We start from the raw sequence: 72089 nt of genomic DNA, 5'->3' as shown, positions 1-72089 counted from the left end.
TGCCTCCAACCTAATAGCAACACCTCGATTCCCCCACCCTTCCCCTTCCCCTTGGCGAGGACGAAATAAGTGTCCCCGATTGCAGAAGACATCGGGGGACGTGCAACTGACGGGTAGCTTGAAGGGAGTAAAAGAAGGGCAAACGTCCGCATTCAAGCAGGGGCGACAAGAAGGGGAAAGCCCGGGCTGACAGCTTCTGCTGCTGCAAAGAAGCCATCGCTCCCTTTGGTCGGCCGGGCGGGCGAAGGGGATTCAAAGGGAAGGCGCCCGAGAGCCAGAGCTCTGCCACAAAAGGAAAAGCCAAGTCAGAGGTTAGGAGCCAGAAAACAACGAGCGAACTTTTTTTTAGGGGGGGGGCTGCCGCCTCTTCGGTGCTGCCTCTGCCTGTGTGAGTGCCAGTCCTACGGCTGCTTCGCTCCCAAGCGCCTCTCGCTGGCAAACTCAGCCCCAACAAAATGGAAACAATCGCCAAACGCAGCCCTACTCCCTTTGCAGGCAGAGAAAGAGACGGGAGGGGGGTGGAAAATAAAATAAAACAGCAGCATCACAATACCTTCTCCAGATCCCGCAAACGCTTCAAACTAGGTGGGATCCGGCAGGCTAAGCGGGAGAGAGGAAAAGTTTGGACAGACCCCCCCAAAATCTCCCCGGGTGCGAAGGCTTTCCTAGGCACCTTTCTCCCACTCCGGATTGTTTTTTATGCAATAGGAAAAAAAATATGGTCGGTGACCAGAGAAAAGAGACAAGATGGTGAAGCTGAGCAACAACTGTGGGGAAGAGGGGAAGGCAGGCAAGGAGAGTTTCCCGGGGCTGGCAACGGGGCTTCCCTTTGCAGCCGTTTCCCGGCTCCCATCTAGGGCGGCGATGGGGCGAGGTGGTCGGCGAGGGAGCGGGGAGAAGGATAGTGAAGGTTTGGGGGAAGGCGAGGGCAAAAGAAGGGGGCAACGGCCAAGCAAAGTGGGGCCGGGGGGGTCTAAAGGGAAGGAGCAGCCCGAGCTTCTCCGCCGTACTCGGGAAGGCGGAGAGATAAAGGGACTCTCCTGTTCCCCAACAGCGATTCTCGCTCCCAGAAGTTTGCCAGGGAAGCCAGGGGACGGTTCGGAGGGGTCCTCGGCCGAGCGGGGATCCGGGGGGGTCCTGTAAGGGAGGCTGAAGACTTACCCCCGTCCGCTTACGCTGAGCGCGGCTGCCGACCAGGCAAGGAAGGAGGAGGAGGAGGAGGAGGTGCTGAAGCTGCTGCGGGCGACGGCGGATGAGAGCACAATTGAAAGATGGCTGACTCGCGAAGGCCGACTCCGCTGCTTAGCTACGCCCCCCGACCGCCCAGGCAACGCCTCCTCCCCGAGAGACCGCCAATGGCGCACAATGGAGGGAAGGAGAGGCCACGCCCACCCGCTCTCCTCCCCACCCACTCTCGGTTTCCCGCGGCCGCCTCCGTGTGTACAAACACAAAAGACACGCTGCGCGCGCCCCAGGCACAGAGTGAGTAAGTGAGAGAGGAAGAGAGGGATTCCCCTGGCCGTCCTCTCCCTCCGCCTAGCGAGAGACGGTACAGATGTCGGGAGATCACGCGGCCCGATTCGATGGCCAACAGCCAAGCCGCGAGCAGCCCCAACTGTCAGGCCAACGGTCACTTATTACTACCGTTAGTACCTGACCGGGGAGGAGTCCACTCCGACTCCATCCTCTCGCGTTCCCCGCTGCTGAATCGCTTTCAGCACTCTACCTGTGGTCCCGTTTTAAGAGGCCCCTCGTATCCCAGTACAACAAGTTAGTTCGGGGGCGGTCACGAATATAAACCCAAGTGAATGAGCCGTTAAAGATCAAAAGACTTAATGATAAAACGATCGTTCATCAATGGAGGGGGCAATAAAAAAATTGCGATGGACATGTTTGATAAATGTGTCAGGCTATTTTTGTTTTTGAAAAGTCTTTGAAATATAGAACTGAATTAAAAGAGCAACATTTTAGCGCATCACCCTACAGTCACGATATATTTATATGCAGTTTCTCTAGTAATTCTTTACTTTTAGGGATCCATTTCCATTCCACTTGTTTTTGCTATATACATATTTTCAGTATTAGTGAGCTATTAGCTTGTTCTTTGTATGCTCAGTTGCCAGTTATAGGTCACATATGCTTGGCTTTCCTAAACTTCCTATGATGGCCACATTGATAGTTGGGCTCAGTTCTGTAACGAATGAGGAAAGCAAGGCAATTGCTCTGCTTGTTTTCTAAAGGCAGCCATGTTGAGATTTGTGAAATCTGAATCAAACCCAGCTCCAGGTTCTGGTGGTGTGAGTGGTTTTGCCTCTTTATTACTCTTGCAACAGCTGGGAAATAGTACTCAGAGGATAAAGTTTTGTTAATTCCCATAATATTAACAGTTTGAAACACTTCACTAATTCCATTTTTTGGTTTAGGTCTAATGGTTTCATTTTCTGATTTCCATAATGGTATGTACATTCCATGAGATATTTATGAAAAACCATGTGTTTCAGATGTGGTACACTGGCATAAGTATGTCACTGAATCATAAAACAATCTCTGCTCTTTGACTCCAAGTTATCAGCCGCTGCAAGAAGTGGAATTAGGAAAATGTTTCTGACCATTAATATAACTGAAATCTCTTCTTTTGCAAAGCCATGTCCAAAAATAACCTAGCTGATCAACTGGTAATCTGGAGAAGCAAGATGGTCCCCTTTATCTCATCTTATGTACCCTTCCTATGTACTACAGATGTGTCAGCCAGGCTATTTTTGGACATGTGTGTACTATTCCAGAAGAGTCCTGTATTCAAAATTAGGACAATTGATAAGTCCCAGTCACAGAATACTGTTGGGCTCCAACTGGTCATTCAGGCTGAAGGGAAAGAAGTCTTGTCTATTCTGCCTTGGGTCTTTTGTGCATTTGAACTGCAAAGGTTCTGCAAAGAATCAATGAGGAGTATTACTCAGAAGTGATACATCACATGGGATGAATTGAGATTTCAATTACAAGAGGATAACAGAAATTGGTATGACACACATACTCCAGATTGAGAAGTAATGCAAGGATAGGTCGGTACTGGCAATGAGTGACTGTGACCAGCATGACCCAGAAGAAACTCAAAGAATATGCAAGGTGGCCCAGGATTAGGGAAAATGGCCACATACAATCCCATAAAATAATATATGCGTGGAGGTGATGTGCTGGTGCCTGGAGGCTGTGAGGGTCTGGATGGGAGTCAACAGGCTCAGACTTAACCCAGATAAGATCGAGTGGCTGTGGGTATTGCCTCCTAAAGACTATGTTAATTGTCCATCCTTGGTTCTGGGGGGGTGAAATTGTCCCCCTCAGAACAGGTTCGCAATTTGGGTGTCCTCCTAGACTCACAGCTAAGATTAGAGCAACATCTGACAGCTGTGGCTAGGGGGACCTTTGCACAGGTTCGCCTGGTGCACCAATTGCGACCCTATTTGGATCAGGAGGCTCTTCTCACGGTCACTCATGCCCTTGTCACCTCACGGTTAGATTATTGCAACGCGCTCTACATGGGGCTACCCTTGAAAAGTGTTCAGAGACTACAGTTGGTCCAGAACGCAGCCGCGCGAGCTGTCGTGGGTGCACCTAGGTACACCCACATTACACCAATTCTCCGCGAGCTGCACTGGCTCCGGTCACAATTCAAGGTGTTGGTTATTACCTTTAAAGCCCTACATGGCTCAGGGCCAGGGTATCTTTGAGACCACCTTCTACCGCATAACTCCCAATGACTGGTAAGATTCCACAGAGTTGGTCTCCTCCGGGTCCCGTCAGCTAAACAATGCCGGCTGGTGGGCCCGCGGGGGAGGGCCTTCTCTAGCTGCCCCAGCTCTCTGGAACCAGTTGCCTCCTGAGGTCCGGACCATCCCCACCCTATTGGCCTTCCGAAAAGTGGTGAAGACCTGGCTTTTCCAGCAGGCCTGGGGCCGTTGATCTCACTCTTGCGATCCGGCGAGTTCCGGCCATGAATGGTGTGAATGAGTTTTAATGTTTTTAATGTTTTTACTTTTTAAATGTTTTTTATAATGATTTTAAATGCATTGTGAGCCGCCCTGAGTCTTCGGAGAGGGGCAGCATACAAAATAAATAAATAAATAAATAAATAAATAAATAAATAAATTAAAAAAATATATAAATAAATAAATTAAAAAAAATATATAAACAAAAAAGTATGGCCACACAAAATCTCTCTCTCTCTCTCTCTCTCTCTCTCTCTCTCTCTCTCTTTTTTTTTTTTTGCAGAATGAGCGCAAAACTTAAGATTCTTTTATTCGGGACAGAACCAGCAAAGAACGGTTGATGCAACCTGACTTTTTTTCCCGGACTCCCTGAAAGGCAGGACTAGAGCTTTCATCAGAGCATATTTTTTTAAACATCTACCTTTTTTTTGCAAAAATGTGTTAAACTATTTAAAAACAGGTATATCTATCCCCATGTATCTAACAAACACATGACTGGTCCTCTCCAATGCATTGGTCAAACATACAGATATTTCTTCCGAAGCCAAGGGTTTGCTCTCTTCTATAGCTGAAGATGAAATGGTCACAGAAGGAAGATCCCAGTGATCTGAGGAGAGGCAGTATGCCCACAAAGCCTCAAATGGCTAATAGTTGGTGGCAGATCCCATCATCCTCAGCATGATCACAAAATGTAGGTTGTGTCCATGGCAAAAATGGTACTGAGAGAAGAGGGATTTTAGAATTTCTTTGTTTATTGATTTGTTTGATAAATTTATATGTTGTCCAACTCCTAGCGACCCTGGACAGTTGTTTTTCATAAAAAGCATTCTCAAATAAATCGTTAGAAAACTATTGGGATAAATACAGCACAGTCCTTAAAGTGCTGTTGTAGTATAAATTGGATTCCTACTAAGCCTTCCATAGATATTGACTTGTAACATTTTTATGAATAAGATTGTGTAGAAAAAAATGTGCTCCTGCATTCATCCTTGTTTATATGTATTTGTCTAATTAATAGCAAAGTTCCATATTCTATTAATAGGGAGTTATTATCAACTCAGAAATATGGACTATATGCACTATTTATACTGATTGAACAAACCTGGTAGTAAAAATAGTCCTGACTTTGGGGTAACAAATTAATGTGCCAATTAAAAAAAATAATAAAAAATAAACATTGACTTAAGAATACAATATCAAGTTACAAGTTATTATTATATCTCAGTTTGAAACTAAACTGAATACAAGTAACCCTTCTTGCAACTCCACAAATGAGTTAATGTATGGTAGATGGTTCTACTTGCCCAAAACAATGCTGACTATACAGCACAACACCCTTTATTGAATGCGTTTTATTGAGAGAAAATTCAAATTTTCAAATAAGTTTTAAAATGTATGCTGGTGGCTCAGCAGGCTAAAGCACTTTTATTAACATCCACTTACATCTGCTGCCTGCAATTACTGCAAGTTCAAATCTCACCAGGCTCAAGGTTGACTCAGCCTTCCATCCTTTCTAAGGTAGGTAAAATGAGGACCCAGATTGTGGGGGCAATAAGATGACTTTGTATAAATATACAAAAGTATGAAGGCTATTGCTTAACGCATTGTAAGCCGCCCTGAGTCTCCAGAGAAGGGCGGCATATAAATCAAATTAAAACAAAAACAAAAAAACATCTAGGTCATTTAAATTTTAGAAATCACACTTAGGAAAGGATTGAAACTGCTACTGGGGCAGATGTCCAAGACTCCAAAACAGCAGAAGGAATAATAAAGTTTCCAAATATGTGAAATAACACATATTAATATGTTATAGGTCTATAATAAAATTCAGGGTCTAAAATTGAACAACTTGGTCCAAAATGAAAGAACAGGTGAAAGTATTAAAAATAACTATTTTTAATATTCTCATCTGGTAGAGCTTCAGAATATTCATAATATTATCACACTCCCATTTCTTCTATGGCTCAGATCGTTATGACTAAATAACATGGCAGTTTCGATTACTGGAGATGGGCTAAAAACTATATTGAAAAGGTTTTTAAAAACAGAATTTTATCCAAGAAAACATGCAACTCATTTTTTTCATCTTGAACCTAAATAACTTGGTCAAGAAAATTAGATCTTTAAAAAGCTAGTTATTAACCTAAGATGGGTTAAGAGACACTTAGAAACTTCCTTACTATCAGTAATTTATTATCTTTATAGTCCAGATTTTCCATCTAACTTAACCAGCTAGGATACATAAAGAGCATGAAGGCATATGCAACAAATTGCCTCTCAAAGTACCCTCTTTCACTTGCACTAACTCCAAAACATCTAACACAACCTGGCAACATGGAAGCCAAGTGACAAACTGGTACTGATTCTGACCTGAATTCTGGTGCAACACCTTCACAAGCAATTTTATCTATAAAACAGCCAAAAATCAATGTCAGGAGGTCTCCAAGGGACTTACCTTGTCATTCTCCTGGCCAGATTGGATAAGCCTCTGTGTATATATGAAAAGATCTGCTAGAGGACACTGAATTAACCATAGTGGCAAGGAAGAAATAAAATTCCTTTGCCACTGTCACCATCAGTAATAGTGTTCCCTTTCCTCCTGAAAGAATTTATACACCACATTTTCAGCCCCATGTTGTATAATAAAAATAAAATACTGTAAAGCAACAGAAGGAATTTAAAAACACAAATTCAAACAGCATGCAAATGTTAATTGCCTGAGAAAATAAACCATATCTCTTCCAGGTATTACAAGAATAAAATGTAGCTTTTCTGAAGAGAAAATTCCAAAGGTCCTGCTTTAAAGAGGATTCCATTTTTAGTCATTGCCTATGTAAATAAACACAGGGGACTGATCCTTTGTAAATTAATTTCCCCCCTTTATTATCTTAGATTACATTGGAAGTGACATATGGGGGGAGATTCTTCGTAAATTACCTTTTTTCCCCCTCCAGTATTAGGTTGGATTTAACCAAATTTCCATTTTTCCCCAATTTAGCTACAATTTCATGCTTTTATTGACCCCAGCTCCTCAGCAAACTGAGCAGATGGACTGATGCCATAACAGCTTCTCTTCCATAACAAGGAAAAGGCTTTGGGGTGGGGGGTGAAGCTTCATCAGGACTGTACTATATGAAAAGAGCTAAACTTTTATCTTCCAGAAATCACAGTCCCAATCTGGATTAGTTATTTTATCCTAATGACTAATGTTTATCTTTCATTTTCATATAACACCTAGATATATTAAAAGTTATAATACAACATATAGCCTAACTCTTCAATTATTTCAGGCCAGGTTCTACCTAAAAAGTCTCCTAGAGTATTGATTACAAATAGCCTACATTTTGAACATTGTTTTCTAAAGTTGGATGGTAATATAAATGAAAGCAGAAATTGTTGAAATTGTAAATTAAGTTTAGCACCTCTATGGTTCTTAAACTCTGACGATTTGGGGAAACAATTTCTGTTATCAGAATTGGCCATCTGATCAACATTCACATCTTTAGAATGGAAAATAATTCAAGTAATTGACATAATACTTTCTAAAAAATAGCTGCTCTTGCTTGTTGGACTCTAGATGCACTCTAGTATTCTTAAAGAAGTACTGTACTTAGAGACTGAGGAGCAGAGACTGATGGAACAAGATTTATGACTGAATATTTACAATAACACTTTTCAGCAATTATTGCTTGCTGCTAAAATTTCCATCCCTATTGGTTGGGCTCATTGTATCCCTATTAGTTGGGTTCATAAACATTGTATTAAGGTATGATTTAGTTTGTCATGATTTGCTGAATAAGCCACAACTACAGGTTACAGGTTACACAACACAAGCCAAAAACCAAGCAATCACATGATTGCTCATCATAAGAAATACATCCATCCTAGTATGCTTGACTGCCACGATATTCCCAAATGAAACTCAATTATTGTTACTGGGTCATTCTTTTTCAGACTGGAGATAATAAATAATGGCTGTATTTTATTTAATGTAATTAAAAAAACACATTTCAAATCAATTTTGACTTTTGGCGACTGCCTGGATTAGTTCCTGCAGTTTTCTTGGCACTCTTTTTTTTTTTGAAATGGCTTGCCTTTGCTTCTTATTAGAGTTGAAAGAGACGGAGTGGCCCAAAGTCACCTAGCTGGCTTCGTGTCCAAAGTAGGACTAGAAGTCATGGTCTCCAGGTTTCTAGCCTAGTGCCTCAAGTACTATACCAAACTGGCTGTCTAATGCAATTACTGATGTGAAAATGAAAGCCTCTCAAAGTCAATTGTTTTTGAAGTGGTATATTAGCCTATGGAAAAATAGTAATAAAATAAACCAAAAACAGCATCTAGGAATACTTTTCCAAGCCCAACCTGGCAAAGCAATGGAAAAGAATCAAATGACCAGTGATATAGGATGCTGCTAAGGAACTACAGGATCCTAAAGAGAGAAATGCTTCTTGCATATCACAATCACTTAGAACTAATTCCCATTATTTGCTTGTGGACTAAGACAAAGAAAAAAAAAACATGTTTTTACTATATTTTTTTTAGTTAATACCAAATCCCATCCTCACATAAGAGGACTAGTGACAGATTCAAGCTTTTAAGTGTAAGGCCAGTTTCTTCCTAATGAACCAACTAAAAGGGAGTGACCACAATACGTAAAGCACAATCTTCAGATTCCTAGACTCAGCAGTTAACCTTGATTCCAAGTCAGAATAAGTAAAAGGAAGTTAATTTGCAAGTCTGAAATGGTGTCAGGGCAGATTTAGCACTCCTGCTTTTCCTCATCATAAGGTTCAAACAGAATGAGGGATACTGACTTGGGCTTTTTTGCCAGATCATTTGCCAGATTCCTTGTATAACTTCAAACATACAAGGGGGTTACCTAGTTGATTAGTCAAGACCTACTATGTTGCATATGGGACAAAATTGTTGTCCCTCCTTTCTGATATATATCTACAAGGCTGCCACCACCCAGCATACAAACTCTGAGTTGCAGAAGGGCACTGCATGGGGTTACCAGTTCCGGGATAGAAAATTATTCAAAAACTGCATAGCATGGTTACCACCTGGCACAGTTATATATAAAGAGACATCCCAAAAGGAAGAGATACAGGGTTTGAATATTTGCATATCTGTATATTAGTACCGCCCTGTATTTCTACTCAGTGGTTCTCTGCATGCATTTAGCTATAGCCGTGATGGCGAACCTATGGCACGCGTGCCACAGGTGGCATACAGAGACCTCTCTCTGGGCATGTGAGCCATCGCCCAGCTCAGCTCCATCCTGCATGCCCGCACGCCTCCCGCTGGGCAGCTGATTTTTGGGTCTCTGCCGCGTATGCGCATGCGCAGGGGGAGGGGTGCATGTGGGAGATGCGTGCGCATGTCTGGAGGGGTGGGGGAGTTGTGCGTGCATGCCCGGGGGTGGGGGGGGTTCATGTGGACATGCCCGGGGGCAGGGGTGAACACGGGGGAGTGCAGTGCACCTCCCTGTGGCACGTTTTGGGCCTAGTAGGCCTCCCTGCAACCTCCTGGGACCAAAAACAGGCCACTGGGGAGCCCCTGAGGCCTGGTTTTAGTCCCAGGAGGCTGCAAGGAGGCCTGCTAGGCCCAAAATGAGGCACAGGTAGGTCGCATGCACATGCGTGGGGGGCAGAGGTAGCACGGGGGGGCACTTCCAGCACGGAACAACAAAAAGGTTAGCCCTCACTGAGCTATAGCATCTGACTTAGAATCTGTTCAGCTCAGTTTAAACATTTTCATACATATTGATTTACAAGCAATGGCTATTTTTTCCATGAATTTCATCATCATCATCATCATCATCATCATCATCATCATCATTATTATTATTATTATTATTTTACTTGAAAGATACTGAAGTAGGAAGAGAGTCAGATAAAGGTGAAGTCCCAAACTTATAGAATTGGGCAATAATTCTCTATTCATGTTTTGGAGTTTCAACTGGCAGATGTTTTCTCATTGGGTGGAGACACACTGAAGGGAAACAATAGCAAAGCCAGGGAAGAAAACCAATCAATTGCTCTTTTAATGAATATACTTGTAAATCTGGACATTTGGGCTGGATGGTGCTTTAATTCAGTAGCAGGGAAGTGTCCTTTTTTCCCACCAGATGCTGGAGATAGCAATCATTCAAAATCGGTGCTTGAAGACTGGGATGGCTATTAGTAAGTTAAGAAACTGAAGCTTCCAATTGATGAAACATAAGTGATGTCTAGCTACGAGGTAAGCCAATCTGGACATGGGTGATTAACTTGTTTGGAAGCACTTCTTAAAGATCTTTTTAGGGTCGGCCCTGCTCTTAGAAGGATAAGTTGGAGCTGTGTCCCAGAATGAATTTGTATAGGCTGACCTACAACCCAGGAACTCTGCACCTGTCTATGAAGATGGTTCAGGACCACAACTGGTTTAGAATATTGCTGTCAGACTGTTGCCAATATTATCCTTATTGGGAGTATATGATTGCATTGCTATCAAATCTGTATCAACTCCTGATGCAAAAACAATTTACCGTATTTTTCGGAGTATAAAACGCACCGGAGTATAAGACGCATCTACCTTTTTTGGTTTTTTTTTTAAAAAGTTTTTTTTATTTTTTAGACAAACACACATACAAACATACAATATATTTTCTTTGAACAGAGTATTTGGCTGGTTCACAAATTTAAACAGTGTTTAGTCATTTCAATTAAATTTACAATTTCTATATTTCCTTTTTGCCATATTTATTCCTCATCTATTTTTTTAAAAAACCAATATTACCCTTCATCCTCATCTCTAATCTTAATCAAATTCAATTTTTCCCTTCTATTCTACTATATTATACCCCTTCCCATTGTCTTCTATTTTTATATCCTTCCTCACATTGGTTAATTATGTAATATTACAATTGTTTAATACAAATTCAACATTTTAATATAAATCAATTAGTTATATAACTATATTTTTTGTATATTAATCAATATGAACATGAATATTCCAATTATTTCCATGCAATCCAATTTCTTACAAATCAATTAATTACATTTACCAAGAATAATAATAAACCAAATAATTTCCCCTCTTATGTTACTCATTTTCACATTTTAAACTCTCCCAATAACCCACATAGTTTTGCCCATATAATCCTCCAAATCACAACTTAACCATTTCTACTTTCATCACAATATATAATTAAAACTATTTCAATCATTACAATTTCCCTAATTAAATTTAAAAATGTTCTAGCTGTTATCCAAGCTACAATTTAATCCTTTTTTACTTTCACCACCATATACCATTAAAGGTATTTCAATTGTTACAGTTTATACTTATTCATATTTCTAAAAAAAATAAAAAAGAAAAACTTATCATTGTCTAGATTTTAAAAATACAAAGACAAATATTCCAATTATTATTCATTTCATTTTTACAATCATGATTTCCCATTTATTTCTTACTACTACTCATATTTCAATTCTAAATATGTATAACATTTTTCTCTTTCATTTCTTTTTCTCCCTTCCCATTTTTATTTTTGCCTTTTTCGTTCTCCTTTTTTTCTTTTGTGTTTAAAATCTTGAACTCTCCTCTTTTGCCCTAAATTTCCCATTGTTTGTACCTACCTTTTTTGGTGAAGAAAAAGAAGAAAAAGAAATCTACCTCTGTCTCTGCCTAGCGTACATGATTAGCACAAGGAAAAAAAAATGTGCTCCAGCAATTTAGCTCTTTGCAGCAAGCAGAACAGCCCTGCAAAACAGCTGAGAGCAAATCAGCTGAGAGTCGGGAGGCCAATCTAATCAATTTGTGCTAATTAGCCTATGCGGAAGCTGAAAGGGGCTGTTTTTTCTTGCTCTTTGCTTGCAAGGAGGTAACTGCTGCAAGGGTGGGGGCCAATGGGTGGGCAGGGCTACATTCGGTATATAAGACGCACCTAAATTTTCACCCCTTTTTGGGTATTTTTATGGTATTTTTTCCCTTCCCATTTTTCTTGTCTTTTTAAAAACATTATGAGCTCAAAAGCACAGTTTGTTTGTTTGTTTGTTTGTTTATTGTAATACTGGAAAACAATTTTAAAAATGTTTTATTACGTTAGAAAACATTAGCATGGCCCTGTTCAATTGTCAAAATAATCCTGTGCAGATCTACACAGAGATTTTACTGAGTTCAGCATGGCCAGTTTTTATATAAGTCTATGTACATAAGTCTGTTTTAATTTTTTGCAGTTTGCAGGGTATGTCGATTTACAAGGTAGTATAGAGTCTAGCCTGGGTAGAACTGAATAAGTGTAAGATAAAACTAGACTTTGGTTATGGCATATTAGCCAAAACAAACAGTATTATTCTTACATTAGTTGAGAATGCTACCTGTAGTATAGGATGTTACTAAGGTTGATGGCCAAGTTTATATATTACAAAGCATTACATAAAAGTCTTAATTGACCAAAGCCATGATTGGGAGAAGAGATCAATATTTGTGGTTTTATTTGTAGAAGATCATGGGATGTGAAATATGGTGAATATGTTTAAGAACTAAACTAAACTGAAAGTGCTAAAATGTATGTCAGAGAGTACAAATTCATCCTTATGAAAGTAGCAGTCCATTAGTTCATTACATTGATGATAGTTGCACGTTACCCTCCAGTGAATAATGATAATGGAAGAATTCAATATGAGTATTGATACAAACATCTCAATGTTCTGAATAAAACAAATGGATGATTAGGAATAACACAAAAGATTATAGAAAAGGTGAGTGGGCCATTTGGAGACCCAGAAGTAAAAGAGAATGGTGATTCCTTAATGAGCATTTTTTGGCAAAAAGGACATTTTGTTTCAAACATGTAGATTAAATGTAAGTCTATTTATCTGCATGCATGAAAAAGGAATGAATATAAATCTAAAAGCATGACTGATATGACTATGATGAAAGATGAGAGAATTTGTAAAGACTATGAGAAGTTCTGAATACGGGACAGACAATATATTGGCAGTTTCAATAGTGAAGCTGGAGGAAAAAATACATTAAAGAAACAATGAATGTAGAGTGACTGCGGGAAGACAACTAAAAATCCTGCATGAAAAAGTATTAGAAAGCAGACTGCCATACGAACAGAATGAGAGAAAAGTAGGTATAAGAGAAAAGGATGTGGAACTGCTTGGAAAAGAAGGGGGGAATATTGTTAGAGTGAGCCACAACAGTGTGTGAAGTTCTGCTGATAGAAATATGAAAAGGAATACTTGATGGATGAAGACATGACAGAGGCTACAGAAGAAAAACTGTTACAAGAGAATATTGTAAAAACATGGATGAGAATAATCTATGTGTAAGATGTATAGAGAAGAAAGGATAGAGACAAAGAATGTAAAAAAAAAACATGAAATAGTTAAGATAAAATGAGGCAGAGAAAATACAGAACAATTTTGATGGAAATAGAAAATTGTTTTGGAAGTGGATGAAGACGGCTAAGCAAGGAACTTCTAAAGTTTGGAGTAGATGCAGCACTGAGGATGTTACCTAGTTCAGTAATGAAACGTTTGCAACAAACAGCCAAGCTCAAAGAGCATCAAGGACTCCACAGTTTAACCGTCAGCTAGAAATATTGCCTTCTGATGGAGTTTCCAAAGTAATCAGGATTAAAATAAAAGTGAAGAAATAATATGGGATGAAACCAAGGGGAGAGAATGATGGAAGGAGAATTTTAGAGATTGATATAGATAGAAACAATAGTAATATGTTGGAGTGGAACTGAAATGAATGGTATAAATGTTAAAGGTCCCTCCCCACCTCCAACACCAGAAAAAGTAGAAAGGAAGTTACAAGTGCTATACTAGCAAGATTAAAGGTTAATGAGAGATGAGATAACCAGAGAAATGTTAAAATAGGATGTGGTTTGCTTATGGAGTGGCTGTGCCATTCATTTAACAAAGGTGCAAAGGACCAGTAGTGGGTTTCAAATCCTGTTGCTACCGGTTCGCTTGTGGACGTGTGTGTGCGCTTGCGCACATGTGCAATGTTTCTGCGCAAGCACAGAAGCTTCTGTGCATGCGCAGAGATGTCTGGGCAGGTGGGTGGAACCTCCCGCCGCCGCCGCTACTGGTTCGCCCAATCCAGGGCGAACTGGTAGCAACCCACCACTGACAAAGACTATATCCATACCTGACGATGGGAATAATGCTGTTATTGTTTCCTTATACAAATGGAAAAATAGTAGAAACAAAAGAGAAAATCTTCAGGACGACTATCCCAAAGGATAGTCCAGCTTCTTCTTGGATGAGAAGCGAAACATCTTCAAAGAGAAACCAGAAAGTCCAGTTGCCTCTTGAAAAAGTACCATTGGGACAAAAGCACCATGACACCATGACCTGGATGACTGAGAATCTCCATAGACATTCAGGAGGGCTAGTTTATTAAGCATGCCTGGGAAGGTGTTTGGCAAAATTCTGATCAAATGATCAAAATTTGGGAACAGCTGTGTGGCCTTCTATCAGGCAGGGGCTGTGCCAACCAGATTTTTGCTCTTTAACAGGTCATTAAGAAATATATGAATGTTAGAAAGTTAGTTCGTTCTATCTGCTGATTTAGAGAAAGTATACGATCAAGTGAATTGGCTTGTATTGTGGAATGTTATGTATGTATGAAGATTGGTTGCTGAATGTGATAAGAACCATTTATGATGTATGCATAGAATAAGGTTGGGTAATACCCATTTGATTGTTTATGGATAAATTATAAGGAACATTTGTGATATCTTGAAATGTGTGTGTTCTTTTGTATACAGATGTTGCTATGTTGTTGGCTGAGAATCCAAATGATTTTTCAGTAAATATTAGGTATGGTAGATTGTTTGATGTGATGAGGAGAATGAATCTGAAAATCAATATATCAAAGAGCACCGTTTTACTGTTTGAAAGGAAAAATGGAATAAGTAATTGCATGTTATAAATGCTGAGAAACTAGAACAAACAGAAGAATCTGTATATACTGTACCTTCAAAGACAATGTACTAGGACTGGAAAACAGATGAAGTAATGTTAAGGCATCACAGATACCTTAAGGTAGAGAGTAAAGTATTTGTTGCAAGGAATGAATGTTTGTCAAGCAAAAATGGCTATGCATAAAAGCATATTTCTGTGCAGTTTATCATATAGAAGTGAGTCTTGGTTATGTCAGAAGAAACAAACATTGAATCTGGTGGGAATTAGGTGCTTACAGAATATATGCAGTAAAAGAAGGGGGACAGGAATAAATGGTTGCTATATGTATGTGAATTGAATAGAGAGTATGTGACTATAGAAATAGTTTGATCATATAAGATAACATTGTAAAATACTATAAATATATGAAAGAAGATTGGGAGTTAGGAAAAGATCTTGGAATGAAGAGATCCTGGGAAAACAAAGATAAAAACATATTGTTATAGATTTTTTTGTTTTACAAACAACTCCATAATAGCCACCACTATCTCAAAACTCCCATATCCCTATTTAAAATCTTCTAATTCCACATCTCCCCCTCCTAAAAGGTAGCTTATGTGAACAATGTGTAGGACAGACAGAGCCTCCTGAACCGAAATGGTTTGAGGCGGCTGATGATATTAAACATCTGGGAGGCACTTAATGGAATGGCATATGGATGCGATGGAAGCAATGGACAATTTGTAAGGTTTGCAAGGTATGATAATAAAAAGAAATGTCTAGTTATGTTTCCTTTTCTTTTCCCTTCTCGGGCCTTTAACTTCTTTGGTGCAGAACTCTTTCTCTCTATTCTGCACTACATGCTTAACCCAAAAGGGAATAGTGGTGATGGTTTTCTTTTTGTGCATCTGTGCAGTTTTGCGTAGCAACAATTATGCTCATGAAAACCTGTTACTTTGGAATTGAACAAAAAGAATTAAATCTACTTTTACCTATCTTTCCTCCCAGTTGATTAGATTTTGTAATAGGGTTCAGCATTAGCCGCCCTTTATGTGCAGAAAACTTATATTTTTGTGCTTATTTGCTAAAACCAGTTAAGGGAAATAAACAGCATCAAGCCATATTAGTTCTCAGTGGATTCATAACTGCAATTTACATGTGCTTACCATTTATAGCAAAACTTATTACCATCTGATAATAAAGACAAAATTCTTCAATAGTACGGTACATGATAATGGTAGTATGTCAATAATATTGCAAGATACCTAGAGCAGTTAAGATATTCAATAAGATACAAAACAAAAACCTGAAACATTAACATTTTTATTTCTGCTTTTCAGCTGATAAAAGAACCATTGTAATAGAATCTGCATACAGAATGCCTGACCCTTAAAGAAAGAAAAATCTAATGATAAGTTATATTCAGATCACAGCCTTGGCTGATTTCAAAAACAAACAAAGAAACCCTAAGCAGGGCCTCACTTGACTATAATTTTGATGGGATTGAAGTGTGGAAATTTTACTTATGTATAATTTAAATAAATACATTCTTAGCAGTGACATTAATACACTGTGCCAATCCCTAGGCCATTACAATAATTTTTTGTGAACACTCCAAATGTTCCCAAATGGTTTTTTTTAAGTGGCAACAAGAGTTGCGATATGGTTCATCTAAACTCCTGTGCAAACCATATATTTGTTTTAATCTCCTCACATAAAACAAGTTTCTTGAGAACTAGACTCCTATTTCTGACTTCTAGTGAAACTATTTTGATCTCTTGCCTTGCTGACCAATTACAGACAACAAAGATGTGTGAAAGATAGGTTTTATTGTCCCATCTTTCCTCGTATTTTGATGGTACAATATGGAGTCAGAGAATGGTTCCATCTGCTGGCTTTGTTTAGATTCTTCCTGTTGAACTAGCTCTACTTAGGTGCGCATACACTACAATTATCATATTTTAGCTACGCCACAATCTTGTGAGGTATGTTAGGCTGAAAGAATTAACTTGCTTATAATAAGTTTCTAAAAGATACAATTTTTGAACCTAGTTAACCAATATATTCCTGACCCAACAATTATTAGCTATATGCCAATAACTGTTTTTTAAATTTTTTAATGTCCTTACTTCTAGATACAGATAGATACAGGATATAGTAGGCTAACTCAGATGGAAGTTTCCAGTTTTACAGGTTTTTGGTCTCAATACATTCTTCTCATTTGTTACTGCCCATGTTCTGTATACAAATATTCTAGATGAGCCAATACTAAGTGGATGGGGGTGGAGTTTCAGGACTTGGAAATTACAATTTACATATTACAAAGAAGGAGTTTACAAAGCAGCTTTCATTACATTTACAAAACAAGGAAACCCATCTGTTTATTTAGTTTTGTTTTTCTTCAGGCTCTCTCCAGATGATCATCTCAGTCACCATGTCATTAATTCTGCTTTGCAAACTTCAAATAATTACAAATGGTGTCAAACTCAGTTTCAGGAGACATTTTATAAAGCTATGTGAGGTTTGCCCTCTCCTTTCCTATGCATTTGGTCGGCAGATAAGAGAAATGCCCTACAGGTATTTAGCAGCCTTTATGTTCAGTTTTGGGTTGAGAACTTGAGAATATTGCCAAGGTTGTCAAATGTTTAGTTACTAAATGAGGTGAATTAGAATCCAGTCCTTTCTTAGAGACATAGTAATTTAGTACAGAGCCTATTGAATCTAAAATCACATTCAGAGAACTGAATTCTGCAGAAATGAAAGGAGATGGAGACCTAATTTGGCGATTTTTTTTTTTAGGTTTACTATACATATATTGAGTTTGCCTGATTTTCCTACTCTGTGCCAAAGCAATCCAAAGCAATAAAAAAGTCCACCTACCAGAGAATAAAACTGTTGAACGAGGCACTGCTGGTTAAGCAACATAGATTTAAACAAATTAATTTTCCAATCTAATCTTATTTGTTACAAGATAAACCACAGCTAAAATAGTCTAAGTACAGGAACACAGGGCAATACCACACCACTACTATTTTCACCTCCCAAACTTCTTCATGCAGCACTTGTGTCATTCTCTAAGTGGCCCTTTCTTGATGTCATCATAAACATCATAAATCTTAGGGCTTTTCCCTCTGCTGAGTTAAAGTGCTATGTACCTTCTGTAAGTCAGCAGAACCCATTTTGGTGATAAATCTGCAGCTTCTATTGCTAGTCCCTATCCTGCCTCTACTGCATCTATTCCCTGTCTCAACTCCCTGCCAAATGGTGCAGTCTGATTTTGTGTATGAGGCATGTGATCAGGAAGCAATTGATTGTACACTAGCAGCCTACCTTTGATATTGTGAGGTTCTGCTAGGCTAAGGGAGCATGCACAGCCTGAAATGAGCAAGAAACATTTGTCTTAATACCATCCACTTCTGCCCTCCTCATTTTGCCTCTGATGTAATGCTGGGAAGTGTAACTGTTTTACATATGCTGTAACAGTCATGGGAAGCTAAGATTTCACATATGGTATTAGCTTATAGGCAAAGTTGTATTATTATATTGGTTTATCTAAAAATGGCAAAAACCCATTGCCTTTATGGACTAGGGCTGAGATGAAGGCATGATACATGGGAGAAAAAGATGTTGCCAGGGCATACGCTGTCATTGTACCATTCTTATGTACAAATGGGAAAAGCCCATCATCTCTGTTGGAAAACAGAACAAATTAAAATCCAGCTCCACAAAGGTGTGAAAAAAATAAGTAAATCTAAAGGCAGTTTTGCAATTAAAACTTATGGTTTCTTATAAAGTGGAACTCCTTCCCCATCCCACTTCCAGGTTTTGGTCTCCCCATCATCCCATATCTGCAAGTCACCAGTTTTACATTCCCTTTTCAAATTGGTCAGAAGGACTGATTTTCAGCTTATTCTCACAATGACTGCACAGGTTTTCCTGAATGTCAGCAAAACCCTTAACAAAAAAAAACATTGGATTGAAGGGCTTTATAAGTGATTACCAACACCTTAAATAGCAACTAGGAGCCTACTGGGTGCCAGTACATCCCATAGAACAGTGGTGTTACAAAGGTGTACCTATATCGGTCTGTGCTGCTACATTAAGGATCAATTTCAGCTTCCATGTGGCCTTCAAGGACAGCTCTATGCAGAGTGCATTGCAAAATTCATTTGAGAGGTAACCAATCCATGAGTGACTGAAAGTGGTGTCTCCCTGTACAGGAAAGGGCTTCATTGGCACACAAGATGAATTTATGCAAAGGGCCTCTGACCCTGGCTACTATCTGTTCTTTGAACAGGAACTGCAAGCCCGGGAAAATCCTCAAATTTTATACTAATTCTCTCTGGATCATTGCAATCCTGCTGAGAACTAAGAACAAAAATCCCTGGATCCAGAGGCAAGTTCATACCCACCCATAACGTCCTGGCACTTAAGAGAGATTCTCTCGATTGGCTTGGGATAAATGTGTATAATTAAGTATCATCAGTGTACTGATGATGCTTAACTTTGTGTTGGCAAATGATCTTATGGACTTCATATAGATATTAAACAGGAACAGGAAAAGACCCTGAGGGAAGAGAGATCTTGGGCCAGATTTATCCACACTTACCGTATTAACATGAATGGAACTGGCCCTGGAGTAAGGACTAGAACACTGTGTGTCCTAATTCCCTGAGCTGGCCCAGTATTTCAATCAATAGTATTCAAAACTGTTGAGATCAAGAGCTAGCATGGACACATCACACACATCCCATGTTTGCTAGAGATCATCATCCATAGGTGTAATCAATGCCATTTTGAACCAATTTCCAGACCTGGCACCCCAATTGGAAGGGTCTAGATTATCCATGCTATCTAGGGCTCTCTGAAGTTGTAATGTGAGCTTCTTCTCATAATCTTCCCTAAGAAAGGAGGCTAAGACAGAACATTTATTCAACATCATTAGGACCAGAGATGGTTTCTTCAGGAGATGACAGACCACCTTGTCTCAAGGATGAACTCACCACAGCAAATGCTCACCAAAGCCTCATTAGCCAACCAAACCAACAGTATGCTAATACTCTTTAGCTTTAATATTCTCAGGTATTAGAGATGATTAGTATTATAGTGCATTAACAACACTAACATATAAATCTGTGTATTTGGAAACCCAGATCAAGGGAGATGATAGCCCTCAGATGAACACCCAGAGACTTAAGAATATTTGAAAGAAGAGAATTGAGCTCAGGCTTCATTAATAAACAGACAAGAGAGAGCATTCACCTATGGGAGAATGTTCATTAATTGAAACAAAAGAAAACAAATTGGTTCAAAGCTAAATCCAGTAGGAATTCTGCCAGGAAGGATAAAATAATCAAATACTGTTAAGTACATGTAAATTGAGGTGTGAGACCATACAGTGACTACTTTAAACGATCTTTCATAAATTTTCCAATACAGGAAATCACAGCATCACTATGAAATCCAGGTACAACTAAAGGGTTTATGAGAAGATGATTCTGATAAAAAGTAAGAAAACCCATTGCCTCAAGAGGTTTTTTCTTCTGCAGCTCAGCTTTCTACAAAACATGGCTTTGTACAAAGCTTGGCTTTCTACAAAGCAAGCTAGATTCTCCCTTTGTCTGCCCAAGCATTGTGCCTGGACCTAGTGCTGAAAGATCCTGTTGAGCCTTGTATCATCCCTTTTCTACACAGATTCAGGAGATATATTATTTTCATGCCCTTTATTTTTCAGTTATCTCTCTGTTTAAGCAGAGATTTCCCCATTAGGTAGACATTTAGTTATATACATCTGTCCCTTTCTCAGTCCCTTTGAACCCTATTTTTCATGTCTAAGCATTATGGCTGCAACTTTTTGAAATGTTTAATTCTGATTGCCAATTCAATGCCACTTGAATAAGATTCTTCCACTTCCTGAATGCCTCAATCAATTATAAATATTGCCTCAGCCCCCTTTTGCTTCATTTTGTTTACTCTTGCTCCTTTTTGCTTGCCCAGCCTAAGTCACCAAGTTGCCTTAAAATGTGGTTTTCCCATTTTGGCAACAAGATGGAACAGGACCTGTCTACAAAATAAAGCATAGACAATACATAAATATCCACATGAAATCAAACTTCCCCTAATTTTGAAGCAACATAGTATCATAATATAAAGTTTAATTTATATTTCTGACTTCATGTTTTATACCAATTCTAAAACAAAACTGCTGAAACATTTGAAACTGCCATTTCAGTTTTAGATTTTGAGCACAATATCTTTTATGTATGTTTGTGAATGTGCATATACATACACACATGCATCTACTGATGGAAAGAATGCAGTCTATGAAAGTAAAACAATGGTCCACAACCTTTATCAATCATTGGGTATGTTTTTAATTTTTGAGAGCATATTATAGGCATTGTCAAAAAATGGCTTGGATGATATGCTTGATCAGTTATCCTTTTCTCTAACTAGTAAACTTGTTCCGTACAGTTCCCTCCATCCTCCCAAGATGCTACTCATAGCTTACCTTTTACTTTTTTTTTCTAGGCAAGGAGGATACTTCCAGACAAAACAGCTGGCTGTAGCAAACCACCATTTTAATTTTTAAGACTGTCTCCAGGTTAAATGTGAGACCCAAAGGTATTCTGGTACATAGAGATGATTCTTAAGAACAGTGCTTTATTCGAATCATGTCAACTTCTCATTTATTTAGTTTTTAATAAAATATTATAAAATAAAAACAAAAATAAAAAATGTGTCTCATGCCAAGGGATATACTAACTTTCCTGAATAACATGAATCCTGAAATCCAATTTTTCCCAACCCTCCTTTTTTATATTTCTCCTTTAAAACAATAATGTTTCACGGAAAGCAAGCTGGAGATATTCAAGGAATCATGCAGGCAAAACATTTCTAAGCACACGCACATACATAAAAAATCAAAATGTCTTTAAAAACCCTTCTTCCTTGGGCCAACCACACTACACTCTACAAAACCCAGACCAAAAACTGCACATCATAACAGAAAGCCAGGTATGTCAAATGCACCCCTTCAGGATAGAACATTTGAAGTGCTGAGATCTGACCATTTTATGTTGCCATTGTGTTTTATATTGCTTCCTGTTTGTTCTGTTTTATTCTTATTTTTGCTATACACTGCTCAGAACTGATTGAAGCAGACTGATGCCAGTAATAAAAGTAACATAAATGTCCCATGCATAAGGTGTTTCTTGCTACCCTACTTTAAAATTCTCAAGTTGTTCATGGCAGATATTTCTCTTTTTTTTTCTTTTTCTGGGGAGCTGGGGGTCACTTGAAAAAAGCCATGGACTGCAGTCGTCTAACAATTTGATTTTTGAAGAACACATACACAGTGGATATGTAGGTTATCATAATATCAATATTTTATGTCAAGACAGTAGCTAACATGATGTATAGTTTGAATGAGTAAAACATATTTCAGGTATTCTCTTAGTTATATTTGTACTCTTGGGAAAATTAAAATTTTCTGATGATCAGTTGACCATTAAGGAAGTGTTGTAAAGATAAATCAGATGAGCATTACAAAGCCTGTGCTACAAAAATATTTTATAAAATATTTCAAATTTTATTTTACTTTATTAATACAGAATTTAAAATATTCAAAGATATGGCTTAAGTTGTGTGGGAAAAAAGGATTTATAAATGCATCCATTCGTGTAACAAATATGCTTGAGGTTTGGAAGTAGTGTATGGCAGGATGATGATTGGTCTCTCAACTCAGGAGGATAGCAGGTCTCATCAAGGTCACGAGGTTGGAGGCAATAACAGAACAAGCACGCCAACCTTTAGGTAAAAATTTAATGCTGGGGGGTAAAACTTACTTTTGTCTTTCACTGTGTCTCTACTTCAGAGATGTTGTTTATTCTTCACTAAAAACTATCAAAATATTATAGCATCTTTTTTTAAAAAAAATCAAAGTTATTTAGAAAGATTACACCTTGACTATCCTGTTGCAACAAAAACATAATGTGTTTGTAAGGCAGCTTAACTCAGTGTTAAGAAATCGACTTTTCTGGATTTGAAACACATTGACTCATAAACTAATTTACACAAAGGCTGGGTTCACACAAGGCAGGCAGGCTAATATGTACTTGGCTAATTTGTGGCTTAGTATACTGTGGAGTCTTAACTCTTATGATACTGTTGGAAGAAATATCCATCTGGTTCAGTTCCAAGTGGGGAGAAAGACATGTAGGCTGGTTGGAAAGATGGTTTAAAGGTGAAGCAGAATCACCAGAACCACTGGGTAGCTGACTACATGGAGTGGAGAGTGAGGGTTATTTATACCCTCTCTTGGGCCTTGCCCTTGAGCTTCCTGTTTCTGTGGCAAGAGTATGTATACTATTGGCTGTAGTCAGACTCCCATGGGGCCATGTGGAGTCAAGTTTGTCTGAATCAAGTTTGGTTGAACCTTGGACTGATGCAGTGTCCCTCAGGTGATTTTGTAATGTAGTGAACCCTCCTGCTAGATAATCCTATTATATCCTGGGGAGTCATGTCTTAACCCCATCACCCTGGAGCTGAAGGTCTTTTGTTTTATAGATAGGCTGACCCAGTCCTTCTCAATGGGCACCAAATATCTGCTGGGGGCAGGGAGCTGAGGCTCTGAGTTTCTGTCTCCCTTAAGATTTCTATTTCTCTTTTAGGGGAAATATAATATTCTGCCTTTTTAATATTTCCTAAAATATTTCATTCTTCTAGGAGAAAGGAGGGTGCTAACTTTCTACAATACATTAATGACTTACAGCACAATCCTCCACAAATCTACTCAGAAGTAATTCCACTGAATCCAAAGTATTATTCCCAAGTAAATGGTTATGATCCTAAATACACCAGGAAGCAAATCCTGTAAATTATAAAGGCACTTATTACTCAATATATTCATGACTCTACTTTAGTGTACAACATAAGCTCAAGCTTCAAGAGCCTTGGTAGTACAGTGGTCTAAAGCACCCTGTTATTAAGACCAGCTGCCTGCAATTACTGCAGGTTCGAATCTCGCCAGGCTCAAGGTTGACTCAGCCTTCCATCCTTTCTAAGGTAGGTAAATTGAGGACCCAGTTGTGGGGGCAATAATCTGACTTTGTATAAATATACAAAAAGATGAAGGCTATTGCTTAGCGCATTGTAAGCCGCCCTGAGTCTCCGGAGAAGGGCGGCATATAAATCAAATTAAAATAAAAAAATAAAATAAATAAGCTTCCTGCAGCTGATGTAGATGCTGGTCTATGAAAGCACTTAACACTAAACCAAGATGTTCCTGGATTCTTGACAAATATACTATCTATTTCTTCTTTACAAACTGATCAGATGTGTATTTATTGGGGGGAAAGAGGTAAATGCAAATCAATGTCTGTAAAAATAGGAGTATTTATGAATATGTCTCTCCTTATGAAGCTAATCACAATTTAAATCTGTCAAAATAAAATAGGATGTCTTTTAAAAGAATACATCCTGAGCCTTTTGCATTTAATATTCCTCTTGGTGATGGAAAGAATCCAGTTTATAAAACAGTGCCTTTTAATCTCCTTAGATATCCTCTTGCTTTTAGAGACTTTGTTTAGCCTAGGACAACTGTAGCCTTAAAGCTTCCTAGCTGGCTTGATGCATTCATAGTAAAGCGTAGTAAGGAGTGAGATTTAAAAATAGAAGAATTCCTGTGGGAAGACATCCCACTACAGCTCAATCTGCCAGCTTCCTTCTATTGTCAGGGAATGTGATTCCTCCCCCCCCTTTACAGTCTTCACGGGGGGTGCCTCTATTCGAGATTCCCGCAGTCACATCTCTTCAATTTGCAGGCCCCTCATTTCCTCCCCTTGGTTGACCTCTGCAACGAAGCTGTCCAAAGCTCCTGGAACAGTCTTTCCCGACTGCCAAGCAGCCAGTCATTCAGCAGAAAACCTGCCCCACATTAGAGCACAGCGAGCCCATGACGTCACCCGAGGGGTTACTTTCCATATTAGGACATCGCCCTGGGCGGAGCTTTTCATTCCGTAATTGCTCCAGCGTTCGGCAGCAGTTTAGCGCAGGCGCTTGGAAGCCTCTGCAGCGCACGTTTATGTCTGCCTCAATAGAGAAAAAAAAGCGATCTCTGACAGGCTCAGAGGAAGTAATACAGCCTCCGTTTATCCTTGAATGAAAACCGTGGCGCACAGGCTGAATGCAATCGTCAGTTTTCCGACATTCCGGGTTTGCCGGAGATGGAAAAGAACTAAAATATTTCAGCAGTAATTGTAATCAAAGTATGATTAAAAAACAAGTAAGCTCCCTTTCTATCTCAGATCTCTGAAGTTCCACTTCACAGAAAGGGAATGTCTCCATATTGCTGTTGGAAGCTTCTTCGCCCTCATAGCTTGAATTATAAATTACTGAGGGGAAAAAGTCTTGTCTGTTTCTGACCTACACCAGAGGTGTCAGCCATTCTAGCTCAGTCCCGTTTCTCAGCTCTGCCAGAAACGGGAAGGGCTGCTGGTTCCAGATGCACAGAGCTGATTGTAAGGGAAGGTATTTAGTACTGCAGGGAAAACAATCCCACGTGATGCTGGTATAAACATGAAAAAAACAACAACCCCGAGCCTGAATGTAAAAGCTGAACGCAGAAAGGATAGTTGCAATCTGGTGTTGCACAAACTCAATTCAAACAGCTTATTTCCACCTAAAGATGTATAGGTAGAGTTAATGTGGTATAGTGATAAATGAGATAATTAACATTAATAATTTTAAGCATATCTAATCTCACAAGGGATCTGCACTTGAACTCCTGAAAAATGAGGCATAGTACATTTATTCCTGAGAAGAGAAGATTAAGGGGTAATGTGACACTGTGAATGTAACACATGTGAAAAAGAGTTTCAGACAGACACTATCTATTCAGTATCAGCCAAGAGCAGGATTCTAAATAATAATTCTGGGTTATAAAAAAAAAAAGGCATATTCTGTTTGAATGACGGGGAAAATTTCCAGGCAGTTGGGTGTTTAGAATCTAGGAAGAAGGTGGTTTGGGTTTTTTATTTTATTTTTTTGCTGGCTGTGTACAAGCTGAGGTTGGGCAGCCATCAGGCTTTGATGCTTTAATCTGCACTCCTGCATTGAATAGTAACTTGGACTTTGTGGCCTAAATGATCTCTTCCAGTCCTATGATTCTGTGATATAGGTGCTTCCTCCATACTGTACCAAAATATAATTAAACTCATCCAATAACTTTTTCAGACATACACAGCTGAGGAGAACACCTATAACACTGGAATGAGTTCCAGAAAATGCAGCTGCAGTCTCAGAAAACATAGAGATTCAAATGTTGACCAGAAACTCAAGGAGAAAGAATAATTGAACTGTAAGTTGTAACAATGAACCTATGGTTTAGGTACAGTACTGTATTTTGAACAGATGATGTGAAGTTAAGAAAAATTGGAAAAGATTGGAAAAATGGAAAGCCATCAAAAATACAACAAGGTAGCAAGATGACCCTTGCTATCATAACAACCCAAGCAGAAGCTTAGATGTATTTGAAAAAGTCATTCTTCAGAGGCAATCTTGGCAAAATTATTTTCATCATGTGACAGAGTTGAAAGAGAATGAACCATTGAGCAACAATTAACTGTAATTTAATTTAATTTAATTAATTAAATTTATATGCCGCCCTTCTCTGAAGACTCAGGGCGGCTCACAATACATTTTAAAAAATTATTATAAAAAAACATTGAAAAATTAAAAACATTAAAAACTCATTCATGCCATTTATGGCCGGATCTCGCCAGATCACAAGAGCGAGATCCTCTGTATCTCAGAGGATAGAGACAAAAAAGTCAAGATAGAGGCTACAATCACCTAAGAGTGTCAATAAGAAAGTAACCCCCACTGGCTCCCCACAGAGCTTAGGCCTCCTCCCCAACCTCTATCATCCATTGTGTTCTTATTTTTTGAAGATCCCTGGAGCTTTCCTCAGCACTCTACTGACTGTGTTAGGGAATCAAAATGGAATAATTCATCCATAGACATGGCATGGGGCCTCCTAAAAGTGGCTGCCATTTCAGAGCAACTGCAAGTAATTGTCGATAGACTGAAAATGACAGCTGTTTCTGGGAGACAGCTACGCAACCAAGAGATGACTGGCCTGCTCTCTTTCCCCAACATGAAGTCCACAGAACTTCAAAAGGTAAGTGTGTAATGGGTGTTGGGGGAGTGCGGAGCAGGCCCAAGGCCTGCAGGGACCCTGCAAGGCAGGATGAGGTTGGTGAGGTGGAGGATGCGAGTGACAGTAGAAATAACTTTGAAACAGGGTCATAAGTAGCTTTTGGGTGAGTTGTCATAAGTTTGAATGGCCGCTGAATGATTGTTAAGTTATGACTACCTGTATTGTATTTATATGGAAGATAGGATCATGTCCAGCCATTTTACACTTCTATGAAATTGGTATTCACCAGATTTTTTTCACACATAATTCCATATATGGAAATTATTTGCACGTTGAGAATTGTATAATCTCTCCAATTTCAGTATAAAAAGTACTATCTTGTAGTCCTCACTTAATTACTGCTCAGAGTTACAATGGCTTTGGAAAGAGTGCGTTTTAATATGTAATAGTATTAATAGTATTCTTTTTTGCAGTCATTACAATGTTTGTGATATTACAATATAATCTAATCTTATAGAATATATATTATACAGCATATGTAATAGCATTTAGCCCAAACTATCTTATTATCAGAAAGTTATGAAAGATAGGATCAATTTGGATGAGAAACCATTAGGAAATCGCAGGGTTATAAACTAGGCTGAGAAATCAGAAAAAAACTTCCCTGAAGAGGACAATAGCGAACCTCTTGTACTGCTGCCAAGAACACTGAATATGACTTGAGAAACTTTTATAACTTTATAAGTTTTAGTTTGTGTTGTTTTGCTGTTTATGACAAATTGCTGGCAGGAGGCTTTCTAACAATCTATTTTCCTTTTCTTATTTGCAATACTAGTCAAAGACTGTAATAATAAAGACATCAAAATTTCCTATGTTTGCCTCATATGAGTGTATTCTGTATACACACACACATTTATTAGTCCCAATCAATCCACTGCAAGAAGCAGTGGCAAAGCAGTGGTGCCCTAAGCACTGACAAATCTTGGTGCCCCCCTCTTTTCAATGAAGAACCAATCTTAATTGGTTTTTTTTTCTTTCTCAACTTTGTGGTGCCCCCTTTGGGCCTGGTGCCCTAAGCACGTGCTTAATCTGCTTAATGGTTAATACACCACTGATTTGAAGGTAATTAATAGTAATATTAATATTTCTGCTTAGTATCATTTAAACTATAATTATTTTCTGAAAAAACTTTGTATTTTCATTTCTCAACTTGTTTTTATGCTGAAATACATATAAAAGATTGATTGGTTATCATCCCATCAAGCCTATTAGTTTTGTAATTCTAGTGATCATAGGGAAATTCCACTTCAAAGGGTCCAGATACTGAAAGAGTAAAGGGAAATTAACTGACCTGTCCATCCAGGCTTGCTCGCTCATTCACTCATACAACCCACTCCAGTCCCAAAGAACTATATACAGCATTTAACAACAGAAGCAAAATGTAAGAAGAATATAACGTTAAGAGGAAAGGAGGCCTCCATGTTGCCTTTGTCCTTTTAGTCTTATATTTTTATTTCCTGTGAGGCTGCCAAAACGCAAGGGAAAAAAAACAGGGCTAAAAGTCCTGAAGTTGGGCAAAAAGCTAGAATCGCTTACTTGGTATTCATTCTGTTTTAATTTATGAATTGAAATATGGGCCTGTAATCCTATTTTTTTTGGGGGGGGGGAGGAACTAGGGATTGAGGAAATAGATAGACCTTGAACTAAAAGCAAAATTAACTTTATCAGATAGCAATTGATCATTCCTTGTTTTTATTTTCAAATTTCTTCTGAGTGTCTGACTGTATTATTTATAACTAAGATGTAAATTCTTAATGAACTAGTGGTGTTCATTCTGGGAAAGGGATCTAGCCTGTAGCATGTGCCTTCCTGCAGGGTCAGGCTATTAAAAGAAAAGTGGGGGCACTTACCTTTTCCCTAATAAAGTGGAAGTGATTATTTATTTGAAGTAAAGTGATTGGTAAAACTTTATTTAGCCAGTTCTGCTCAGGAATTGCAGGAAGGGAACAGCAGAATTGTAGGAAGATTTAGAAATAGGAAATGCAAGACTCCAGGTCATATCTCATCCATGTGCATACTCCGTTATAATAACATTATTAAAAAACAATTGTGTTTTTAAAAAGTCAGCGTTGTATTCAGATATGCCAAACAGCCAGGGGGATGAGTCAGAAGCAGGTAACAAACTATTGCCTCCAACAAGTACAAGTGAGCTGTTGCAAAGGTTTGGCTGCTTGGAAATGGATAATAGCTGAAAGGAAGTCAGTGGCTGATGTGGGAAGGAAATCAAGTCCTCCCACCATATAGTCTTCCTGCCTCAAAGAGGAGAAGATTTAAAATCACAAATTAGAATAAGTCTAGACAAAGATTTAAAAATGCAACAGGAAATACCAATGTAATCAGGTGAACTTTCCTCTCTCTCTGATCTTAATCTGAGATCTCTTTGATCAAATAAGAAAAAAAAAGGCCTTTCCTCAAAGTGATTACAGTTTTCAATTGACAAATGCTGAAACCACAATTCAGCAGGATGTCTGACTGCAGAGTGCCACCTCTGAGAATGCCAGCTAAGTGCACTCTCATGGAATTCCTAGAGTGTGCTTTTGCACACTTTTGAGGAATAAAGGCAAGTTGTCTATATACTACTAAAACTCTCGTGTTTGTACAATCTTTAACTGGGCGAAATGGAGCAAAACATTTCCAACTAAGGTACTTCAAATGGGCTAACTTACTGAATGCTGAGAACCATTACACCTGTGGGAAATAAATTCTGGAAAGCTCTTGCCATTTCAGTGTCAGCAATGTGCTGCCAGGGTCACATGATACTCATTTACAACATTCCCTGATACATTCCCACAAGTCAATGAGGAAACCTAGGAAGCTGGCAGGGAGAAAGTCAATGGGGATCACATGACTGTAGCTGATGGCAGGAGCACAGTGGTGAGTTTGGAATAAGAAATATATCTAAAAGGATGACCAAACAGGTCATGGGTTTATAGGTCATCATAGTCCTATATAAAAGGCTTATGGGAGACGATTCGCCACAGCCGCCTCCAATAGCTGATTGTGTATTGCAGTCTCGGAATAAACTTCACCTCTGATTCAAGTAACTGCCTGCATTCTTTATTTCCAGCTTGGAAATGAACCAGGTAAGATTTCTTTCTAACATTGTGTCATGGCTATCTCAAGACGAAGAAGATGAAGAAGAACATCAGCCTCAGGAAATTCAGCTGGAAAAGTTGCCTAGCAACCAGGAGAGGCAGCTATTGCTGGGCTCAGAAGATCAAGAGGCGGAGCTAATATTTTCCCCAATGCAAGGGCCCACTGAACAAAGGTGCTCAGTAAGACTATTGGCCAGAAAAAAATCTGCCCCATAAAAAGGAACATATCACTGTCACATATCCCCTATATAAGGAGAGCTGTGTGCCTCACAGATCCATTAGTGACTACTCTGTTTATCTCATTGTATTCAACTCCTTAGCTGTCTTCTTGTTTGTTCAAACTTTGTGCCATTAGAGTTCTGTTTCAAAACCTTTGAAATAAAGATAAAAGACTTACCTGTGTCTGTGGTTTCTGTGGACCAGGACAGGACACGCTGGAATCAGATTGGGCTAAAATATAATTGTTGAAGCACAGTTTACTGAATACATCGTAATTCAAAAATCTTGTTTCAACTTCCAAATTTAATCATCTTGAATTCAAGATGCTTCTGAAAGGATTGAAACTGCATCAGAATATTTTGGTAAGGTTAGGACAATTTATTTGATATCCAAAGATCTATTTTGAGAAATTTATTTTGCACACCTCATGCTATACTAACCATAGTGATTTAGTTCATGTGCTCTTAAAAAACAATATGATAGAATCAAGGTGTTGCAAGAGGCCATTTTGATTATCAAATCTAATTCCGCTTACTGCAGGAATCCAGATCCAATCCCATGCCAGTTTGGATAATCATTATTACTGTAGTATGTCATATGAACCTGCCACCTGTTGAATTCAGCAGTCTTTCCAACTTCTGTACTACATTCATCTAAAAATAAACTTCATTGAACTCTTATTTCTGAATAACCTACTTCATTTAGGTTATTACATCTCTAATGATGAATACAGTGCTATTAGATGCATGCCCAATTTCTCCGTTCATAAAAATGATGCTTTTTCAATTTACATGACAATGAAGAACACTTTTTAAAACTTTAACCCCCAATTTAGAAAATCTTTGATAGTCAAACAAGTCCAACTATGTTTGATGGGACTTACTCCCAGATAGGTGCACCTTCAAGCTAAACATTCCTTTTTCATAACTTCAATGTAGATGAGTTTTTTACATCATAGTCTTTGATTTTTTTGGATTCTGAGTTACATTTCATTAGGAAATTATAAATTACGCTTAGCAAATATACAATATTTTATAGATGTTTCAAATTCAATGACATTTATCAATGTTCTACCTTTTGTAGCTATGCTGTGTAAATATTGAAACCATTAAGTATAGAACATTGTGTTAAAAAACTTGATATTTGTCTCATTAACAATAAAATTTTGCACGCTAAGTAATTGTCTCTTTACCTGGTATATTTCTGCTTAATCTCTGTAAAGATAATTCAAAAGCAAAAGCAAGAAGGGAGAGATCTAAACTTTTCATGTAGTCTTGGTTATCGAGAATAATTGGGATTGGCAATTCTGTTAAGTACTGCAGTCACTAAGGTAAAAAAAATCATATGACTGCATTATATTATTTTTTTCTGTTAAATGAATCACTACAGTTGTTAAGACAACATGTGACTGCAATTTCTGACTTCACTTTTGTGTTCTCCATTAATTTGTTGCCCAGTCACTTTATAGGAAAAATGGGTGGCAAAAAACAATAATTAATAAATAAGTCTGCTGTTGGAAGTTGGTTGTGAAGATTGCAAATGGTGATCACATGACCGTGGAATGCTGTGATGGCCACAAGGATAAGCTGCAAAGATTTTGTTTTCCATCATTGTTTCAGACAGTCATTAAACAAGACAGTTGGTAATGCATTTATCTCAAGCAAGGGTTATTAAGTATTACTTAACTTTCTTACAAATTGTTTTTAGTTGTATAAACATAAATGGATGTATGCAGCCTTTCTAACAAATAGACCAAAAGTGCTGTTTCAAGAGGCAACTGGACCTTCTTACAGATACTTTTGCTGTTTCCACAGAAATAATGGAACATAAGGAAATATAATCCATTCTGAAATTCATGTTAGGCAGTCAGTATGATGGTCCTAAAGGTGCTTTTTCAAGAGACAACTGAACTTTCTGGTTTTTCTATGAAGACATTTTGCTTCTTGGATGAGAAGTGAAACTTCTTCAAAGAAACAAAGAAATACCAGAAAGTCCAGTTACCTCTTGAAAAAGCACCTTTGGGACAACCATGACCTGGATGACTGAGAATCTCCATAGACATTTAGCCAGTATGATAGTACATCTGAAGTTCAGAGCTGCTAGATCACGTTTTGAATCCTGAAAATTCTTGAATTTAACCCTTGACCTTTTAGTGGATCATATATAATTCCTTCCTTGTTTATGCCAGTTCAATGTGATGAATTTTAAAAGGTTTCATTTAGTTATTAGTGGACACAAGCTGACAAAAAAAACCCACCATAAATGAAGACGTGTGCAATTAGAACATTTAGGCAGTCATATATTGTAATTATTTTCTCCACATCAAACTTACAGGAAACCAGTTTGTAAAGTTTGTAGATGAAGCTACTTTGTACAATACTGTTCATTGGCCGTTGAATTACTGTACATACATTATGCATTTCATGCATAAGCATACACTTCTTGGGTCAGTTTTTCAAGAAAAGGTTAAAAGATTTAAATGTTTTAAACTGACAGGCAAACCCAAAATTCAATTATTTATTTATTCAATTTATATGCTGCTCCTCTCATCAATAAGGCGATTCTGGATTGCTTAGAAACAGTACTTTAAAAAAGATAAATATTGAATCAGTTAAAATTACACTTACAATACTATATAAACACAAGAACCAGGAAGATGGTGACATGGGGATGAGCTCTTAACTCATCAACCATTTCCACCCTTGGGGCTCCAAGCCAATTGGGAAATCCAAGTTTTGATACTGTTCTGGAAAAACAGAATGATGGGAGCAGTTCTCAGTTCTGGTGGTAGAATATTCCACAGGGCTGGTGCCATAGCTTTAACAGTAACAGAGCTGGAAGGGACCTTGGAGGTCATCTAGTCCAACCCCCTGCTCACACAGGAGACTTGTACTAGGGATTTGAACCGCCGAACTGCCAATCTTTCTGATCGACAAGCTCAATGTCTTGATTCTGCTAGCCGGAATTCCTTACTGAACAGGATCCACAGCAGGCCCCTTCTGCTTGAGTGAGTGGAGCAGGCTAATCCCATTGGGGTGTCATGGGCTCCTCAGATACACCATTTAAGAAAGATTAGTGAAACTATATCTCCATTAAACAATTCCTTATTTTGGAGACTTCTACATGCAAGGAAGGAAGGATGATAAGATACTCCACATGTTTATGTATGATCTTCCCTCACATAACTTCTCATAATAGCTAAGTAGTTAGGACATTAGCAATTCACTTTTTTTTTTTGGTAGAAAGGGGATGAGGTTTAGTTATTGGCTTATGATGGCGACACTGATTACTTTTGCAAGTTAGTCAACTGACTAACAGGACTGAAGGAAATGAAGGGAAGAGTTGGCTCTTGGCAATCTCTACATGTACTCAGCATTTGAAGACTGGGAGCAATTATTGTATCAACTTCAAACAGCTATGGAGGGCTAGTAGTGGTAATGATGTGGAAGTGATCTATGAGGTACGAAGAAGGCTTTTTTCAGATATTTCTGGAACAGAGAAGCAGAGTGAAGTTATTTACAAGGCTATTGTGTTTTACCTTACAATTTTAGTAACTTTAAATTGTGTGGATTTCAACTCCCAGAATTCCCTAGCCAGCATGAAGTTTAGTACCTTACCTAGTACCCTGTTTCCCTCAAAATAAGACATTTCCTGATAATAAGCCCAATCGGGCTTTTGAGCACATGGCAATAAGGCCAAGCACTTATTTCAGGGTTCAAAAAAATATAAGACAGGGTCTTATTTTCGGGAAAACACGGTAGTCAATAAACTAATATAACATTATATTATATATCTCTCTCTCTCTCCCATTAATTCTTGTGAAAAGGCAGTTATGAAGCTCGCAAATGGTGATCATGTGACTGTAGGATGCTGCAACAGCCATAAATATGGGGATTGGTTGCAAAGCTGTTTTGTACGATCACCATTTGTGAACTTCATAACTCTTCAGGTCTTCCTGAAATGTCTGATATTGTCTAATATATTTTCATGGTAATAAAATACATGACATGCAAATCCTTAGATCAGGGCTGCCAAACTTGCACTGTCACGGCAGTGTCATGTGACATATCGGGACTTTTTCCACCTTTGCTAAAGTGGCCGTGGCCAGCACATGATGCATCTGGCCCATGGGCCGCGAGTTTGACAGCCCTGCCCTAGACAGACTGAAGAACCAGCCCCAGACCTTTTATTAAACACCTCAAATAGATAATAGACAGTATTCCTGAGATGTATAGGTACTCCTATACAACTTCATTTATTCATATCAAACATAACTTTTTAGAGACTGCTCGCAGTTACAATGACACTGAAAAAAGTGACAACTAGTCCTTGTACATATGACCTTTGCAGCATCCACTTAGACCAGGGGTCAGCAACCTGCGGTTCTGGAGCCGCATGTGGCTCTTTCACCCCTCTGCTGCAGCTCCGTCGCTCAAAATATGTGTCACAATCGCCAATGTGTGACACCCACCAGAACGCTATTTATTGAGCTTTTCAACCCCCGGTAGCCCAACCATGAATAAATCCAAGAAAAGTTTCAGAAGAAAACAGAACATTTAATTCAACTACATATGCTAGTTTTGTGGCTGCTCAAGAAATAGTCAGGCACAGGAAGGGTGCCTTGTGGCTCCCGGTGTTTTCTTTTCTGTGGGAAACGGGTCCAAATGGCTCTTTGAGTTATTGGCTCCCTGACTTAGACACATGATCAAAATTTGGGCACGTGGCAACTAGCATGTATTTACAACGGTTGCAGAATCCGAGGGTTAGGTGATCACCATTTATGACTTCCCAGTCGGCCTTGAACAAGTAAAATCAATGGGAGAAGCTGAATTTGCTTAACAATATGATTTATTTAACAACTGCAATGATCTGCTTAACAACTGTGGTTAAAAAAAAATCTTAAAATCAGGTGTGACTTGCTTAAATGCCTTACTTAGCAACCGAAATTCTGGTTCCAATTGTAGTCATAAGCACAGGGCTACCTGATTAGATTTGGAAAGATTAATAGCAGGTCGAGATTTTCAGAGTCATAGCATTTATTTTATATGACATGTTTATTGTTGTCAGCATTAGAACTTGAATCTTTCCTATATTTGGCAACTAGACTGGCTGTTTTGAATAAGTGTATCATTGTTTCTTCCTACACAGTACTCAGCAATATAACAAGTCTTCATTATTTTAAGATCAACTTTTAACTGCAGAGAGGGCACCCAGCCACACCTCACTAAAAGTAGTCTTTAGAAAGTTAGTCTTTTATCTGCATATTGTTCCACTGCCCTATAAAACTGCACACTACCGTGCCCTGCTTCATTGTTTTAAAACCCGAATGGCCGGGCTTTACATGCTCGGGATTTGCAAGGAGGAAAAATGACGGGATGAAGGAGGCTCATCTTGGCGAGCGCAGCTGTGTAATTCGAGTTGTACACTTTCCCCCATTTGTTTACTTCTTCGTGCCTTGGCGTTTAAACTGCCTCCAGGAAAGGCGGTTAGTTAACGCACGCCGACAACTTCGAGTCAGCAGACCATATGCATGGCCTCCCAGACGAATGCAATCATTTCTCCTGTCGCCGTTGCAACTGGCAGAGTGACACGAGCCGCCTCATTCGCTATGCTACCACCTGAAGAGACCGAGAGAGGCTGCTCCCAAGCTGACATTGGCAGAAAATATGGCGTTTGCAAACCAACACAACACAATGAAGTATGTGGGCGCAAGGGCGGTGGGGAGGGAGGAACAGAGCGCTCCACTGCAGGTTTATAAATATCACAACTGCCCTAATTTTCTGGGCCTGAAACCAGGGGAAAAAAATTACAAACGTTGGTACGCTGGGTTGCATTTTCAATTCAGCCTCAGCTTGGTCACTTTTAAGAAGCAAAACGTCAATGACGATAACGGCACCGAGGGACTTTCCCGCCTTCTGCCTCATAAAGCAATGCGAAGTAATTTCCCTGCGTTCTAGAGCAAAGGAACGAGAATGTAAACAGAGAAGGTTGATGAACCGAATCTGCCAAAGAAAACCAGGCGGATAATATCCTGTTCTGATCTCAGAAGGGCAATAACTTGAAGCGGAACGGTGAAGCAAGAAAAGCGGTAGCTCCAGACGCTCAATAGCTCCAGACGCTCAGCAGCGCCATTAACCCCCCCCCCCGTTAACATTCCCAACCCCCACCATCTTTATTACTCTCCTTCAGGCAGGGTCCACGGAAAGTCCCTACGCATGCGCACGCGGACCCCCCACCGCTCCCTGTCACGTGGTTTGAGGAGAACCTGGAAAGGAACTCTTCTGTTGGCAAAATTTGTAATGCCCGACTTCCTGTTTACTTCGTAGACGTCACCGGGTTTTTCCTTTCTTGCGTCTTGCCGAAAAGCAGGGAGTTTGCTCGTGTCGTTATAGGAAGTCAGAAAATGGTGGTGTTGGTGAGGAATCCGTTGACCTCGGAGCTGCAATGTGTGACGTTGCCGGCTGAAGGCTGGTCGGTTGGGGATTTTCTCCGTTCCTGGTGCCAAGCGCAGGTAAATAATGAGCGTTCAAATGAAAAAAGTGGGTGGCGTGGGCTCCCCACTATACAAGAAGTGGGTGTCTGGTTTCTTATAATTGACGTCTTTAGAACAAACAAGTTGGGAGGAGTAGTTTTGTATTCTCCTTCGCAGGTGAAGCGGATGCATCAATCACCTTTCCCGAGCCTAGTATTTATATATTTGTTTAGCAAATGAATATAAATATTCTCGATCCGTGGCCACAGTGATCGTTGTTGATGGGACACTGCTTTTTATGGATTGTATACATAAAACTCAAACGTTTTCGAGTGGGTTTTCTTCCCCCCATCTTTTTGTGATTTGTGAAACGTGGCTTTGTGTACAAAATGTATTGTTCACGGTGTCCTACGTAGGTGAACTAGGTTTTGTACAATAATCTTTCTTTTACTGTTTAGTGATTTGCCAATGTGCTATTTAAATAAACAGTTTGAAATTAATGCAATTGCTCTTTCCTATAGATTAAATAGGTCTTGAGATAAATATTCTAATTTTAGTATAATTCTCTTTTCCTTTTTAAAAAATAATTATTTTTAGGCGCTTCCTCAAGATCACTTTTATGTAAAGTGTAATGGTCGATGTATTAATTCTGAAGGTGTACTACAAGATGGAGCTCTTTACAGCGTGGAACCAAGATTATGTGGTGGAAAAGGAGGTTGGTTCACTGCTGCTTCTGCATACTAAACAATATCGTGTGTTTATTTGTTAGACAACTATCTCATCTTTCTTATAGATGACAGATAAAACAACTCCAATGTTTCCACATCAATAATTATGTGAAATTGGCTTGGATGAAAGATAGGGACTGACTCCAAATTATCCAATGAAGTTCCATGATTGAGATTGAATTTGTTTCTTTTAATTATAATGCACTCAGTCCTGAAAAATATAGTAGTGGATCCAGATTGTGGATCCCCAATTAATGGCTACAGACTTGGAAACAATCCAGAATCGCCAATATATAATACATTGTACAATACATAAAGGGTGGAAGATACAATGCATCGGTGCAGTGAGGGAAAAAGAAATAAGTTAAAAAGGGGAGAGGGAAATATATTGCCCATATTTTTATGCTAAAGGTCTTAGCAAAAAACCTGTGTAGTTTGAGATAATGTGACAATAAGAAAACAAAATGACAGTCCTGTACTGGCTAGTTTGCCTTTATAACTTCCCATTGTCGATTATTTTCTAGTAATTAGTGCACAGTTCTAAAACGTTTAGAATCATCTGAAGTGGACCTCTAATGGGGTTAAAAGTTTCCCTTTCATTTGTATCTTTGACTTTTTTTTTTGAATTGATTTATATGCCGCCCTTCTCCGGAGACTCAGGGAGGCTTACAATGCGTTAAGCAATAGCCTTCATACTTCTGTATATTTATACAAAGTCAGCTTATTGCCCCCACAAACTGGGTCCTCAATTTACCTACCTTAGAAAGGATGGAAGGCTGAATCAACCTTGGGCTTGGTGATATTCGAACTTACAGTAATTGCAGACAGCTGGTGTTAATCACAATGCTATTAGTCTGCTGAGCCACCAGGCCCTTGATTTTGTCTAATGAAGGATTTTTGAATCTGGATTAAACAGACTAACAACATATAAAAGGATTTATTTTTGTGTTGCATCATGTTGTGATTCTTGGAGAGTCAATGTTTCTTACACTTAGATTCCTGTTACTGACCTATTTTAATTACCTCTCAGGTTTTGGATCTATGCTCCGAGCGCTTGGTGCTCAAATTGAGAAGACAACAAACCGAGAGGCTTGCAGAGATCTCAGTGGAAGGAGACTTCGAGATGTTAACCATGAAAAAGCGTGAGACATTTAACTAAGTAGAAAACACATGTATTTTGCTCTTATTGCATAGATTTATCAAAAATATTTTTATAATGTATCCATCCATAGATACCCATCATGCTATTGTTTGTTGCAGCAAGCAACATTATGCAGATATCGGAAATGGAGTAAAATAAATTGAATCAAAGAAATTAAGATATTGAGATAAAGAAATATAAATGTAAAGATAAGAAATATAAATATAAATGAGATAACACTCATTTGCACCAATATTATTAACTAATCAGCTTCATACTCCCTGTCCTTGCAGACTATAATTGCTTTCAACTTATTGATACAATACAGTACTTCATGAATTACATTTTGTTCTTTCAACCACTGATATTGGATTTCTTTTTGAGAATCTCAGCTTAATGTAATCACAACTTTTTCCTTTTCATTATTTTCCCTTTTCTTCAACCCATTCACTTTTCCTTCATATTCTTGTCTTCTTTCCAGTTCTCATTTATTCTGTTTCTTATGACCAAAGCAATTTAAAGTACTTCTGTACTGCCCGTTGGCAGTCTCTTACAGAAGGACACGTGGTGAAAGGGGAGCCGCCTGTCGAGCCTAGCAACCTGCTCGACATCGCTAACGCGTGCTGAAAACATCGAGGGACATATACATACTTGGTGGTGGTGGCACTGGGTGAAGGCGGCCGTATGCGGGGTGTGGGGTGGTGGTATCGGGTGCGACGGGATTAGGGCCATTCCGGAGGACACAGCGGCAGCACCTTCCAGAACACGCTGAAGACCAATTACGCCCCTAGAAGAGGGGCGTGGTAATAAACAAGGGCGCGATCTACGCCCCTAAAAGAGGGGCGTGGTAACAAACAAGGGCGCGGTCCTAATGAGTTAATGGAAAGATGGGCTATATAAACGCCCCATTCTTGGTGTAATGTAGCGCCGAGTTCAATCGTGTTTACGAATCACAGTGTGTAGCTGGATGCGGATGCGAATAAACCAGCGTGCCAAAAGAGCTGAATAAGGCTGTAGCTGTGTTTTGATTGCGTCTCGCACGGCATTCCTGAGATCATTCACTTTTGTATTCAATTCACATTTATTCAGCAGCTATTCTGTTATGATTTTATCTTACCACATCATTCCCACTACATTCAACTTACTTTTTTGAACTAGATCCAGTTTAATATGGATCCTTCTTTCTTACAGGATGGCCGAATGGGTGAAACAACAAGCAGAACGGGAAGCAGACAAGGAACAAAGGCGTTTAGAAAGACTGAAGCGCAAATTGGTGGAACCAAAGCATTTTTTTACTAACCCAGATTACCAGCAGCAGTGCCATGAAATGGCAGAGAGACTTGAAGATTCTGTTCTGAAAGGTAGCGCTGAAATAGTTTAGACTCTGTCCTGCATTGCACTTTTGGATTATTGGGCCCTTAGATGTTTTAATTAAATGCTCTGTGAATAAGATAACCCTAGACATTGAACATCTTCTGTATTTTTCTCCTTTTGTTATCAGGCTCTGACCTCTTGTTTTCTCTGCCTTTGATTACTTGCCTGTTTCAGTATCATCTGCTTCCATATTAAAGCAATTTGGCCAGTCTGGTATTCTCCATAGATACTGGATTTTAACTGACTCCTGCCATGAAAAGCAGTTGTTAGAAAATTCAGCTTCCCTGAATAATATAATGGAAAACCCTCTCCCACTCCCCATCCCTCAATCATGTTTGCATTTTGCAGTCAGCTGTGCAGATGATTAATAATAAATTAAGCAAACAGTCAGAAGTTACAGATAAGCTTAATTTGAGGAATGAAGCAAAAAATTAAAAGTTCATTTTTTCCTTAAATTCCTGGTTTTAATGATTTAATGTTTGTATTTCATTTAACATGCTGAAGTCTGATTGCTTTTACTATTTTTAGGTATGCAAGCTTCTTCCAGCACAGTGGTTTCCCCAGAAAGCAGTGAGAGTCGAAAAGGGCCCGCTGATTCTGGAACCGGACCACCATCAGAGAAGAAAAGGTGTTTATGGTAAGCACCACAGTTTTAAGTATAACCATCTGATAAAAATGGCAAGAATAAAAGAGTTGCTTTCTTTAACATTGGTGGCTCTCGCCTTAAAAATTCTGAATGGTAATCTACTTGTGGAATGGGATTTTCTTGCTTCCTCTGCTTGCTAGCATATGTTATTGGAATTGAGGCAATAATTATTCTAAAGCTGTTTAGTACATTGAATGTTTCTGTTGATGTAATGTATTGCAGTGAAACTAGAAGCTAAGCTGTGTTAAAAAATCAGGAGTATTTTACTGATATACTCATTTTCAATATTGGAATTCTCAATTCAATATTGAAATTATTGGAAAGAAATTATTGAAAAGATCTTTTGGCATTCTTTTGCCAGGCAGAATGCTTTATCCTGATCGTTTAAAAATATTTTAAAATGCCATCTAATGTAAAAGTTTACCACTATTGTACTTAGATGGATTTCTGATATTTGGAATGTCTGCCTCTTCCATAATTACGGGGCAGATTTGTTCTTTTATATCACCAATTTTGTTTAATGGTGAAATTATATTCATGTTTTAAAATTCACTTATATGTGACAGGTTAGGTATAGAAGGGTTGGATGATCCTAACAGTTCAGAGTCTAATAGCGATGAAGAAGATGAATCTCCTGGGACGTCAGGAAAATGCTCCACATCATCTGGCAGCCATATCAGTGTGACTGACAATTTAAATGAGTTTCCCAGGAATTCAGAGGACTCTGTAAATTGCAGTTCAGACTCTGATGAGAAATCAGAAGATCAAACAAAGAATGCTAAAAAAGATCTACAAGAAGATTCAACTTTCAGTAAAATTGTAGCCAATGAGAAACATAAAACAACACAGATTCTGAAAGAAGAAAAGCATACAAATGCCTCATGTAGTGAAAAAGCTGCAAGTCCGCTTCAACATGCAGTAAGTATGGTTGTTTTTGATTAAATATATAATTCTTTTTCTTCCTAAATCCATTAGATATCTTTATAAATAGTGCATTTTGAAAACTTCATTCTGGCAGTTCATTATCCATGTCACTTTACAATATTACATCAAAGAGTAACATTAAAACCAAATCAAAGTACAAGAAATGCTGTCCAAAATTTAAACAACCCCATTTCCTCTTCATCTCCCAGTCTTCTCTTTTTCTTTAACAGTTAGACAATATTTTGTAGCCATTGAGCATATACATTCCTCACTGGAAGAGTTTTTCCCCAGTCTCTAAAATGGAGACATAAACTGACTAATTTATCAGTATAAGAATTAACTGAATTATATTTAGTTTAGCCCCATATGCAGGAATATTCTAATTCACAAACTTTTAAAAAATAAGGCATATACACCTCCCAAAGCCATTTTGTTGAAGAAGTGGACATTGCAGAATCACTTAACATTTAAGTCAAGTTAACATTCAAAAGATCACTTTCTTCTTTTGAGATATATATTTAAAATGTTGTATGTTTCTGATTCTTAGGATACTGCAAGAGTCAATCTGATGGAATTCAATTCTTTTGCGGAACTGGAAGCCATAGGACTAGACAAACTAAAGTTTGAACTATTGGCCTTGGGATTGAAATGTGGAGGTACTTTACAGGAAAGAGCAGAACGACTTTTTTCGGTGAGAGGTTTGGCTAGAGATCAAATTGATCCTGCTTTGTTTGCTAAGCCTTCCAAAGGGAAGAAAAAATAAAAATGATGGAATGATTTGTTTTTATACTCCAGGTTTTACAACATTCTTTTCATTCTGCTGCTTTATATAATGTTATCTTTCAAAAGTGAATACAGTGTAAATTTATATACTCCTTAATGCTTTTAACAATATTTTTTGTGATAATGTTAAAAGTACTTGTTCAAGGACGTCTATTTTTTTTTAAAATTTGTTATTGTTCAGTAAAATATTAGTATATTTTATATTCATGTTTAAGTGACAAACATAACAGTACGTTTATTGAAGAAGTCAATATTTTAAGAACATTTTTGCAAGGCTTAATAAAATTGTAATTGTGTTTGATAAAAATTAAATACAATATTCTAATACGGATAATTGAAATCAAACATGGACACTGTTGAACTTATTCCAATCAATACTTAACTTTGTAACTGCTACAAGAATTCAGATGAACAATTTATTGCTATTGGTCTGGGCAATTGTCCATCAGGCGGCTTCTATAGTAATAACATTCAGACTTTGGAAGCAAACATTGTTCAGGCCTTTTTAAACAGTCAAAACTGGATAGTTCTTTCAATAAACTAAATTGGGATTATATATAAACTCTTCTTTTTTGTCAAATGTTTATTAAAATCTTAGTTTGCTCATAACAAAGATTGGGCACTTACTTTTTGAATTATCCAAGGGTTGATTTGCTCACTATCATATAAATGTGGATTGTATTAGGATAAACTACATAAACAATCTTATCTCTCTTCTATTATCTGTTCAATAAAAGCTGGTACCATGTCTAAAAAACAAAAACAATGTGATGAAGGTCTTGAATTAAAACTAGGGATATCCAAGTTCATATCCCCCTTCAATGCTGACTTCGGACCAATCACTCACTATAAGCCCAACGTATCTCACAGGATAATTGTTTGGAGAAAAGTGCAGGGGAGAGTGCTTTATGTGCTCCATGAGCTCCTAGAAGACAGGAGAGTGTAAATAGGATTAAATTATATAGAACAGACAGACAAAGTTTATTGATCTTCTCGCATCCTGTTTTCTAATAAAGTCACATTGGCTTACAGGGGTTCTCAAATAGTTTTCCATCCAGCTGCATCCTGATGGTGATTTTGTTCCTCAAGTCATCAATTTGTAGCAGCTGTATCGATAGTTTTTCTTCATGACAATATGCCCAAAGGTGCCTTCTTGCTTTAGTTGGGCACCTTTATGCCTTGGGTGATCCCATTGGGAACATACATTTTTGGCATATACTCCCAACATTTTTCTCTCGACCCTCTCAGGAACTCCTCAACATCACAACAGTGAGGCAGTATAGCAGGGCTTGGGTGGGGGATGCTCCGTATAAGTATGTATGTATATATGTCTGTATAGAATTCTGTTTTAGGTTTGCTTCTAATAACAGTGATAAATGTGTACAATTAAGTTTATGTCTTGCGAATTGGCTGTGCAAACAACACGTGTTTCTGAAGCTAGTAGCTGGAAAGCTGCATTCAGAAGAGGCCTACATGCATGTAGATAAACTTGCCAAGAAGAAACCAGCAATGCTTAAAAGAGGCAGACAACCACTGTTGCTTTATAAAAGAAACATGAAGTGCTGCTTTCGTTGGACAAAACTGATTTCCTCAGAGACTGCTAAAATGTGAATTGACCAAAACACTGTTAGCAGTCTCCAAACAACGGTTTGGCACTGAAATAGTCTAGGTGTGGCAATTTATAAAAGCTGTTTGGGAGCTGGATGTGACACCCTTCCCTCTCCCTCATCAAAGGACAAGGTGAAGAGCCAGATCTTCATGGCTCTTCTAAACAATAATAAATAAACAATAACAGAACAGAATGGGGGGGGGGGCATCCAGATCTTGGGTGATAGGAATGGAGGAAACCTCATTCCAGGCAGCAGGTGCTGCTACAGAGAAGGTATGCTTCCAGGATTCCAATAGATGATGTTTAATTCAAGGAAATCAGAGTGCACCAACCATGCGGGATCAAGTTGACTATAGTGATGTTATGGGAGACAGGTGGATCTTCAAGTAAGGGCCTTATGCCATATAAGTAATGCTTTATAGGTAACAATCAGCACCTTGAATTGCATCTAGAAGCACATTGGCAACCAAAGCAACTTGTGAAGCAGAAATGTTACATGGCATACATGTAACATTTCTAGATGAGAAGGTGTTGTGACCTAGGCTTCCTGAGTCATTAAAACACACGAGTAGTCCCAAAAACCCCTTTTATTGCAATAGCTGTGAATTATGTTCATTCACGGCTGAGTTCCAATTAGTTGCAAAAAGTCCTTTGGGAGAAGTCCTTCGGGATAATCACCAACCTTTATCTCCCTTGACACTCTGCCAAAGATCTATTGGCAAAGCCCCACGGAGTCCAGAATCAAACAGATGCCGACTGGGAACAGAATTAACAATGTTGCTTTCGTGCAAAGAGCCCACATGCCTTTGCTCCTCTTTTAAGCCTTATGGGAGGGGCCAATCAGCCTTACTCCCGAGTTGTCCCTTTAGTTTTAATTGTTCTTTCCTTCTGTCAGCTCTGCATGCGCGCACTAGGAACAGGCTCCTCCTGTTCCTCTGCCTCTCTGATATCCGACTGGAGGCTCCGGAATCCACACATAACTCTCAGATGGCCCTGGCCCCATCTCTGCCTCCGACACAGAGCCCTCGTCCGAGCCTTCCCCAGACTCCAGGACTGGCCCATGTTCCTCCCCAGCCTCTTCACTGTCTGACTCTGCTGCCAGCTCCACAGGCTGCTGGCGGACCACAACAGAAGGGCAGAATATAAGATTAATAAATAAATTCCAAATCAAGATCATACTGTTTGTGCTGCTGCATTATGGGTCAGTTGAAATTACTGGGTGGTCTTCAAATGCAGCCCCATGTAGGAAACATTACAGAAGTCAAGCTATGAAGTGTCTAGGACAGAGATGTCAAACTCAAGGCCCAGGGGTCGGATTTGGCCCATGGTGTGCTTAAATCTGGTCTATGGGGCTGCCCTGGAAACAGTGAAGAACTGGTCTGTGGTGCTTCTACCAGCAAAAATGGGAGTTCGGGAGGGCTACTTGCGGCCCTCCTAGGCCCCATTTTCAGCCATGATGCCTGATGCAGCCCTCTGCCAGCGAAAACAGACCTCCATTTTTGCTGCCAGAGGGCTGCAGGAGACTGTAGCAGCTGTAAACGGGACCTGGGGGGCACACATGCCACCCCCAAGCTCTTTTCGCTAGCAGAGGGCTGTAGGAGGCCATCACAGCCGAAAATGGACTCGGGAGCCCGTTTTCGCTGGCAGAGCGCTCGGGCCACCACAGGCGCTCCTGATACGAGTGACATCAAACTGGCCATGCCCACCCAGGCCCCTGAGGTCAAACATAACTCTGATGCAGCCCTCAATGAAATCAAATTTGACACCCCTGGTCTAGGGCGTGAGCAACTGCCTTAAGGCTCCCCCATTTTGGAAAGGGTCAACTGATATACCAGGTGGAATTGTACAAAGAACTTCCTTGCCACAACTAATATCTGCTTTTGAACACACACACACACACACACACACACACACACACACACACACACACACACACACACGATTGAAGAGGGAAGTGCAACCCAATCCTGGATAGAAAGATGGAATATTTCATCTGAAAATTTCAAACACCCACAGCCACTCAGTCTTGGTAAGATTGAGTTGGAAATGATTCCTCTCCATCCAAACCCATACAGCTTCCAGGTACTGGGACAGAACTATTATACCATTTGCAATAAAGGTAGATCTAAAACCAATTAGAAACAGTTGGGAAAAAAATTTCAGCAGCTTGTGCCTACTTATGTGTGCATTTTTGATACTTTGTATACATACATTCAATACACATTTGTATGTACAGGAAAAAGTGTAAATTGACAAAGTTTAAGATCTAAAGATTGGATGAAATGGGTCCAGACATTAAGAAATACAGATAGAATTTTGATTTATAAATTGAAATAAAAATAGAGTTGTATATATTGGAAATTAAGATTTGTGGTGATAAAATAGTAAGGTAAATACTTAGATCAAGAGGATAAAATATTTCTTAAATTTGTGTTTTGATATTGATGTTAAAAGAAGTAATGGAGAAAATTTAGGAAAGAGTTAGAATGCACTTTGATTTATATTTGGATATAAAAATGAGTGGAGTTTATTTGGGAATTAAGATTTGTGGTGATATAATAGTATGGCCTAAATTAAGATGTTAGAATTTATGTTAAAATTTTTTGTTTTGATTTGTAATTTTAAAAGATGCAATGAGGAAATTTTGAATGGAGTTTGTTAAAAAATGTAAACGATTGTACCTATTTATGACCGGATCAAGACTTTGTTCTTAAAAGATATATTTTATGTTTATGTTTGAAAAAAAATTTTTTTTTAAAAAAAAGAAAAAAAGAAAAAAGAAAAAGGGATTGGCAATTTCTTTCCTGGAATGGAAGGTGGGAGTTCCCAGCAGTAGGAAATTACCTAATTCAAGGATGTGGTTGCCTGCTGTTCAGATCTTGCAAGCTCTTGCATATTGTCTCAATCTACACAAATTCTTAAGTTGGTTTAAAGATATCATCAAGCATAGGACAGGAGCAATTTAAAGTAAATGAGAATATGCCTTTGGAAAAGTCCAGAAAAGGAGAAAGAGAAGCATAATGTGAGAGCAACTCAAAAAGCAAACTGTACCCCTTTCTTATGGAGAAACAGTTTATTAGAATCTACAGATAAACCTTGATGTACAACTATTCATTTAATAGCCATTCAATATTATGACAGTACTGGAAAAAATAACATGACCAGTCCTTACAAAACCATCACAGCATCCTTGCAGTCACATGATCAAAATTCAGGCACTTGGGAACTGACATACATTTAAAACAGTTCCAATGTCCTAGGGTCATATATTGTCGTTTGAGACTTTCCCAGAGCACTTCTAACAAGCAAAGTCTATGAGAGAAGCTGGATTCACTTAACAACCATGGCAAGATGATTGTATAATTGAGCACAAGTCAATGCATCACTTAGCAGCAGATGTTCTGGTCTCAATTGTGGTAAGTTGAGAACTACCTTAATTGGTGAAGGATAAAGAAAGGGAAGGTACAAGGCAAAGTAGCTGGAAGGAATAAAAACTGCAAATAAAGACTTAGGAATCACTGCAGGAAAAACATAGAAGGAATAGAGTGACTGTGATGACTCACAATAGCAGTTAAGCAGGGGTGGGTTCTAAATTTTTTTACTACCGGTTCTGTGGGCGTGGCTTATTTTGTGGGTATGGCTTGGAGGTCATGTGACTAGGTGGGCGTGGCTAGCTGGTCAGAGTCATTTCTGGAAAGTCCTCACATTTATGAGCAGTCCTCGCACTTACGACCCGACTCATTTGTTTGCTTTTAACACTGATCAGCTGTATGACGGCCCTTTGAAGCCCCGCGGCAAGAGTTTAAACAGTTTTTTCCCCTCTGGTCATCAGCTGGGACTCAGGAGGCAGCAATAGATTGGGGGTGGGACCAAATAAAAGGTAAGAATAATGTGGTGGGGTGGGAGGGCGGGGGGGGAGAACCGGTTCGGTGACGTCATATCGTCACCACTACCGGCTCGGCCGAACCGGACTGAACCGGGAGGAACCCACCACTGCAGTTAAGTATTTATGGAAGAAATTGTGATCAGAACATACCCAACTATGAACTGTCTGGCAAGGAAAAGACCATTCTCCCCTCCCCCAGTATTTAGCTCCTTTATCAAATTATTGTAACCATTACTGTTTCTCTAATGTTCAGAAAGGATCTACCCTCTATGCTTTAACCACATTAGATCAAGCTCTTTTTTTTTAATTTACTTGCCATATGAAAGCCATTCCAACAGTCTTTGAAAATGTTATCATATTTCCACTCAATCTGACCTTGTTATTCTTTAAGGGGGTTGTGAATCTATAAATTTACTAGTTTGATTATGAAAAACTGGTTTTTTTGGTTAAAAATAAAATATTAACTCAACTACCAATGATTCAGCTGATAATTTTTTATTTTCACCTGCATCCTAATACTGTACACAGATCTTAGATCTGACTTTAAATATGATAGCAGTTTTCTGCCATTAGAGGGCAGTCAGCACCTGCTGAAGCAATGAGCTGATATTTGGCTGACAACAGCTTGATCGAAATTTATTTTCAGGGGCGAAAGAGTTTGTCACTTTTCCGTGACAGGACCTGGGTTTTTGGAACCGGTACCTTGTTGAGATCAGGATGGCTCCTATGGTGGGCTCATATCAGAATATGCTGATGGAATTCTTCCGAAGATGTTTGTGCGTAGGTTTTTGTCCTGTTGACTTGGCTTCTGACTTTGTTTTGAGATATTATTGGTTATGGGTACAGTTACCATGAACATTTTACATTATGTATTTATTAACTGCCAAGTATCCCAGTGTATTATGTGATTTACTTGCCAGTCAGTCAAATCAAATAACTAAATAAATAAATTCAAACATTAGCCTACTATTATTTACTCAGAGCTAAACATTTGATCTGCCTGATGAATATGTTTCCCCCTTTACTTATAGAACTACGGTAAGTTGTTTATAGTATAAGACCAGACTATTGCAGGGTAAGATTGATTGATTGATTGATTGATGGTTTAAACTTTCATATTCCACAGGGAAGCTTAGAGGAGAAGAAAAATATTCAAAGCAGAAAAATAATGTCAAATAAAAGGAAAATATTTACAAGTCTGACAACTGATAAATCTCATTTTTATTGTTAAATATGAGTCATTAAAAAGCAAACAAATCGATGCCCTAAAAACTACACACATAATTTACACAGTATAAAGAGACATGAAACTCAACTTTTCAGTCTAACGAGATCTAAAGATTAAGAGGATTTATCTTCCTCCTACAGTTTCTGTTCCCTTACAGCTATTAGGAATGTTATATCTGGACACTGAAATATCTAGTAACTCTAGTGGTATTTTAATTGCTAATTTTAACTGTGTTTACTGATTATAATCTCTTTTGAGTGTTTTTTATGATTGATGAACCAATTCAGCTGCTAGACATTTAAATATCAGACCTACACAAAGAAGTAAGGCCCATTCAGTAATAAATGTTATGTCTTCTACCTACTGCTAACTAGATATACCTTAGGATCCCAGCAACAATGTAGGAGGGATTGCTGGATTAGATGCTCCATGCAAGCACCATACAGTAGGGACAAGAGTCCTGCCATGCAAGGATTCACAAGGATTCCACTGGGGGTGTTATTCAGCAGGTTCTGACAGGTTCTGGAGAACCAGTAGCGGAAATTTTGAGTAGTTCGGAGAACCAGCAAATACCACCTCTGGCTGGCCCCAGAGTGGAGTGGGAATGGAGATTTTGCAATATCCTTCCCCAAGAGTGGGGTGGGAAGGGAGATTTTACAGTATCCTTCTCCGGCCATGCCCACCAAGCCATGCCTACAGAACCGGTAGTAAAAAAATTTGAATTCCACCACTGGATTCCACCTTTCCAGGTTCCCATTCTTTGCCTTTACCAGTTTTTGAGACCACATCCTTATTTTGAACTGTTAGGTGAATGAAGGACATTCTCTTTATTTGGTATATTGGCCACCTCATGGTTGAGTTCCTACCTAGGCTGATGGACTCAGATGTGGTTGAGTCCTCAGAATTTCTTATCTTTAATAATAGCAATAGCACTTAGACTTATATACCAATTCACAGTGCTTTACAGCCCTCTCTAAGCAGTTTACAGAGTCAGCATATTGACTGCAACAATCTGGGACCTCATTTTACCAACCTTGGAAGGATGGAAGACTGAATCAACCTTGAGCCTGGTGAGATTTGAACTGCCAAATTACAGGCAGCCAGCAGTCAACAGAAGTAGTCTGCAGTACTGCACTCTAACCACTGTGCCATTTCAGCTCTTAATCAGCTGAAGGCTACTTGATGGTGTGATTAAGGATCTTGTGGCTGCCATGGAGTACTTGAAACAAGTCAGACTTTTGATCTGGTGTTAATTCTAGAGCAGTGGTTCTCAACCTTCCTAATGCCGCGACCCTTTAATACAGTTCCTCATGTTGTGGTGACCCCCAACCAGGGGTGGGTTCTAAATTTCTTTTACTACCGGTTCTGTGGGCGTGGCTTATTTTGTGGGCGTGGCTTGGAGGTCATGTGACCGAGTGGGCGTGGCTAGCTGGTCATGTGACCAGGTGGCCATGGCTATGTGTATAGGGACTACTCAGAGGGCTGAAAAAAAGTCATTTCTGACAGGTCCTCGCACTTTTGACTGGTCCTCACACTTATGACCATCCTCACATTTATGCCTGTGCAGCATTCTTAACAACCATGTCACTCATTTCACAACTGCTTCTCTTCAACATGGTATAAGATAGGGCAAAAAACGTAAAATGTGAGGACAGTCGTAAATTCGAGGACTGGTCAAAAGTGCGAGGACCAGTCAAAAATAACTTTTTCAGCCCTCTGAGTAGTCCCTGTGCACAAAAGGACTACCCAGAGGGCTGAAAAATGTGATTTCTGACAGGTCCTCGCACTTTTGACCGGTCTTCGCAGTTATGACTGGTCATCATTTATGCCCATTGTAGCATTCTTAACAACCATGTCACTCATTTCACAACTGCTTCTCTTCACCATGGTGACAAGATAGGGCAAAAACGTAAAATGTGAGGACAGTCGTAAGTTCGAGGACTGGTCAAAAGTGCGAGGACCAGTCAAAAATAACTTTTTCAGCCCTCTGAGTAGTCCATATGCACAAAAGGACTACCCAGAGGGCTGAAAAAAGTGATTTCTGATAGGTCCTCGCACTTTTGACCGGTCTTTGCACTTATGACTGGTCATCATTTATGCCCATTGTAGCATTCTTAACAACCATGTCACTCATTTCACAACTGCTTCTCTTCACCATGGTGACAAGATAGGGCAAAAACGTAAAATGTGAGGACAGTCGTAAGTTCGAGGACTGGTCAAAAGTGCGAGGACCAGTCAAAAATAACTTTTTCAGCCCTCTGAGTAGTCCATATGCATAAAAGGATACAGCAATAGAGAGGGATGAAGGAAGGGAAGGGAAATTAGAATAGGAGTGAAGGTAAGAGAGGGAGGAAGAGAGGAGGAGAAGGAGAAAGAGGAAGTAGGGAGAAGAAGAAGAGGGGGGGAAGAGAAAGTAAGTAAGAAAGAAAAGACAAAGGTGGTAGGTTTGAGGAGAAAGATTGCTGTACAATAAAAAAGATGAAAGGGAAGAAAGCCAACCCCAAACAAATATAAAGATATTAAGATAAAGAATGAATTGTTAAACTTTAAAGAATAAAAGAGAACAAATATGAATAAATAACAATAATTAGAAACACACATACAAACATACAACATACTTTCTTTGAACAGAGTATTTGGCCGGTCCACAAATTTAAACAGTTGTAGGAGGTTAGCAGCCACCCCTTTCCTAGAAGAATGAAATATTTTGGGAAATATTAAAAAGGCAGAATATTATATTTCCCTGGATGAGAAATGGAGAAGCATATTTTACAGACAACGCAGCTCCCACCTTCCTGCCCCCCACCCTTTGTTAATGGGCCAGAGGCAGAAAGTCAATCCTTTGTCAAAGGACATTTGCAACACAATGTCAGCAACAGAAACTAACACAATGGGCCCCATCAAGCCATGTGATCCTGTCCACTATTAAAACATCTTTCCAAACAGTCTCCATGTTTCCAGTGTCTTTTTCCCCACTTTGAGCAGAACCCAGAAGGATATTTCTTCCAACACAGTATTTAGTCATTTCAATTAAATTTACAATTTCTGTATTTCCTTTTTACCATATTTATTCCTCAACTATTTTTTAAAAAAACCAATATTACCCTTCATCCTCATCTCTAATCTTAATCAAATTCAATTTTTCCCTTCTATTCTATATTATACCCCTTTGCATTGTCATCTATTTTTATATCCATCCTCACATTGGTTAATTATGTAATACAGTTGTTTAATACAAATTCAACATTTTAATATAAATCAATTAGTTATATAACTATCTTTTTTGTATATTTATCAATATGAACATGAATATTCCAATTATTTCCATGCAATCCAATTTCTTACAAATCAATTAATTATATTTACCAATAATAATAAACCAAATAATTTCCCCCATATATTCCTCCAAACCACAACTTAACCATTTCTACTTTCAACACAATATACAATTAATAGTATCTCAATTATTACAATTCCCTAGTTAAATAGAACTTTTTTTCTTTTGTGTTTTAAAATGTTGAACCTCCTCTTGCCCTAAATTTCCCATTGTTTGCAGTTTTGTACCTACCTTTTTTGGTGAGGAAAAAGAAAAAGAAACCTCTCTGCCTCATTTTGTCACGTTGCAGCTAAGACCCTGCTTTCGCTTTCTCTTTTCAGTATAGCTAGGGGAAAAAAACTTGCTCCAGGAATTTACCTCTTTGCAGCTAGCTCTTTGAAGCCCCGCGGCAAGAATTTAAAGCTTTTTTTCCCTCTAGCCACCAGCTGGGACTCCGGAGCAGCAATAGATTGGGAGTGGGCGGGGTAAGCCAACGGCGACCGGGCGATCCAGCAGAGGCAGAGGGTGAGTGAAGGCAGGGGGGGGGGCGAGAGAGGGCTTTGGCGACCCCTGGGAAATGGCCGTTCGACCCCCAAAGGGGTCGCGACCCCCAGGTTGAGAACCGCTGTTCTAGAGGAAAGTGGTTTTTATATGGGGCAGCATTGCCCTAGACAGATTACTTAGTGAATGTTGGTTGCTGCAGCATGCTTTCCTCAGATTGTTCTGCTTCCCAGAAGTTAAGGTTTCCAGTTGGCCTCAGGTGGTCTGAGAATTTGACTTTCCACTCTATCAGTACTCTAGCTGAGATTATAATACCAAGACTGGTTACAGTGGCTTCCAAGTACTGCATGTTTGAAATCAGAACCCTTATGATCTTATGATATAATGTGCAGTTTGGGGTAATGAAATGGGATGAATCTGATCAAACTTTTTGTGGGTGCTATTGTTTTGCCTATATTCCAGTGATTAGGTAGGAAAATAAGGAATTGGTTTTCTTTTCTTCTTAATTACATTTGAAGATATCTGGCAGCTTTGTGAGCAGATTGCATGGTTCTTCACAGAAGAAATCACTTGAATCCATGCCAAGTTGATGCCCCTCTGGGTAATTCTGTATATTAAATACCTTATCTAGCATATTGTTATGTTAGAAGCCTAAAATCTTCTCAGTTTTGTAACTTGTCTCTTGAGGTATACATTACCTGAAGTCAAGGAACACATTACCTAGATTCTTTGGCAAACAGCTTGAGTCATTCAGATGAATAATATGTACTAAAAGAGAGACAAGAGAAGTACAACCCCTCTCCCCTTCTCTCTTGGTATATGATTGCTATAACTGAACATGGTAGATTATGAGAGCACTTCAAAACCTGGAGATTAGAGGCATCGCTTTATGGTGATGCTACTCTTCCCTGTCTAAGAACAATCAGAAGATGGTATTGGGAGACCAATCCTATAGTTGCTGGAAAGAATTTTAAGTGGTTTGGGAGCTAGTTGCCATCCGAATGCTAAATGTCTAGGTGCTAGTTGCCATCAGCTATATTTTTCTTTTCTTATGAGTCCAGGATTGAATATTTGAAGAGCTTCCATATGATAGTAGAATAAGATTAATCTGAACAAATTATAGTTGTTGCTAATACTGGGATTGGAATTCAGGAATTGGAGCTATGTCTATTTTATTTATTTATTTATTTATTTATTTACTTACTTACTTACTTACTTACTTACTTACTTACTTATTTATTTATTTAATTTATTGGTTGCCCATCTTATCATAGGTACCCCCGTCTGAAGCCAGTCGGGCTTCAGACGGGGGTACAGCACGGAAACGGCATTGGTCGCATTGGTGGATGATCTCTGGAGGACTCGGGACAGAGGTTGTTCCTCTGTTCTGGTCCTATTAGATCTCTCAGCGGCTTTTGATACCATCGACCATGGTATCATGCTGCAGCGGTTGAGGGGGTTAGGAATAGGGGGCACCATGTTGCGGTGGTTCTCCTCCTTCCTCTCCGACTGCTCGCAGTTTGTGTTGGCAGGGGAGCAGAGGTCGACCTCGAGGCGCCTCACTTGGGGGTGCCGCAAGGGTCGGTCCTCTCATCCCTTCTGTTCAACATTTATGTGAAGCCGCTGGGTGAGATCATCCGTGGTTTTGGGGTGAGGGTACATCAGTACGCTGATGACACTCAGCTGTACATCTCGACCCCAGACCATCCCAATGATGCCCTTGACGTGATGTCCCGCTGCCTGGAGGCTGTACGGTTCTGGATGGGGAGAAATAGGCTCAGACTCAACCCTTCCAAGACCGAGTGGCTGTGGCTACCGGTGTCCCGGTATAGTCAGCTGATGCCATCGCTGTCTATAGGGGGTGAACATACAACCGAGCTTCTATGGTAAGATAAATTGCCACTTCATAATGGCAACCCCACTCCTTATTATACTTTAAATTACAAAACCATAGCTTTTTTCAAATAGTTTTTTGACAGTTCTATATTGTTTAAGGAAATTATTGATGTTTTACATTTTTGTAAACTGCCTAGAGCCATTGAGATAATTCTTTGTCCCAACCTAGGCAATTTTCAGATTGCTGAACTCTAACTCTCAGATTATGTGTAATGGCTAAACTAATTGGGGAATTCTTGGAGTTGAAGTTGACACATCTGGTCATTGTCCAGGTTGGGTAAAAAATATCTTAAACAAATAAAGAAATGGTCACTTGATAACCTTAATCTGTATAAATTACACAGTGAAATTATGTTGTTGTTAGAATTTTGCAGCATTTCAAATTCCATTCCCCAGAGATTTAGAAATGTGTTTTTGAGCACATCGGGCATGAATATAGTCTTTTTGCAGACTCACATGGCATCCTTCGCAGCTCCTATGAGATCCTGGGAAAAGAGAGTGGCTTTAAAATGTTGCAAACATTGCTATTTTGCAAACTCTAAAAGCAATTTTTTTGAAATCAAATCTAACACATTGTACAATTTTAGTTAAGCAACAGCAGAAAAATAAAAATTCCTAATTTGTACAATTATCAGTTATATCAATTAATGCCTACTTGATTTCTTAACATGTGTATGTACAATACACAAGAGATATGCAGCTCTCTTTCAGGAAAAAAACACATTTTGTGAATTTTAAAGTTTAACTTATTTATTTTGTTATCGTTTATAGCAAAATAATGGTAATTTATTCACTGAGGATAGCAGAGAATATTACTGATTGAAAGGCACATCTTCCAAATGAGATACTGTAGAGTTTCAGCAATTTCATCTTTGAAGATTATACCTTTCTCTGATATATGTGTGGATGACAGTATCAACCCTTCAAGGGTATGGCATGGATTGCTGAATTGACTTTATTGGAATAAATCACATTATGACTTAATATGATATAGGCATCATGTCAGAGCTATATGCTTTTCTTTCATGCTAGTGAACAACATATTTATTTATTTATTTAAAAGGTAAAGGTTCCCCTCCCACATATATGCTAGTTGTTCCTAACTCTAGGGGGCGGTGCTCATCTCCGTTTCAAAGACAAAGAGCCAGTGCTGTCTGAAGACAGCTCCGTGGTCATGTGGCCGGCGTGACTAAATGCTGAAGGCACACGGAACACTGTTACCTTCTCACCAAAGGTGGTCCCTATTTTTCTACTTGCATTTTTACATGCTTTCAAACTGGCAGAAGATTTATTTATTTACATTCCTTCTATTTATATAGCTGCCCAACTCAAACCAGTGATTCTGAACAGCAAACAACAATAAAAATAATTAAAAAGAAATTAAATACAAATAGCAGCCAAAAGGTATTTTAATCCATTGGTGTCAGCATAATCAGGAAATTGAGTCCTTGGCTCATTCAGGACCCCAGGTAAGGGCATATAGCCAGGTTTTCAAGGCCTTCTAAAAGGCCAGCAGGGTTGAAGCCATCCTAATCATAGCAGAAAGAAAGTTTCAGAGGGCAGACTCTATAGCACAAAAGGCACCCCTCCTGGTCCCACCATCTGACATTCCTTGATTGATAGGATCTAGTAGTATATTAATTCTTAATTTGTTCTAGAACTTAAAGAACACATTTGGGGATCAAAATCTGATGCCCCAAATCTGACCTTTATTTGCACTATATTCTTTTTCAATGCCTGAATTTGCACAGTTATTGAGCATAACTTATTGAATAAGCCATGGTTGGATGTGTTCTTCTAACACAGTGTTTCTCAACCTTGGTAGCTTGAAGATGGGTGGACTTCAACTCCCAGAAACCCCCAGCCAGCAGCGCTGGCTGGGGGATTCTGGGAGTTGAAGTCCACCCATCTTCAAGCTTCCAAGGTTGAGAAACACTGTTCTAACACAAAAAGCAATAAACTATAGTTGGCCAGGTATAGCCACTGGCTTCATATAATCTACTAAACTCCAAACAATTGAATCAAGCCCATCACTGGATTGATTTAGAGTCCAGAAAACTGAACTTAGCTCAGGCATCTTGCTGGAGCAACAATTGTCTGTCCCTCTTTGAAGAACTTTACTCCAGTGCTTGGAGGATCCTTGAAATCTTCCAGTTAACAGCATCATCATACGCAAGCATTCTTGCAAGTACATGTTACTATATTCAGTGGCACTCACGCACCAGTGAATGACTGCAGTCTTAATGTGTATGTGAAAACTGAAAGTGACAAATGTCAATAAAGAACCCTAAAGAGAAGGAAATGCTATTTGATGTGTAAAAGCTTAATTAAAAAAGAAAATTGTTCTTTGCAATTCATGACATCCCAGTCAAAGAGAAAAGAGACATGTAGCAATTCTTACTAAACGCTAATAATCTTTTACTAATTGCTTTATTAGTCTATTCACTAAGGCATTATACGTCACTAGAACAATAATAGTTCTCCAAGCAAATCTCAGTGTGCAACTGAAGGATAAAAGGAATTGTAGCCCAAACAATCTGAAGGCACAGAATGAGTTTGCTCATAATGCATTTTTTTTAAAAAAAAACTTATTGAAGGTCTACAATATAATCCCCCCTTTTAACTGTTTGAAAGACAATAATATTTCAACTTGACAGCAAAAGATTTTCTAATCCTGAATTAAACTACATATAACATTTACATATTTTAGTTAGGAGAACATTTTAGCTAGAGCAACCATATCTTAGATGCAAAAAAATAGGGTAACTATTGAATAGGAACAAGTTATTTATTTTCAAATATCTTTGCTTCCATTTAATGGTTATCTGGATTTTTACAGCCCAGATCTTACAGCCCTATTTAGCAGATATAGCAGACTGATTCACTCATTTAGGTTAAGCCATGACTTGTGGTTTAATGTACAGGAATCCAAATATTGGTTTGTAAAATATGGTTTAGCATAATTTCTAAATCATGGTATTATACTTTATCCAACTAAAATGTTTTTAAAAAATAATCCTGATTTATTTATTTATTTATTTATTTATTTATTTATTTATTTATTTATTTATTTATTTATTAGTTCGATTTATATGCTACCCTTCTCTGGAGACTCAGGGCGGCTTACAATACATTAAGCAATAGCCTTCATACTTTTGTATATATCTGCTTAGTAGGGCTTTCGCCCCCCCAAGCGGTGTTCTTTTTTATACAAAGTTAGTTTATTGCCCCCACAATCCGGGTCCTCATTTTACCTACCTCGAAAGGATGGAAGGCTGAGTCAACCTTGAGCCTGGTGAGATTTGAACTTGCAGTAATTGCAGGCAGCTGGTGCTACTTAACAGCACTTTAGCCTGCTGTGCCACCAAGGCTCTGATTTAGTATATCGGCTTGACCCATGAAAACAAAATAGATTAAGAATGGATATTCAACTGGGAGTATTTCCAATGGGAGTCCTTAAATACCTGGAGCCAGCTGCTAATTCACTTTTTGAGGTCTTTATCTTCTGCCAACACCATAACATGTTACTCAACTGGAAAAAAAATTGAGCAAGAAAAATATATTTTTCTCTGTGTTATTTTGTAATAGAAAATTATTGTCTCCTTTGATCAAAGCAATACCAGCATACATATCTTTCACACAAGTTCAGGTAGGAATTTTGTAATTATTTTTCTTCCATAAGGGTGTTCTAACTACTTCTAAGATACATTTCAAGACAGTATTTTGAAAAATCTAATAACATTCCTTTTAAAACAAATGCACATCCTGAAATGGGTCCAGCCACACATCTTTTGTTTGCCCTGTACTTTTGCCAGAACTCCAGCTGGTTTAAACAGAAGCCAAATGGAGCCACTCTGATTTCCACGTTTGTTGGGATGTGGATTCAGTATTTGTTTTGTGCTCAAACTACTCATTAGAGCCACTGCTGGAAAGCAGGGTGCCAGACGGGGTTGGCAAGGTTTTGTCAAAGGAAGAGAAATGGGTTGGGGCAACTTTGATAGGAAAAACCTGATGTCCACCTCCTTAAAGAAAGACTAAGGCTTTTGGCAGAAGGGTGAGAACTTTGAAAAAGTAAATTAGCAATCCACTCCACAACTGGAGGTAACTCAAGGACAACATACATATATGCTTCATACACTTCATTCCCATTTCTTCATTACTGTATATTGAAGAAGAAAAAAGAATAGAGAATAAGGCAAAGGCCAGAAACAAGTAACCATGCCAATCCTAAGGAAAGTGGTGTTAAGTGGTTGAAAAATATATGTGGCCTTGTTGCTTGTGTTGTTGTGTTAAGTTATTTAGTATTGTAACAATGATGTGAAAAGAAATTCTAATTCTGCCCAACCCTGCTACTGTTTCCTAAAATGTTCATAGTGATATAAATCACTGGGTGTATAAATGGAAAGACTATTTTTAAAAATACACATAGTTTTAGAAACAAATAGTTTGCTAAGCTGCTATACCCTTAGACATAAAGAGCAGGGGTGAAATGCTCCCGGATCGGACCGGATTGCCTGGTCCGGTAGTGATCTTGGCCGTTGGTTCGGCGATTCTTAGTGATGGCAGAGCAAAGCTCCGCCCACCCACCCGGTTTTAACCAGGAAGTAATGTGTTTTTTACCTTCTGCTTATGCGCAGGTTTTGCGCATGCGCAGGTCTGCACGCGCATGTTATGCACACACATGCAAACGTATGCACGGCGCGTGTGTGGCACGTGCGCTTCCGAACCAGTAAGGAAGATAAGTAGATTTCACCCTGATACAGGGTAACAACTCCATATATCTGATCATTTCAGGAAATGTAGTCAGGCTAGCTGCCTGGTAACCTCTAGGCAGTGTAGTGTATGAACTACAATCCTGAAAATTACTAACTAGCAATATCTTTCTAGTTTGAGAATTGTAATTTCGAAACTGTAGGATATATTTATATACACTGATTACATTTACTAGTAACCCCTTCAGTTCAGTGGTGGGTTTCAAAATTTTTTACTACCGATTTTGTGGGTGTGGCTTGTTGGGTGTGGCAGGGGAAAGATACTGTAAAATCTCCATTCCCACCTCATTCCAGGTGAAGGATACTGTAAAATCTCCATTCCCTCCCCACTCCAGGGGAAAGTTACTGCAAAATCCCCATTTCCTCCCGATCAGCTGGGACTCAGGAGGCAGAGAATAGATGGTGGCAGGGCCAGTCAGAGATGGCATTTACTGGTTCTCTGAACTACTCAAAATTTCCGCTACTGGTTCTCCAGAACTGGTCAGAACCTGCTGAAACCCACCTCTGCCTCACTTCCCTTGAATGTTAATCCATATAGTCAAAATGGTTTCTTTTTTACATAGGAAGGAATAATGGAAAAAGCGGGAAACAAAAACAGTAGGAAGGAGCAAGAATGTGATGGAATATTCTGAAAAGAAGCTCTATGGGCTGTAGTAGTTTTACTACAATTTCCTTTGCCAGTTTTTGATAGCAAGCCCCAGAGTTTATTTCTAGTATGTTCCCCTTTCCTTCAACAGTATACAAGGTTCTTTCCCCCCGTTTCACTCGCATGGTGATCTTATTAAGAGAGTGTTACTGAATTCAGAACAACTGGTTAACGGGTTAAGAACATTAGTCTCCGGAGATTTACTCCTGGATTTTAAACTGCTGCTATAGTAGCTGGATGGCCATATTTTCTTAAGTCATAGAGGTAATTTGCTAGGCTTCAAGGCAGCTTTCTGATTAGGAGACCATAATTTAGGGCCTAGTAGTGCATTATCTGAATGAATTCAATTGTGACTTATTCAAGAAACTATGGTTAACAAACTTGTCAACCTGGCCAATATTGATCAGATATCTCCAATTGTATGCTCTCCAGTTGGTACTATGCTGTGAATTATGGGAGTAGTAACTCTGACACATTTTTTTTATTCCTTCCTATGTATAGAAGGAATTATTCTGACCATATGGATTAACATTCAAGGGAACTGAGGCTGGAGAATATCAAACTGAGGTCAAGCATACTGTGAATGTGGCTTTATTATTTTGTTCACTATTTGTCATACTCGGCTGTATTCAGGCAGTCATACTAAAAGTATGGTAGGTTATGAATCAGTCCCAAACAGGAGTTTAATAGTGTCCTTCTCAGTCCAATATTTAAAGTTTTATAAACATTATATACTTTTCACTAAAAGGAAAACCATCCCTCATAATTATCTGAAGTTCAGTCATAAAGTGAACAGCAATCCAGCAAATGCTCTGTTCCATTGTCTCTGTAACCAAATGTTCTAACCTAATATTTGAAATAGGTGAGGGGATATTTCTCTAGTCCAGCTTTTTAAGAACAGATTAATGTTGGAACTTCAGAGTTACACAGATTAATTTTTGAGGTAAACTGAAAATGCAGTTGAATTTTAGACATAAATAAAGCAAGACAGTTCTGATGTTATTTACTTCTGATTGTGATAATTCATGTTGGCTTTAAAAGACAAGAGCACTCATAGACTATTCAAATATCATCTACCTCTTCCCATTTCCTCCAAAGTCTAGCTGTCTTGATTAATGAAAAGATTTTGAAAGTGAAAATCTTCTATTGTCATAATAAAGGGATTGTTTCAGTGTGGATTTTTTGTCTGATGATCAACATAGTCATATGTTTTCATATTTTTGCTTATTGATACTCTCGGTATGCTGCCCAGAGTTATAGTTGAATTGAATGGCCATATAAATGCTTTAAATAAGCATACAAAGCTGTTCTTCTTGAGACACTTTCATGTGACTGTTTACTCCTTGAGTTGCTTTTCTGCTAGAACTTACTATAATGATCTACCATTGTAAAATTACTTTACTATTAAATGATACATTCCTTAGATGCTTATGAAAGAGGAAATAAAAAGCCCCATTGTGTTGATTTTATATTTTATTTTATATCATTTCACATATGTACAAATTAAGAAAATTCATCAAACATAATTTGTACATTAAAATAATACTACCATCAAAAACATGCTTAAGCAAATATTTTTTTACATGTCTCACATAGTATTTATGGTTCTATGTTTAGTTATTAAGCACCCGGACTGTGCACAGTCCAACAATAATTCAGAAATACTCACAATCTCAAGAGAGCATAGCTCTGCTATTCATTAAAGTAGCATAGCTGTTTCAACCTGTTTCAACCTTCTGTGCGAGCCTTAAAAAAGGCACAGTAATAAGTTGTCTCTTAAAATCATCTGCACCTTTATTTTCAGTAGGGGGGAAACGTTGGGCTTCTTTAATGAGCAGCAGGGACTGAGAGGCAGTGTGCTTATGCAAAATTGGACACATTTTTCTTTTTTTAAAAAAAATATACTTTGCTGAGATAACACATATTGGTTTTTAAGAAGACACATACATGAATTCTGCATTATTTACAGATAAGTGCTTGTTATTATAGTTACTGATTATGAATCAGATAGAAAACTCAGCTCTCTGTTCAACTGTAGTTTGATTTGTAGTTAATTATATTTCATACTGAGCATATCTTTGTCCTTACTTAGCCAACATTGAATAGTGTTGTCTCATTGACTACAGCCAGAAAGAGGTAAATAAAGATTTAATTCTTCCTATAAAATCAGTTGGACTTTAAATACTAGATGCCATAACTATTGAGGTCTGTCTGTGACATTTATTTATTTAAGAAATTTATATGGATATACAGTAAAAAATATAAAACAAAGACTATTAAAATTAATTATTATAATAATAATAAATATTAAACATCCATTTAAAGAGAGACATTTCTTAATGAAGAGGACCTTATGGGATGCTGCCCAATGAAACTGAGTAGCTTGATGTAGGTAGTCTCTTCAGATTACCTTAGTGAGTGAAGAAGAGATCTTCCCACAAGCACTGTTCTTTCTTGTAGTATAAACACAAATAATCTCCAGCTTTAAAGGTAATAAATAGCACTGCAGATCTCAGTTGGAAACAAACTGACAGCCAACATAAACCCCTCAGAACAAACATAAGGTGGTTAGTTTTGGAATATCTGGTACTGTATAAAAAGATCTTGTCTTATAGAAGGCAATACAATTCTGGGTCAATTTTTAAACATGATAGAAAATCATGTTAAAGGTAAGAGATGAAAGGAAGGAAGTTTATGGGTGATATCCGTTGTGATTCTCCATTACTAAGAACATATAAATTCCAACATCTACTCTTTTGGTATTCTTGAAATGCTCCTTTACTCTTCTTATAGGAAATGAATAGCTGCCATTCATATCAATGGGAGAAAATCATACTGTATGTAGGACAACACAGGTAAACTTGTCTTCTGGCACTTAGGATCTGATCTTTTCTGACAAAGATCGTTCAGGAGAGTCTGGTGGGAGAGTATACACTTGCCCTTGTTAATACAAATGCAAGAGCTATAACCTGTCTCCAATCTTGTCCCAATACTAACAGTTTTACATTAACATTAATAATTTGCTCTGCAACAGGACAGCAGCTCTCCCTAGGAAACTATAGCCTCTGTCAAAATTCAGTTAAACTGTATCTTCTTCTGAATACTGTTATTTGGTGGAATTAAACCAATCTGAAGTTGAACCAATTCTGATAACAGCTGCAATAGTATTTACTGTACATCTGGGAACAATCACTTGCTTGCTTCTTTGTACCAGCCATCTAAGGAGCAATTCTGAAGGAACCTAAAGATCAATAACCCAGAAAGAGCTCAGCTTGAATATTTCCATCTTCTACATTCCATTAAACTCTGATCAGGCAAAGCTTTCGTTTAATTTTCCTTCTCTCCAGTTCCATTCATTTTTTCTAGCATCTTGCCTCATGAAGAAATCTGAAGATCTTTAAAACGTTTATATCTTTGAAGCTGCCTAATCCAAGCGTTGCCCCAAAACAGATTTTGGAATTGTGCAATGAATGGGTCTACAAGATTAGCAGCTAGATTCAATATGCCACACATGGTTTGGATTCTGAGCAATAAGTATTAACGATTGCAGTTATTGTGCTGAAGCAGAAAAAGATTTTCTTGTAACTGACCAGTTGTGAACGTTTATTAGATCACAGCTATATTGTCCATTATACAGCCACATTTTTCTACAATCATATTAGGAAACTCTGCCACTTCAATTTCTGTGTAGTTTCCCTTTTTGACAAGATACATCATGGGAAGAGGAGAACTCTCCACCACAGCACAGGATCTCTCTCCATAGCCAAAATGATGCAAATTCTTCGGCTGCCAGCAGCTGCCCATACAATGGTAAGCTTGATAGCCAACTGGCTCAATAATCCAGTACTGAGTCCAGGTCAACTCACGGAAATTGATGTAATGTTCTTGCCGGCAGCAGGTAGACCTCTCCATCGTGCTTCCTTCTCCACAGTCCCCAGGTCCTCTGTTAAAAAGCAGAATCAATATTCATCTAAGATGTAGGATGAGGACTGGAGTCACTGGACCCACTTGCTGAAAGTTTTCAGCAAGAAGCCGACTGACACATACAAAACTTTAGGCAAGAACGTAAATATATCTTTGGTTGTTTTAATGATGTTGTCTGTTTATTGATTACATGCTCAACTCTCTTGGCTTTTGTCTCACACACTACTTCAACATGTTCCATTTTTTTCCTCTAACAGTTGTCCCAAAGGTGCTTTTTCAGGAGGCAACTGGACTTTCTTGTTTTTTTCTTTGAAGATGTTTTGCTTCCCATCCAAGAAGCTTCTTCAGCTCTGACAGGACAGTGGAGAATGGAAGCCAAGAAATTCCAGTTGCCTCCTGAAAAAGCACCTTTGGGACAACCATGACCTGGATGAATCTCTACAGACTTTCCTCTAATAGTTATGTCAGGCAGATTATAATGACTCGTCTAACATTACCTGACTTACTGCTTGATGATCAAGAATTTGTACTGTAAGCCACTCTATATTCTGCATCACATTCATTTAGTGTGTGTGTGTGTGTGTGTGTGTGTGTGTGTGTGTGTGTGTGTATACATAAATTTACTATATACCTGTAGCAATTATAGATTATATTCCTCTCTGATAAGGTGTTATTTTAATTAATCAAAGACAGACTAATTCCAGATTTTTCCCCACTAGAAGCACTCCCAGATGCGGTTTGCTGAAGTATTACTGTTCTGTAAAGTGTTTGTACTAGTTGTGAAATGAGAAATGATCTGTATGCCACTATATGAACATTTATTCCGAAGCAAGCAAGCAAAAATTCAAAGTCATGCCAACTTTCTTGAGAGTCTTGTTGAACATGGACTTACTTGCAATTGAACAAGGTAAAGGACATACTAAACAGCCACTATCTTGAATAACCTAACTCAAAATCCAGTTGACTTTAGCTTCAAGTAAACATTATTCAGTATAGGTTGGAAGCTGCCAAATTTTTGCCTGAGATTTTTTTTTTTTTCATCATGAAAGACAGAAATGAAACAATGTTAGTATGCAGAAATAACATGACACTTACCCATATTCTTCCAAGTTAAGAGTGTAAAGGACCAACTCTGGTTTGCCTAGTGCCTTATCTGAAGGGTCCTGTGATGTAAAACGCACAACTTTGGCCATTTCAGAGGCATAGCTGCCTAATCTTTCTCCTTCGATCCAAATCTCCAAAAGCATTGGTCCAGAGGCTTTTGTTTTCAGCCAGAAATGTACAGCCTGAGTAACATCAAAATTCCTCCAACCAGACTCCATAATGGGAATTAATCTAAAGTTTAAAAAGCATGAAATGCTTAGCTGAGCTTAGAATATTTTGGTTAATGCAAACATACTATGAATAGAATAATAATAATGAGAATGCTAACAACAATAGCTTCTAACATAGACTTTTACTTTAACTTCCTTTTTCTAGAAAATATAAAAAAATTAACATTTGGACAGAATAAAAATATACTATATTCAAATAAATTATGGGCAAAATGCACAAATGGTACTGACATAAATAAATGAATGACAAGTAGAACAGTTATTAAATTAATGCTACAGTATACAAAATAGTATAAAACAAAGAAGAATCTGGTTCCTATTGTAATTCCTGCTACCAATTAAACACAACTGATAAATCCAAAATGTAACATATTGATCTAGACTGGGAATAAAATATTTTTGTGATCCTAAATTTTCATTATGTTTTTAGAAACCGTGTGAGGCTATCTGAAAACCATTGAAATATCTACGTAGACAAATACCTTATTTTATGGCTGTTATATCCAAACTGCAAAACCTGGATGACCCTTAGTTAGCACTAAGGAGACCCAGAAAATTTTAACTCTTTGCTACTACTGAGTGGTTATTTTGATCTCTGAAGTCCAGAAATAGTAGCTATGCCTTATTTAGAATCTATTTTGTATGGCTAGCCCAATATTGTGGATGCTGTCCTGACACTCTTGAGATTGAGACACCAGCTTAATCTGTTTCAAAGCTAATATCGTAATTTCTCAGGAGAACAAGTGGCTGCATTGACATATCAGATTGAATCATGGTATTATAGATTACACGGTTTACAGCAACATAGATGCATACATTACTACAAACTGTAAACCATTATTTATTAACAATAGTAACTGAATTCACACACGCTTACATTAAACCAAACACAGTATGTGAACCAGCTTATATATTATTCTTAGAAAGTACTAAAAAATAAATTGCAGAAACATTCTTTAAATTATATTATGTTGACTATACAATTTTAAACTGGCTATATTAGAGACAAAATAATATTCCCATGCTGTAAAATACTCTGAGACTGTGGACTCTCCTTCATACCTAGAATCAATTAAAGAGGTCCGGTTAGTGCCATTATCTTGAAGTTGCACCCAGTACACGGTCACCCTTGCATTCATGACTGGCCTTTGTGACTGCCTGCTGGGCAGATGTTTCTTGTCCAGGGGCTTTTTGAAAAGCTTCAGTTCAGCCATGGTGACTTCACTGTTTTCTGGAATCCTGCCCTCCATGTCGAAGATCAGGTTCTGACGGGTGGTGTCTGAATAGAGAATGTCTCCTGAGATATCTTTGTGGATGGAAACAGAAGGAACACTTTTAAATAATTATTTCCAACTGCCATGTCCTATATACAAGAAGTATACAGGAAATACAAGACATTATTTCTCTGGAAGAGTGATGTTTCAATTATCTGGTAGAGATTGTACTGTATAATACAGCATATCTGAAAGACATCTGATTATCGAAGGCTGTTTTAAGTAATAATAACATGAAATAGATCACTTATTGATTTCAAAATTTATATGGCAAGGGAGAAAACCTAGAATAAGATTAAAAACTTTACAAGATACCAGGGACAGAGGTGGAGTAGCCCTTCCAGAATGGGAGATCTATTATCAAGCAGCATGCCTAACATGGTTAAAGGAATGGATGGAGTTGGACCTGGTGGCTCAGCAGACTGATAGCATTGTGATTAACACCAGCTGTCTGCAATTACTGTAAGTTCTAATCTCACCGGACTCAAGGTTGACTCAGCCTTCCATCCTTTCTAAGATAGGTAAATTGAGGACCCAGTTTGTGGGGGCAATAAGCTGACTTTGTATAAATATACAAAAGTATGAAGGCTATTGCTTAACCTCCCACCAACCAATACGCTCTCACAGAGTAGACCTACTCATAGTACCATCATTAAAACAATGTCGTCTAGTAGTTCCAAGGGAGAGAGCCTTCTCTGTGGGGGCACCTACTCTTTGGAACAAAATACCCCCTGGAATACAAATAATCCCAGATCTTTGCACTTTCCAACGTGCCCTGAAGACCTTTCTGTTTCAACAAGCAGGGCTAGCATAAACATCTAAATTCTATGCCAAGGTCTTAGCAGATACACTAAGTTGACTCAATTTATTATTTACTGTTTATATATATATAAAAAATTATTATATGTATATGAAATCTTATTCTGTTCACCGCCCTGAGTCCTTCGGGAGAAGGGAGGTATAGAAATTCAATTAATAATAATAATAATAATAATAATAATAATAATAATAATAATAATAATAATAAAAAATTATAATATAAATGACTGGAATGTAAAGATCAAGTAAAATGTAGATGAAATAGAGAAATGTAGATAGCAATATGGAATAAGATAAAGTTAAAATATGTATAAATAGTAAATACTAAGAAATGATCACTATGAAAAAGCTGTAAAAAAAGTTTATGGATATAAATATTGTATGTTTGTGTTTTTTTTAAATGTGTTTACAATAAAAATTATATTAAAAAAAGGAATTCTAGAGGAAGACAGGTGGACATCCAATTCCTTCTATTTTTTGTTAGCATCTTGCACTTTTCAATCCTTCCTTTATATAAACCCAGTATAAAAATTGTAAATAGTGATTAGTAAGACCTGTGTCAACCACCCATATTTTAATCAGTGAAAAACTTTATGGTATTTGTTCATGACAATGCTTTCTACTACTAACGTCTCAAATGGAGGTCATATACTGTCATCTGCTATAACATATATTTAGAGAAGATAAGTCTACTCATGATTTTTCCCCACAACTTGGTACCCTCCAGATACTTTGGGGAAAGAGTTTCCAGACAGCATAATTGTTTTACAAAATTGCTTTAATCATCAATGTTTTTTTTCTCTCAAAATGCATCTTGTATTTTCAATACTTTAAAAATAATACATGTACAACTTTCATAGCAAATTAAATCTCTTTTCCTTTGCCAACATTTCTCATTGTTTGAGCCACCAAAAATTCTTTCTTTATATAGTGAGAGCCATAACATGGGACTCCCCTTCATTTGTTTGTAAATAACAATTACATAGTTTGTGATTATGTTTTCATCTGATATTCAACAAAGTAGGGATCAGCCTCATTTAGGAGAAAATGTGCTTAAATAGCAAATATTTTTCTCAGTAATCACATTTAAGATTGTGTTACAGTAAACAAATTTAATGTATTCATTCTTTGCAAGGAAAGTAACATAACTTTATGAACAATACTACAATATAATAATATCTAGGTTATGTTTTAATCTTTAAAACTAGCTATCAACACTACCTCATCTCCCCTTTATGAGAAATAAATTAGATTTCAAGACAAGCTCTGAACTTCAAATTTCACCTTTGTGGATACATTTAGCTTAAAATATCTTAGAAATCCTATCTTCCTGTGGTTTGGATTAAATCTGTTAAGCAGTTGGCATTGATGAAGTTTCAGATTTCAAATGGGGATGGAGAATTTGCTTTTAGCTTCATGCAAACATAAATCAAGTTTACCTGCGTTGCCTGGAATTCCTCTCAAGATCCCAGCTAAACTTGGCAATGCTCTTCGTTTCACTCGGTGCCGCTCCAGCATGGACATATATTTATTCCTTATATTCTCTGGAATCACTAGATTTTCCAGGTCAGTCATCTGGAGAGCAGGGACATCTGGAAGTTTCAGTTTCTCTAGCAATATTTGCTTGAGTCCTTTCTCGCTAAATCCAGCAGTGGTGGCAGCTAGGAACAGGGCAGAGGTTAAGGCCCAGCTAAGACTCACAGCCATCCTTTGCCAATCAATCAAATAGGAAAAGACTCCCTAAATCTCTCCTTTCTCAGGACAAGTTTTTCTTGGCAGAGAAGAGATTGTGCTTTGAAGCTGCAGGCTGCCTGAGTGGAAAGGAGAACTCATAGGATGTCTTTATATAGTGAGTGGGATATCACTGGCATAACAAATTCCACAAGCTGAAGTGAGGCAAAGGAAGTGGAAGTGTTACATCTCCTTGGATACATCCAAGCCATGGTCACACCTTCCCACATTTAAGTAATAACATAGGAATATTGAGATGCTTAGTGTTCTTACTTCATTTATATTTTTCGCCTTAGGTAGCCCCATTCCAGAAAATATATCCATACAATGGGAGTTATGTTAGTCGAAGAGCCTTTTGTTCTTGGAGTAAACACATGGATTTGCAAGGTGGCAGGGGAAGTATAATTTAGCCACCATTCAGAGGAACAGCACACTAATTATATTATATATGTTATATAATTATTAGATCCTATTCCACCAACTGCAGATTGTTGTGAAATCAAATGGAAATTCAAATTCCATATCTATGAAACTTTGGGCACAAACTATGGCACACACACACACACACACACACACACACACACACACACACACACATATATGCCATATATATACCCCAAAGGGTGTTCTTAGGCACTACCAAACTGCTATGCAGGCTGAAGATTCTGTACTTTTATTCACAGTACCTCTGGAAAGTTCCAGATTAGAGAAGATTTCTGTATCTGACTAGGAAAATAAAACATATCTTTTGTCAAAGAGATATGTATTAAAATAAACTTTTCCAAAGTAATCTCTGATACTCGGGTGCTAGTAACTATGGGCTGTTATTTTGTTGTTGTTATGTGTGTGAACATTGTAAATGACATTGTTGCCAAATAGTACTTAATTGTGACACCATATCTCCCAGGCCCTTGCATAATACTTTTTAATTTCTAAAACCTAAAAATATATAGACCAAACCTTTTGAATGTGTATTTGTATTGTGTTTGTTATGGTTTCCTCTAACTTTAAGTATATTATATATATACTTAAAAGCATGTTTGTCCTATTTTGCAGATGTAATTTGTTGTTTCACAAAACTCAAGCTTGTAAAAATTTATTATTGCAGTAAAACCAATCACTACAAAATTACAAAAACAAAAAGTAGAGACCCCCCACTCTACTTTTTCAATTTAGGAAAATTTATCTTTTTGTCTTTGTACTGAAATATCTAAAGTTATTTGCTCTCTCCAACTTTAAGGCATTGAAAAACAATAAGAACAATTTCACATGGAAAGCTACTCTAACATTTTGTTCCTGAAGATGTACTATATATCAAAAGTCATCAAGCATGGCCTAGGCCCTAGGGTAACTGTTACCTCTCCATAATTTTTCTAGGAGCTATGAAATCTATTGCTCATAATACATTATCATAATGACTATTAATCAGAGATTGCCTAAGGTAATCTCTTTTTTAAAATCATCCAACTTTGTGACCATCTCATCCTTCATCTAATTGTGTAAAGAGACATGGCTACTTTAAAGTTTCAGAAAACTACTACATTTGATATTTGATCCTGGATAGACTACTGTAGATACAATGATTGTTGTGACTTATGGTATACCAGAAGCCATTGTGGACTTTTGGGGAGTGAAATACAATAAATAGATTGCTAATAAAGGATTTAGAAATTTAATTTAGTTATTGGTTTTACCTGTTAAAACATAGGTTTTCACATACTAGATAGATGTCAGGCTAAGTGGGTTAGGTAAATAGTGTTGTAGAAATTTATAAATTGTGTGCCTGCTTCACAAGGGGTGGAGTTATTATCTTTGAAATATATTTATCAGTATTCAACTAGAAGGGACAATTTATGTATATGTCTATTTTTCTTTGTTTATGCACTTTTTGATGTGGGCTTGTTTAGTGTTTTTTCTTTCTTTCTTGGAGTTTCTATTTGAATGATTTGCTTTGAATAAAATTTTAAAAAATGTTTTTTTTAAAAAAAGAAAACTGTTACATTTACTCTCATTCCAAAGCAGCATTTTGGGAAATATGCTGGATTGGCATATTGTTCCACAATGGTCAGTCACATGTCTAAGAAAAGCTCTCTTCCAGAACATGAGTATAATAGACAATCCCAGCCGCTGGCATTTGGAGACAGGAATAATTGTAAATCCTAAAACAGCACAAGGCCATCATGCCTAATTGCTATTAATCCCCTATCAATTTATTTAATCTTTTCTTAATCCCTACGTCTTTGCACAGGAAATTAAGTCATTAGCATGCTGAATCTACCACCATTCAGTGGGTGGCCTAGCTTGTGCAGTTACAAGAGAGAGAGAGAAATCTTCCTATAGAGTTTCTATAAAGAATACAGTCTCCGAGTTGCATTCAACTCCTGGAGACATCACAAAGACATCAATGTAATTTTCCTGGTAACAAGAAAGGGATTTGCTTCCCTGTAGAAGAGATTTATTCCTGCTTTTTTCCAGAATGCTGGTTTGACTTCCTGGTCTAGCCTGCTATCCTGATATTCCTTGATGGTCTCTGGTCAATTTAGTAACCAGACCCAACACTGCTTAGGAGCCAAGTCCAGGTTGCCGCTTCCAGAGACTGGTTTTACCTTTACTGTGCAGAATTTCACAAACTGGTATTCATACCTTTCCATCAAA

The 72089-nt window shown here is 38.2% G+C and overlaps 3 protein-coding genes across 5 annotated transcripts in view; 1 reads left to right on the top strand and 2 right to left on the bottom strand.

Moving 5' to 3' along the window:
* The window catches only part of H3-3A (H3.3 histone A), a 6673-nt gene extending 5400 nt beyond the window's left edge, over positions 1-1273 (bottom strand). The window contains exon 1 of one of the 2 annotated variants that reach the window (XM_070932418.1): positions 1162-1273. The gene's annotated coding sequence lies outside the window, so the exon portion shown is untranslated. The remainder of the gene's footprint in view (positions 1-1161) is intronic. The other variant, XM_070932417.1, reaches the window with a different exon arrangement.
* A 34677-nt stretch (positions 1274-35950) lies between these two features.
* SDE2 (SDE2 telomere maintenance homolog) lies at positions 35951-43060 on the top strand. 2 transcript variants are annotated; one of them, XM_070949535.1, is made up of 8 exons: positions 35951-36128; positions 36823-36941; positions 37500-37617; positions 38661-38772; positions 39963-40132; positions 40674-40782; positions 41358-41709; positions 42263-43060. In XM_070949535.1, the coding sequence occupies exons 2-8, from the start codon at positions 36834-36836 to the stop codon at positions 42476-42478; spliced, it is 1185 nt and encodes a 394-aa protein (XP_070805636.1). In that variant the 5' UTR covers positions 35951-36128; positions 36823-36833; the 3' UTR covers positions 42479-43060. The 2 variants fall into 2 exon arrangements, with proteins under 2 accessions (XP_070805636.1, XP_070805628.1); XM_070949527.1 differs by lacking the exon at positions 35951-36128 and having other exon boundaries at positions 36669-36941.
* A 20898-nt stretch (positions 43061-63958) lies between these two features.
* Positions 63959-69410, bottom strand: LOC139320950 (left-right determination factor 2-like). The gene is made up of 4 exons (XM_070949515.1): positions 69143-69410; positions 66673-66916; positions 65372-65611; positions 63959-64295 (listed from the first exon to the last, which is right to left on the bottom strand). The coding sequence occupies exons 1-4, from the start codon at positions 69408-69410 to the stop codon at positions 63959-63961; spliced, it is 1089 nt and encodes a 362-aa protein (XP_070805616.1).
* Between the last annotated feature and the right edge of the window lie 2679 nt (positions 69411-72089).

Source organism: Pituophis catenifer, unplaced genomic scaffold (genome assembly GCF_029215685.1).
Source record: "Pituophis catenifer annectens isolate HBS135680 unplaced genomic scaffold, rPitCat1.0.hap2 SCAF_1, whole genome shotgun sequence".
Taxonomy (NCBI): domain Eukaryota; kingdom Metazoa; phylum Chordata; class Lepidosauria; order Squamata; family Colubridae; genus Pituophis; species Pituophis catenifer.
Note: the sequence above shows the minus strand (reverse complement) of the source record. Positions and strands in the feature narration are given on the sequence as shown.

Excerpts from the sequence above, each read along its gene's own strand:
- SDE2 (XM_070949535.1), top strand. The coding sequence starts at position 36,834 with ATGGTGGTGTTGGTGAGGAATCCGTTGACCTCGGAGCTGCAATGTGTG. Across the intron at positions 38,773-39,962 it reads GATGTTAACCATGAAAAAGC|GATGGCCGAATGGGTGAAAC; the intron begins GTGAGACATTTA and ends TCTTTCTTACAG. Across the intron at positions 40,783-41,357 it reads GAGAAGAAAAGGTGTTTATG|GTTAGGTATAGAAGGGTTGG; the intron begins GTAAGCACCACA and ends TATATGTGACAG.
- LOC139320950 (XM_070949515.1), bottom strand. The coding sequence starts at position 69,410 with ATGGCTGTGAGTCTTAGCTGGGCCTTAACCTCTGCCCTGTTCCTAGCT. Across the intron at positions 65,612-66,672 it reads ACCTCTTTAATTGATTCTAG|ATTAATTCCCATTATGGAGT; the intron begins GTATGAAGGAGA and ends TTTAAACTTTAG. Across the intron at positions 64,296-65,371 it reads CTTAACTTGGAAGAATATGG|AGGACCTGGGGACTGTGGAG; the intron begins GTAAGTGTCATG and ends GCTTTTTAACAG.